At 46.1% G+C, this 72,089-nt stretch overlaps 1 protein-coding gene across 1 annotated transcript; it reads left to right on the plus strand.

The window, feature by feature from the left end:
• The first annotated feature begins 21,741 nt into the window (after nucleotides 1-21,741).
• On the plus strand, nucleotides 21,742-39,082 carry LOC120986904 (protein kinase C delta type-like). Its single transcript, XM_040415592.1, has 7 exons — nucleotides 21,742-22,153; nucleotides 32,048-32,328; nucleotides 33,360-33,451; nucleotides 36,364-36,565; nucleotides 37,396-37,539; nucleotides 37,847-37,972; nucleotides 38,954-39,082. The coding sequence occupies exons 1-7, from the start codon at nucleotides 21,742-21,744 to the stop codon at nucleotides 39,080-39,082; spliced, it is 1,386 nt and encodes a 461-aa protein (XP_040271526.1).
• Nucleotides 39,083-72,089: the final 33,007 nt, after the last annotated feature.

Genomic DNA, 72,089 nt, shown 5'->3' on the forward strand with positions numbered 1-72,089 from the left:
TTCCTTGGCCAGTAATACTCTGAGGGCTTACAAGACAGCTTGGCACCTGTTTCAGAGATATGAGAACACCTACCCGGCCGCTGGCCGGGGACCTATCACTCACCTATTGGGCTTCGTCTGGGTTTTGCCACTCTCAATTAAACCTGTCCTATAGCATTGTTAACTATACATGGCAGGTATTCAGCACCATTGGTGCAGGCTACATCCGGACCTACCGTCACTCTTCTCCGCCCACCCGATCAAAGCGGCGTTGAAGGGTTTGCGCAAGATGTCTGTTGTGAAACGACATGGGCGTCAGCCATTTACCGGTAGCTTGTTCAGGCCGTGACAGGCAAACTGCAGGGGCAAACCGTTCGGGCCGCAGGTTAGCGCTCTGGTAGAAACAGCCTTGTACCTGGCTTTTCATGGATTCCTCAGGTCAGGCGAGCTCATGGGCACCAATACGCTGGCTGGGTGCCTGCGGAAAGGTCAGCTCATCCGGCGCGGGTCCATCTATGTCCTCACCTTGGCCTCGTCCAAGACGTCACGGCCGGGGCAACCAGTGGCGGTCAGATACTTTCCCACGGACAGCAGATGGTGTCCGATGCAGGCCTTGGAGGCTTGGCTGCGTAGTATTTAGTCCAAGCGGCATGTTCTCCCGTACTCGAACTAGTCAATGCCCGGCTAACCACCGCGGCCTTTCTTACGTACTTTCAGGTTAGTTGACAGGTCCAGGGGTCGGTCCTCGCTGGATCACAGGACATTCCTTCCGCATGGGCGCGGCAGCGGCGGCGTCCATGCATAAGGTGCCAGTACATGTCATCAAACGGTTGGGTCGTCGCAGTTCCGTGTGTTCCATACGTAATATCCCGGATCCTTATACGAAATATCATTGGCTTTCGAGTTTTGGTCTGTAGTTTCTGTTATCAAGTTTTCTAACTCCTATGCATGGTTCTTTTGGCCCCTTTAGGCTACCCTTCGATAAGCAGTTCCGGCATAACTCTGCTGCTTCTAGGTTGGGGGGGTGGAGTATAGGCGTAGGTAGGGGACGCTCTCAGCATGAGCCAATCCGAGCACAAGTGGTAGGCAATTAAGAGTGCCGTATTTGTGTGAGGGGAGGCGGGGCGTTCACTATTTAAACCTGGCCCTCCTCCCCCCACTTGTCGGTTCGAACGATTTCAACCCACCCAGGAGCCCTCCCTTCTTTCAGGTCTCATTATTGGGGTAGCCCCCTTTAGGCTACCCTTCGATAAGCAGTTCCGGCATAACTCTGCTGCTTCTAGGTTGGGGGGGTGGAGTATAGGCGTAGGTAGGGGACCCTCTCAGCATGAGCCGATCCGAGCACAAATGACTTTTGATTGGATTTTTTGAAAATCGCCAGCCTGCCAGCCAATGATCGTTGCTGGCAGGCTGGTGACGAAATACTTCTTTTAATTTTGCCGGCCCGCGATGCGCATGCGCGGGCCGGCTTTGAGCGAAATCTCGCGTCTCGCGAGATGACGCGTATATGCGTGACTCTGCGCAGCGCTGCCACCTCCGGAACGCGATCCTGCGTTAGGCGGTCTGGAGGTGGTTAATGAAGCTACTTCACTTCAGGGACAGAGATGCGATTCTTAAGAAAGCGAGGGATCATCCTGAGCTATTAATTAATGGCAGTAAAGTGGCGATATATCCAGATTTCTCTGCTGAGGTCCAGCGGAAGTGAGTCAAGTTCCTGGAAGTCAAGCGACGCCTCCGGGATTTGCAAGTTCCGTACTCAATGTTATACCCAGCCAAGCTTCGTGTGGTGGCGCATGGGGAAGTCTGTTTCTTTGATACTCCTCTAGAAGCGGCACAGTGGATCAACGCCAATGAATCCTCGCTCAAGAATTGGAAGCCGATGGACTGAGAGCCTCGCTTTTGGAAATTCTGGGACCCGTGAGATATATTGATAATGCCCTGGGATATGCTTGCGATGTCGTTTCTTTACTTATACGAACTTTCTGTATATTTGATGCATCTCCCTTTTGATTAATATGCCTATGAACATATGTTTAGGTTAAAAATGCTTTGTCAGTTTGCCCGCTTGGGTCTCCTCTGTATATTGATGTAGGGGTCACCTGGGGTTGTTAAATTATGTTACTGTAATTTACCACTATGTGCTGTGTTGCAGATATACTTGTATATAGGCGGGTCAGCGCATATGACCCGATACATGTGTGCACTCAGTTACACAGGTTTTTTTTGGGCAGCCATTCAGCCATATATATGGCCGACTGTAGGGAAGTTTTTTCACCCTATTTTCTGCTTTTTACCGTGTAGAGATTTTATCCTAACGAGAAATTATTATGCTGTTGGGATACTTTTGAGGGTTGGGGAAGGGGGGATCGTGCGGTGGAACGGGTTGAGGAATCCTATGCAGGGTGTGGGGAATATGCAGGTATCATATGTTACTGGGGAATTATGTTTTGCTCTAACATGTACTATATGTCCCAATGACACATAACATAAAAATTGTAGGCTGGAATGTTAGGGGTTTGGGAGACCCGACAAAACGTATGGCGGTGTTTTCTGTGCTGCAGCACTTTCATCCCGCTATCTTCTGTCTGTCAGAGACTCATTTGTCTCAGACTACTATATCGGTCATACACAAACCGTGGGTTGGTCATTCATATCACTCTGTCCTTTCTTCTCATTCCAGGGGGGTAAGTGTTCTGGTGCATAGGTCACTGCCGTTTATATGTCACTCGTCCTGTACAGACGCTAGTGGGCGATTTGTATGTCTCCATTGTACTTGTTACCATTGGTCTTTTATTTTGGTTGCGGTGTACATTCCAACGTCGTATAAAAGAAATTATGAGATATGTTGAGGAATTAACGCACTGTCCAATACTATTAATAGGAGACTTTAACACCTGTCCCTCTGTGGCTCTGGATAGGGGTGGGATGTCAGATGGGGGTAGAGACTCTAATTTCGCCAAAGTGCTGCAGGCGCTGGATCTACATGATATGTGGCGGGTGAGAAATCCTACCACCCGGCAGTTCTCCTGTTATTCTAGCTCTCATCATTCATTATCTAGAATTGACTTAGCCATAGGCACTCCTGAGGTACTGTCGCTGGTGACTGACATTAAATACTTACCTAGAAGTCTTTCCGACCACTCCCCGATTTATGTAGAACTGCAACTGGGCATCAGATGCCCCCCTGGGGTTGGTGCTTGGAAGCTTAATCCTTTCTGGTAACAGCTAGTAGATGGGGAGGGTGGAATTGGGGAGGAAATTAGAGAATTTTTTACCCAGAACGTGGGTTCGGCGCCCTTGGGGGTAGTATGGGATACATGCAAAGCATTTGTCAGGGGTTTGTACATCCAAAAGATTAGTCGCCATAAATCTAAAACTAGGGACGCTCAGAAAAAGTTGCAGGCTCTGGTAGTGGAGGCGGAGGAGAGGTATGTGTGTCACCCTAATAAGACTAATGAGGAATCCCTGATGGCAGCACAGGAGAGGTTGAGGCAACATCTTCTACGAGCGGCGGATCACCGTAGGTTTTTTCTTAAACAAAAGTATTTTGAGCGGGAGAAAGTTCCGGGAAGCTACTGGCAAGGGTTATTAGAGCCCAGGATGGTCCATCTAGAGTTTTGTCTATTCTGAGGGCTGATGGTTCTATTGCCACGACGGACGAAGATATTTTGACAGTATTTCATGCCTATTATGAATCCCTTTATAGGACAAAATTAGAGGTGGACTCTACAAACATAGCCACATATCTAGAAGGAATTGCGATTCCGCAACTGTCGGCGGAGAGTGTGACATATTTAGATGGCCCTTTGACTCTTGCCGAGCTGGAGGTGGCGATACAATCGTTCCCAAATGAAAAAGCCCCTGGGATAGATGGGCTGCCAGCAGAGTTTTTAAAAAAATATAGCGGTGTCCTGTTGCCTCACCTCCTGTCGGTTTTTAATGATGCCCTGTTAACAGGGAGCCTTCCAAGCCCGGTAAGGATCCCAAATTCCCTGACTCGTACAGACCGATTTCTCTGTTGACCTCTGATATTAAGATTTTAGCAAAGGTTTTAGCGAATCGGTTACAATCGGTCATTACAACTATTATTCATAGTGACCAGGCAGGATTCATGCCGGATAAGTCTACCTCGGTTAATCTAAGGAGACTTTTCCTTAATACTCAGAGGAAGGTTGACTCAGTAGGAGGACGGGCTGTCCTCTCTTTGGATGCGGCTAAGGCCTTTGATAGTGTTGAATGGAGCTATCTTTGGGAGGTGCTGCGAGTCATGGGATTTGGGAAGACCTTTATCTCCTGGGTTCAGTTGCTGTACATTGGCCCCATGGCCAGGATCCGGGCCAATGGGGGTATATCAGAGGCATTTGAAATGGGTAGGGGAACTCGTCAGGGGTGCCCGCTGTCCCCTCTTCTTTTCGCCATTGCAATTGAGCCGCTTGCTTGTATGTTGCGCACAACTGACAGGATAGTAGGATTCCCTTGTGGGTCACGGGAAGAGAGGGTGTCCCTGTATGCGGACGATATGTTAATCTATGTGGGTAATGTGGAAATATCCTTAGGTCCTATTATGTCCCTATTACAGGAGTTTGGGGATAGATCTGGATTACGAATTAATTGGGATAAGTCTATTCTTCTACCCTTGGATAACCCTGCCAGAACCCTCCTTCTCCAGTCTTGCCCGCTACAGGTTGCGCACCAAATCAAATATCTGGGGATCCTAGATACTGCACACCCGAATAGCTACAGTCAGGTCCATAAATATTGGGACATCAGCACAATTCTAACATGTTTGGCTGTATACACCACCACAATGGATTTGAAATGAAACAAACAAGATGTGCTTTAACTGCAGACTGTCAGCTGTAATTTGAGGGTATTTACATCCAAATCAGGTGAACGGTGTAGGAATTACAACAGTTTGCATATGTGCCTCCCACTTGTTAAGGGACCAAAATTAATGGGACAATTGGCTTCTCAGCTGTTCCATGGCCAGGTGTGTGTTATTCCCTCATTATCCCAATTACAATGAGCAGATAAAAGGTCCATTGTTCATTTCAAGTGTGCTATTTGCATTTGGAATAGGTTGCTGTCAACTCTCAAGATGAGATCCAAAGAGCTGTCACTATCAGTAAAGCAAGCTATCATTAGGCTGAGAAAACACAACAAACCCATCAGAGAGATAGCAAAAACATTAGGCGTGGCCAAAACAACTGTTTGGAACATTCTTAAAAAGAAGGAACGCACCTGTGAGCTCAGCAACACCAAAAGACCCAGAAGACCACGGAAAACAACTGTGGTTGATGACCGAAGAATTCTTTCCCTGGTGAAGAAAACACCCTTCACAACAGTTGGCCAGATCAAGAACACTCTCCAGGAGGTAGGTGTATGTGTGTCAAAGTCAACAATCAAGAGAAGACTTCACCAGAGTGAATACAGAGGGTTCACCACAAGATGTAAACCATTGGTGAGCCTCAAAACAGGAAGGCCAGATTAGAATTTGCCAAACGACAGCTAAAAAAGCCTTCACAGTTCTGGAACAACATCCTATGGACAGATGAGACCAAGATCAACTTGTACCAGAGTGAAGGGAAGAGAAGAGTATGGAAAAGGAAAGGAACTGCTCATGATCCTAAGCATACCACCTCATCGGTGAAACATGGTGGTGGTAGTGTCATGGTGTGGGCATGTATGGCTGCCAATGGAACTGGTTCTCTTGTATTTATTGATGATGTGACTGCTGACAAAAGCAGCAAGATAAATTCTGAAGTGTTTCAGGCAATATTATCTGCTCATATTCAGCCAAATGCTTCAGAACTCATTGAACGGCGCTTCACAGTGCAGATAGACAATGACCCAAAGCATACTGCAAAAGCAACCAAAGAGTTTTTTAAGGGAAAGAAGTGGAATGCTATGCAATGGCCAAGTCAATCACCTGACCTGTATCCGATTGAGCATGCATTTCACTTGCTGAAGACAAAAGTGAAGGGAAAATGCCCCAAGAACAAGCAGGAACTGAAGACAGTTGCAGTAGAGGCCTGACAGAGCATCACCAAGGATGAAACCCAGCGTCTGGTGATGTCTATGCGTTCCAGACTTCAGGCTGTAATTGACTGTAAAGGATTTGCAACCAAGTATTAAAAAGGGAAAGTTTGATTTATGATCATTATTCTGTCCCATTACTTTTGGTCCCTTAACAAGTGGGAGGCACATATGCAAAGTATTGTAATTCCTACACCGTTCACCTGATTTGGATGTAAATACCTAAAAATAAATAAAGCTGACAGTCTGCAGTTAAAGCACATCTTGTTCGTTTCATTTCAAATCCATTGTGGTGGTGTATAGAGCCAAAAATTTTAGAATTGTGTCCATGTCCCAATATTTATGGACCTGACTGTATATTAACCTTAAAATAGAATCGTTATTGAATACATTGTCTGAGAAGGTTAAAGCCTGGTGCAAACTACCGATGTTGGAAATTGGGAGGAGCAACCTCCTTAAAATGATTGTTATGCCCAAGCTTATGTATGTCCTGCATAATTCCCCGATTTGGATACCTCATAGGATATTTGTCAAAATAGATTGTTTAGGGACCTTATATGGCGTCACAAAAAAGCTCGGATCCGTCTTGATACACTACAAAGAGGCGTTTGCAATCCCAAATGCCTGGTTATATTATTTTTCAGCCCAATTGCAGCAGCTAAGAGGATGGGGGAGAAACCCTGGGGATAGTGCCTCAGCTAGATTGGTTGCCCATATCATAGGACAGGACTCCCCGGTGACTCTATTGGAACATGGGGCGTTGGCCGATAAGATGTCAGGTCATCCAACCCTTGCGATGATACACAAGATCTGGCAAAAATGCAGGACATTGCTTGCAGTTCAAGGGTTTACGCAGGTCTCCCCTATCTGGAGGAATCCGCATCTGCTCGAAATGTTCAATTTAGAAGGGTTTACACCATGGGAGCGCAAGGGAGTGAGATTTTTGTATCAGTTACAGAGTTCGGGTATCTTTAAGTCCTTTGAACAGTTGAGAAATGAATTTGGTCTCCCGCAATGGGCCTTTTATAAATTTCTGCAATTACGCCATGCTTTCAAGAAGCAGGCATAATCGACGTCATTGAAATGTACTACGGTACCGCTGTTTCAACAGATCCTTACAAACAATTCCTCATGTGGTTTGATATCATCCATTTATAGGAATTTGTATGTAAAATCACTGAGGTCCTAGCAGTCAAGCATAAATAGGAGGCAGAGGTGGGGCCGATTTCGAAGGAGCAATGGAAGTCGATTTTAGCGCTAACACCACAACTGTCGGTGTGTGAGGGACACCGTATGTCTCAATTGTTTTTACTGCACCGTGTGCATAGGACCCCATAGTTCCTATGTAATATAGGTGTTCGGGTAAATGCAGACTGTCCTAGGTGTGGCAACGGTCCTGCATCCCTGATGCATATGTTCTGGGACTGCGCGGAACAACGGAATTTTGATTTTGATCAAAGACGCCTATAACATAGTGGTTCCGCCTGGATCGAGGGCATGCGTGGCTGGGATATTGTACATTAAAAATCGTCATCACCGTCTGGGAGTACAACGCATGCTTTTTCAGGCCAGGAAATTGATCGCCAAACACTGGCTTCGACCCCAAGCTCCGACTAGGAAAGAATTCTTAAATAGGTTGTCGGAAGTCTTGCGACTAGAAAAAGGTGTTTATGTTAAAAGAAAGTGTGTGGCGAAATTTGATAAGATATGGGAAACTTGGGAAAACTATAGGATACGTTACCCTGACTAGTCTCCCTTACTAAGGATGTAGATTTGGGAGCTGCTGTGTCGATCAAAATATTCTCCTCTCTATGATGCTTATACATGACGCCAAGTTTGGGTTCCCTGGTATGTATAATTGAAATACCATTGATATGGTAGGATAATGTCTGCTGTACTTATATGGGTGGTACTTCAGGTATTGACCATTAGAGCTATGAACATTGTACTGGGTTGGAAGCCTAGTGCCCGTTTCACCACCTGGGGGGGAGGGGGGGGAGTTTGGTTGGTTGGGTGGGAAATTTTCTGTTCATTATTTTAATCCCCCATGTAGTGTATTTAATTTTATGCGTGGGACACCTCGTTTCCATATTAGGTTTCTAAAGATCACATTGACCTTATAGAAGAACCGGAGTGGGATCCATGTTGGTGCATTGTGAATAAGATACAACTGGGGCATGAAAATCATTTTAATAAGGTTGGCTCTACCAATCAGCGTAAGAGGTAGCTTAGTCCACGCTTGCATTTTACTTCTGAACCTTTCAAGTAAAGGTACCAGGTTTAGATCTCCAAATTCTCGTGTATCAGTATATATTTTCACCCCTAAGTATTTAAAAGATGTAACGACTTTGAGGTCCGGTACCTCTAGCGGAGTCGAATTCTCTTTGTTAGACAAGGGCATTATGACGGATTTCGACCAATTTATGGTTAATCCAGATAGTTGGCCAAAATCATTTATAACCTTAATAGCCTCTGGAAGGGATGTCTCCCAATCCTCCAAAAATAACAGTAAGTCGTCCGCATATAGTGCAACTTTTTCAGTAAGATTTCCATATTGAAAGCCTTTTACTAGGCCCGCGGTTCTCAGGGCTTCAGCTAGTGGCTCTATTGTTACCGCAAATAATAGTGGTGAGAAAGGGCACCCTTGTCTAGTCCCCGTATAAATGTGGAATGAGTCTGAGAGATTGCCATTTACTCTCACTGACGCTCTGAGAGTAGCATATAATAATTGTATCCATACCGCCATTCCACACTGTCAAATGCTTTGGCCGCATCAAGAGATGCGACCGCCGCATTCGAGGTGTGGACCTGGCCCGCTTGGATATTTAAGTACAGACGCCTAACATTCACAGCTGTGGACATATTTGGCATAAAGCCAGCTTGGTCAGTATGTATGAGAGACGTTATTACCCTATTTAGGCAATTCGTCAGAACTTTTGCCAATATCTTCACGTCTACTGGAATTCAAGATATAGGTCTATAAGAGGTATAAAAGGGTAGAATGTCGCACTAGGAAATCGGAACTTCAAAAAGAGGTGCTCCTTGCCTAACGAGAACACTCACTCGATAACTGGATAAAATATGTATATGTGGATAAGGGCACTCTCAGAAATCAAGGACCATGCAAAGATACAAGAAATATATTTATTTATGCTGAATATTACTATAAAAACATATATAAAAAGATAAACAGTCGATAGCTTGTAGCAGATAAAGAATGATAATATATTAATGGAAGAATAGCAGCATGATATATTCAACCAAATGCACCACTCCTAAAAACACCTGCTTGTGACAGCAGTAAATCAATAGCAGCAAAATACAATCGAATGGGTAAATAGCAGCAATATAATCGAATATAGACAATCCCAATAGCAATATTTCGATGATATGGAAATTGGGTAAAACTGCAATAAATCGAACTGCAAGAAAATCGAACTGCAAAAAAATCGGAAATCAATAGTATCCACTACTAGTAATCGATAGAAAACTTCAAAGTTCCTTACTATGAATATTGGTTGTGGTTGATTTCGTGTAAAACTTTCCTGAACAAAGCGGCGTCCCGCTAAATCAGGATGGGTAGCGGCATCCCGCTACTTAACAGCTTGCAAGCGATTATCCGTTTACCTTTAATCCAGCTTCCTTCAAATCAGACTTTACCAAACTTTGGGATATTGTCACTCCCTGCGTTGTGCTGGCGATGTTGTCGCACTCTGGTATCGGGAGTTATTTTCTTAATGAAGACCACGCTGGCGGGCTGTTGTTCAACACGTGGGCCAGTGATGTATTGGTCCTTTTCGGTGTTGGCCGTCAAATCGCGTAGGTAACTTTCGAGAATGATAAATCACACTTTTTTCGGGTCGGTTGTAGTCGATGGTTTGTAAATGTATCTGGTCACAAATTGCGGGGGATTTGGCACCAGACGCGTTTCGGGGTATTTGCATTCACCCCTTCCTCAGTGGTAGACATCCCACTATCACTATAAAAGAGGAATGCCAAAGGGGGATGTCTACCACTGAGGAAGGGGTGAATGCAAATACCCCGAAACGCGTCTGGTGCCACATCCCCCGCAATTTGTGACCAGAGACATTTATAAACCATCGACTGCAACCGACCCGAAAAAAGTGGGATTTATCATTCTCAAAAGTTACCTACGCGATTTGACGGCCAACACAGAAAGGAACCGATACATCACTGGCCCACGTGTTGAACAACAGCCCGCCAGCGTTGTCTTCATTAAGAAAATAACTCCCAATACCAGAGTGCGACAACATCGCCGGCACAACACAGGGAGTGACAATATCCCAAGGTTCGGTAAAGTCTGATTCGAAGGAAGCTGGATTAAAGATAAACGAATAATCGCTTGCAAGCTGTTAAGTAGCGGGATGCCGCTACCCATCCTGATTTAGCGGGGAGGCCGCTTTGTTCAGGAAAGTTTTGCACGAAATTAACCACAACCAATATTCATAGGACGGATTGGTTCTGGTGGAATAAAGTAAGGAACTTTGAAGTTTTCTATCGATTACTAGTAGTGGATACTATTGATTTCCGATTTTTTTGCAGTTCGATTTTCTTGCAGTTCGATTTATTGCAGTTTTACCCAATTTCCATATCATCGAGATATTGCTATTGGGATTATATTGCTGCTATTTACCCATTCGATTGTATTTTGCTGCTATTGATTTACTGCTGTCACAAGCAGGTGTTTTTAGGAGTGGTGCATTTGGTTGAATATATCATGCTGCTATTCTTCCATTAATATATTATCATTCTTTATCTGCTACAAGCTATCGACTGTTTATCTTTTTATATATGTTTTTATAGTAATATTCAGCATAAATAAATATATTTCTTGTATCTTTGCATGGTTCTTGATTTCTGAGAGTGCTCTTATCCACATATACATATAGATCTATAAGAGTCTGCTTCTAAATTGTCTTTACCTGGTTTTGGTAGCAATATATTTATGGCCTCATTCATGGATGGTGGTAATCTGCCTGAATCTCTAGCTTCCTCACACACCTCCAACAACTGAGGCAGAAGTGTTGAAGCATAAGATTTATATATTTCTACCGGTATCCCATCTTTGCCTGGGGCTTTATTATTGGACATATCACTTAGGGCTAATTCCATTTCTTTCATTGTTATAGGCCCATCAAGCATGCTTCTTTGTTCTTCAGAGAGTGTATTCAAATGCAGCGGGTGTAGGAACCCCTGCAAATCCTCATCTGATGCACACATCTTGACCTCATATAAAGAAGAGTAAAATGAGTGCATGATTCTCAGTATATGCTCTGGTGATGTGTGTATGTTCCCCTCCCTATCTCTAAGGGCTGCTATGTATGTTGTTTGTTGTTGGGCTTTAGAGATTATCGCTAGCAATCTGCCTGCCTTTTCTCCTTCTTCATAGTAGGATTGTTTCTGAAAAAAACTTTTATTTTGTGCAGTTAGTAATAGATTGTCATTCAGTTTTTGCTGTGCCTCCCGCCATCTCTTTTCCATTGTCACATCCGGAGAAACAATGTACTCCGCTTCTGTTGCTTCTACCTCTGCTACTAATTTATGTATTCATTTGGATTCTTTTTTTTATTTTATTTATGTCAGCTATCAATAACCCTCTTAAAAAAGCTTTCATCGTATCCCATACTATCAATTTCGGGGGCTGATGGATTATTAAGTATAAAAAATTATTTTAATTTCTCCCCAATTCCGCCAATACCTGGAAGTATATGCAACCAGTATGGGTTGAATTTCCATATCTTATTGCCCTTTTGTTGGGAAGATAGAAAGTCAGCCGTGGCCATTACTGGAGAATGATCTGAGATACTGCGTGGTAAATACTCCACCTTTTGGACAAAGTGCCCCATGCTCTCATTACCCAGTATCATATCTATCCTTGACAGAGAGCCATAAGTTGTAGAGTAGCATGAGTATTGTTTTGTTTGTGGATGTTTCATCCTCCAGTAATCTAGCAGGGAGACCTCTTGGATTAATTTACCAAATGGAGTAACTCCTTCCCCAGTGTATTGTGAACTCACACTCATTCTGTCCATATCAGCATGTATTACAGTATTGAAATCTCCCAATAATAAAACTGGGACCTCTGGTAGATCCGTTACAAAACCCAGGACAGTTCTAAGCACATTAGGGGAGTACGGTGGTGGCACATATATACCTATTATAACGCATTGTGTATTGAATATGGTACAATGTAAACATATAAATCTCCCTTCTGCATCTATTTTTTGGGATAGGCACTCAAATGGTATATTCCTGTGGATGAGGACGCTCACTCCTCTCGCATATGTAGAATAGGTAGCATGAAAACAATGCCCCGCCCAACGAGGACTAAGCATCGAGGTCTGCTCTTTTGAAAAATGTGTTTCCTGCAAGCAACATATTGTGGGGTGGTATTGTTTTATGCTATCTAGTATTACCTTCCTTTTATTGTTATCCTTTACCCCTCTGACATTCCAACTAAAAAAACTAATGGTTCCTGCCATATCTATACATTTTATACATGTTTACCGTGTAGGACCCCATATAAATAGGAGACGCATCAAGACATTTCTCTGGTGCATAGTGTACAATCATAGCTCTATCACAGTTAGTCTGAACTACCATGGCTGCAGAATCTGAACAGATAACTTATAACTTCCCCAAAACAATTTTGCCCTCAAGAAGACAATTATAGTGCTCCAACCTCCTCAACAAGTCCCCACTACAACACCGTTTGACTGGCCTGTGGGATAAAACACCTGTTGTTGAGGTCTAGCACTGATCAGCAATTAACCTTTGATAACACAAGATGGTGTAACTGGGTTGGCTAACCCTAAAACTTGTCAACACTTAATTTACTTATGTGGTAGAAAACCTCCCAATACTTTAAAGGTCTACCTGCTCCCTCTGCATCTTTTCACATATTGATAATGGCGAGCTGCTGTTACCTGCTGAACTCTCTAGTGCACATTTTTAACAACTGTTATGCCGCAACTTAGCATTCATACCCTCCAATCGTGCTCACATACACACATGTCGCCATACATTTTGCAGAGACTATATCAACACGTGAGCATGTTCTTTATCATCTCGGATGACTTCAGCTTTTGTCTTCCACCAGCTGCCGTTTATGTCGATCCAGCCATCTCAGCGCCTCCTTCGGATCCTCATGGAATGTTGTACTTCCCAATGCGACTATCCTCAGCTTGGCTGGATAAATCATAGAGTAGGATATATTTAACGCAACGTTTAATGTCCAGGAATTTTGCTCTTCTTTTTTGTACTTCCTGAGAGAAATCTGGGAAAAGCGCCACCTTCTGTCCGTTAATGGTAAGATCTGGCATTTCTCTGGCTTTTCTCAGGAGAATGTCCCTGTCACGGGGTAGAGTCGCGGGTATAAAGATAGAGCGGAGGTGCACCCCCTGAGCTGCCACCCGGTCCCCTGTCCCTGCCTACTTGCACCACCCGCCCTAGGTGATGGGGCGCAACTGGGCGACAGTCCCTGACCTGAGTAAGTGCAAGCAGAGAGATAGAGATGGCAGGGAAGCGGACAGCCAATGAGAGGTAGCACTAGAGCGGACAGAGAGGTGGAACAAGAAAGGTACCACCAAAAACGGAAGGGCGAGGCGGGTCAACTAGCCAGGGTCAGTCTAGGAGGTCACGTCAGTGCAATAGAAGAGGTAAAGACAAAATCCAAAAGCAAGCCGAGGTCAAAATCCGAGAGGTAGCGTCAAGGTTCAGGGAGCAGGCAGAAGAGGTGTCAGGAAGCAGATCAAGGGTCAAATCCAAAGGTAAGCTAAATAACAATTATACACAGCCTAAGGGACCAAAATCACAGGCGACCTGTAGCCAGCAGGTTGCCTGTATTTATAGTGGGGAGTGAGGGTCATGTGACGTGGCCAGCGTCACATGACTGACAGACAAACAAGTCGAGCACCGAGTGATCAGCTCGGCGCTCAAGGCAGACCTAGGAGCAGGGAAACCCAGCTAGCAAAAGCCACCCTGGGAACGAGGCTGAACACAGATCCTCGCTCCCGAAGCTAAGCAGCAGGTCTGCGGCTGATGGGAGACCGAGTGTGCCTTCGGCGCCCTGTTACAGTAACCCCCCTTTTACGAGGGGCCACCGGACCCAAGCCCTTGGGTAAAAATCTCCCAGGATGCTCATCATGAAACTTCATGATGAGCCTCGGTGCGTGGATCTTAGTAGCTGGGACCCAAGACCTCTACTCGGGTCCATAGCCTTTCCAGTGGACCAGGTATTGAAAAGAGTTCCTAACCTTTCTAACATCAATTATTCTAGAGATGATGAATTCCTCATGACCTTCAACCTCCACAGGTGGAGGAGGTTTTTTAACCGGAACCACTGGTGACACATATCTCTTAAGCAGCGACTTATGAAACACATCATGAATACGAAAGGAGTCGGGTAGCTTAAGTCTAAAGGACACTGGGTTAACAACTTCAATAATCTTGTATGGTCCAATGAAATGCGGAGAGAATTTCCTAGAACACTGTTTCAAAGCAAGATTCTTAGTCGACAACCACACCTTATCGCTGAGTACAAAATTTACCTCCTTGGAACGTCTCTTATTGGCATGTTTACACTGGGTTTCCTGGGCCTTTTCCAGGGTCGATTGAACCTGCGCCCAGACTGTGCACAGTCTAGAGGTAAAAAGATATATGGAAAAGATAAAGGACGGTTCTCCTCTGGCTCAAGATGGCAAGGTGCACCAAACAGATGTCGTACCCCGATCACCAAGCGAAAATTGTAATATAGAAAAGAATGGGCACTCTTATACCTGGACCACAAAGTTAGCAAAGTGACACTAATTTATTGGTAGCAGTATATAAATATATGCAGACACTTGTCACCATACATAAATTAAAACTGAATAGTATACCCTAAACAGAACTAAGCCTCTAAAAATACATAAAATAATTATTGATAAAATGCTGGTTAATAAAATACTATTCAATCTAATATCAGTCCACTGATATTAGATTGACTGATATTAGATTGAATAGTATTTTATCAACCAGCATTTTATCAATAATTATTTTATGTATTTTTAGAGGCTTAGTTCTGTTTAGGGTATACTATTCAGTTTTAATTTATGTATGGTGACAAGTGTCTGCATATATTTATATACTGCTACCAATAAATTAGTGTCACTTTGCTAACTTTGTGGTCCAGGTATAAGAGTGCCCATTCTTTTCTATATTAGAGGTAAAAGAATCTGCCTGCGGGTTGAGTGAGGATACAGAGGGACTAGAACAAAAGCGAGGATGCATACCACTGTTACAAAAAAATTGGGGGTCCGCAATACACTACGGACGTGTGAATGGACCCTTACGCTGTCTACATTTTAGACAGGATTAGTGAATCTCTCTGTATTTTGACACTTTTTTGCTATTGGTCCAGGACATGTATGAACAATGCCTCATTCACACATCAGTGTTTTGGTCAGTGAATTCTAGCAGTGATTCTGAGCCAAAACCAGGATTGGAGCCTCCACAGACATCAGGTATGAGGGAAAGATCTGCTCCTGTTCTGTGTTTAGAGCCGCACCTGGTTTTGGCTCAAAATCACTGATAGAATTCACTGACCGAACACTGACTTGTGAATGAGCCTTTAGGCTGGACTAAGGCCTCATGCACACGACCGTTGTTTGGGTCCACATCCGATGCACCGTTTTGGCGGCTCGGATGCGGACCCATTTGTAGTATACGGGAGTTGTAATACCCGTTACTACCAAAGGTCACTTGGTGTGCTGTTGTCCCTTCTTAATTATGGAAAGTTGTTGTATGTCAGTTTTGTAAAATGCAATGTAATGTGTGTATTTCCCGGTCACTGAAACTTGCATGCACAGGCCTGCTAGGGGTGTTATTACAGGTTCTAGTCCATAGAGGGAGCTAGAGAGCCCTAGTTTATATAAGGCCAGACAGGGAAGTGCAAGGCAGACGGAGTCTAGTGTCTGTAATCTACAGATGGAGATTAGATAATGTCTGAGACAAGTCCAGGCCTGAAGCCTGCTGTTCAGGAGAAGATTCCCTCCTGAATTCCTACATGCTGAAGCAAGAATACCTTAGCCTGAGGAACCATTCAGAAGCTAGGAGAGACTGAGGCAAATATCAGAGGAGCCAGAGGTATTGAGGAAACAGAGGAGGTACTTATGAAAGCCATAATCAAGGATATAAAGCCAGTATTAGGTTAATGGGCCTTGGTGAAGAATTGCTACATTCCAGGATCAGACAGAATTAGAGTGCTAGCTCCTGTGCTGAGAATCCTGCGTTTTACACTCTGTAATTACCCTGCTGTACTGAATTGCCTGCATCGACCGAATTGCAAAATCGACTGTATGCTGAGGAACTGCGTTTCCAATATTGTCTCTGCCTGCAAACTACTAAAGTTGAAGTTCTGTTTTAACACCACGTTTCCTCAAATTATTCCTGCATCCGCAAACGGCGTGCCACCGTTTACTTGGCACTGGCGTCACGAACTATTCCTACCTATACCTGCCCTTGCAGAGAGTCAGCTGTACCAGGTTAGTGTATATTGCACTACTACACTCAGAAACACCTACTACGCACAACTTGAGTACACTGCACTTCTCTTTTGGCGTCACGAACAGGATACGCACGCTTTCTAGTGCAAGAAGCGTGAACTTTGTGCCTTATACAGTTGCCCTGTGACCAAAGTGACAATTTGCCTGTTTTATTCAAGTGGACTTTGTGGACTGAAAATCATACCCAAAGTGTACCAAAAACCTCTAAAAAGCGCTGTGCAGTGTTGCGCTGCACAGAGGAAGAAAATCGCCGCATTGGAGTGTGGTTTTGTGGACTTTAAACATTCCTGCTTGCCGTCAGTGAATAGACAGCGTTTGTACCTAAAGATGGCCGCTGAGCTTGCTGAATTTACTGCTGCGTCACCTTCATCCCGAAAAGGCGGGAAAAATTGGCGCCTTTCTGAGGAAAAAGCGGGAAGAAGGTCAAGGGCAGGCGCCACGGCTTATCTGGACATTTGCATGTCTGCCAGCATGGACACCGCCTTCCATATACTGGAATACCTGGGGGGCGGCCTCCCAGTGCAGTGGGAGGAGCTGGCTACTCTAATTGATGCGACCCTATCGCTCTCCTCAGAAGGATCGAGCATGTTGGATTGTGAGCAGAGTGTTGCTGCAGCGTCCGTACCTGAAATTAAAAAGATGACTGACATCGGTGTAGAGCCAGAGGAGGCTCCACCGGCCTACGCTCCGGGACCGGAGCAACCCGCTTGCCGCCCAAGGGAGAAAGAACCCGAGCCCTGCTATGGCTCGTGGAGGGACTTTTTCCAACCATCTTTTAAATGGTCCTCCCTGATGGCGGAGATCCGAGAGGCCGCTATCAAGCGGAACACAAAGACTAAAATCGTCTATGAGGAACTAACCAAGACCATCCACGAGAAGCATACGCACACCCAACCCCGCCTGGAAAGGAGAAAGGGAGTGGTGCTATCGTTTGACAAACCCCGTGGCTACGGGTTTATTCAGGACTATCTAACTGGCAGAGACCTCTATGTTAATCGAAGGTCTGTCAAAAGAGACTACCTCCCTTCGTACCAGCACAGCCTCCGTGAGGGAGAGGAAGTGGAGTACACCCCTGCCGAGAGCCTGCGAGGCCCTTATGCGACTGCTGTGACCCGTCCCAAGCGAGGACCTGAGGATTGGGAGGCAGAAGAAGAAGACCACTCTGGCTGCGAGCGAGAACCGGAACGCTCTCCAGAGCCGGCCCATCACGCCTTCCAGGAGCGGAGCTCCTTCATTGGGCCGAACGTCTTCTGGCAGCCAACCGTGTTGGAGAAATGGGTGAGCCCCTACCCTTCCCCCGAGCTGCCACGTCGGGAGAAGACACTATCTGAGCTGGAGCAGCAAAGAGGATTGAGTGCTACCTTCCAGAACATCCGGATGGGACGGAGACCTGAGGCAAGTCCAGAACCTGAAGAGGCCGAGTCTGCATCAGCGGTGACTGTACCTGCGCCGGCGGCGCCAGCAGAGAACAGCGACTCCGACACCGAGAGTATTGGTGAGCAGATCGTCCGGCTGGAGGAGAAGTTGCGGGAGTTGCGTAAGACCTACACCGCCAGGATCCAGACGCCGCCGAGGAAGGATGAGGTAAGGGTGCCTGTCACCACCCGCCGACCGCCTTCTGTTGTCACCGCTCCGTCAGTGCCCCAGACCGGACCCGCGATTGCTGTGAATTGCTGCACCCAGAGCACCGGACCGCTTGCTGCGGCGGTACCAAGTATGTCACACCCTGCAGTGATCATGCCAGGGCCGGCACGGCCCACCAGAGGGTTCACCCCTAGGCCTATGGGGCCAATACCTATTAGGGGCCCCTTTACCCTGCAGCTACCCCCTGATACAGTCATGTGGGCCCATCCTCCTGTAGAGGAATACTACAGAAGATATCTCCCTGCAGAGCCAAGTAGCTACAATATGCCACTGTGATCAGCCTGCTAGGCCCTTGATTTATTTCTTCAGAAGGTGATGTTAACCCTTCCAGGACAGGAGTCCTATGTTGCTGGTCCTTTGTTGCAGCTGCCAGTTTGTCCACGGCCCAGTGGTAGGTGTTGACCACTGAAATCAGAAAGTCAGCAAGGCCACGTTTGTTTCCAGGACCTCCTGCCTGCTTTTGTTACCCCACACCAAGTTGTGCCTGTTCCTTTGTTGCACCTTTTACCCTTCACCCCCTTTTCAGGTTGATCAGGGGTTTTACAGCACTTGTCTTTGCTGTCCATTTTATTGTGCAACCAGTTACCAAGGAACCGTGCCCGGAGACAGACTCAAAAGATACCTGAGCCTCTGAGATTCTTACTCTTTTAAAGTATTGTGCCCAGAGATGGACTCCACCGCATGAGAGCCTCTGTGATTTAATAAGAAATAACCTGGGTACGGACTCATGTTTGTTATTTGAGCCTCCAAGAACTTTTATACCGTTTTCTACTGTTTTATCATGGACTTATTCATTGTCATGGACTATCCTGGTTATATTGTTACGCTGTGCCAGGTCAGCGCCCCCATTCCATTCACTATCCTGAGAGAAGAGAACGACGCCCCTTGTCACTACCCTGCACCTTTGCCAATTGGACCTGATGTAAATGCAGTTGAATTGCATGTATGTATGCCTGCATGTCTCTATTTTCTATTCCAGGTAGAGATTCCAGTTGGGCGACCCATGATGGAGTACGAGGGCGTACTCAGCTTAAAGCAGTGGGGTATGTAGTATACGGGAGTTGTAATACCCGTTACTACCAAAGGTCACTTGGTGTGCTGTTGTCCCTTCTTAATTATGGAAAGTTGTTGTATGTCAGTTTTGTAAAATGCAATGTAATGTGTGTATTTCCCGGTCACTGAAACTTGCATGCACAGGCCTGCTAGGGGTGTTATTACAGGTTCTAGTCCATAGAGGGAGCTAGAGAGCCCTAGTTTATATAAGGCCAGACAGGGAAGTGCAAGGCAGACGGAGTCTAGTGTCTGTAATCTACAGATGGAGATTAGATAATGTCTGAGACAAGTCCAGGCCTGAAGCCTGCTGTTCAGGAGAAGATTCCCTCCTGAATTCCTACATGCTGAAGCAAGAATACCTTAGCCTGAGGAACCATTCAGAAGCTAGGAGAGACTGAGGCAAATATCAGAGGAGCCAGAGGTATTGAGGAAACAGAGGAGGTACTTATGAAAGCCATAATCAAGGATATAAAGCCAGTATTAGGTTAATGGGCCTTGGTGAAGAATTGCTACATTCCAGGATCAGACAGAATTAGAGTGCTAGCTCCTGTGCTGAGAATCCTGCGTTTTACACTCTGTAATTACCCTGCTGTACTGAATTGCCTGCATCGACCGAATTGCAAAATCGACTGTATGCTGAGGAACTGCGTTTCCAATATTGTCTCTGCCTGCAAACTACTAAAGTTGAAGTTCTGTTTTAACACCACGTTTCCTCAAATTATTCCTGCATCCGCAAACGGCGTGCCACCGTTTACTTGGCACTGGCGTCACGAACTATTCCTACCTATACCTGCCCTTGCAGAGAGTCAGCTGTACCAGGTTAGTGTATATTGCACTACTACACTCAGAAACACCTACTACGCACAACTTGAGTACACTGCACATTCACTTCAATGGGGCCGCAAAAGATGCGGACAGCACTCCGTGTGCTGTCCGCATCCGTTGTCCGTTCCGCGGGCCAGCTAAAAAAATATAACATGTCCTATTCTTGTCCGCGCTTTGCAGACAAGAATAGGCATTTATATTGACGGCGAACCGCAAAAAACAGCACGGTCGTGTGCATGAGTACTAAATGGAGACTTTTTGCCATGCAACTAATTGATTTTAACTATGAAGCTTTTGTTGCAGTCTGAAGCAATACTGTACATTGAGTTGCATTTGAAGAAGACCCATCACCGCTCCTGACATGTCTGTTTTAGTAACTACTTGCATTCCCCATGTAATAACAATTCTGGAGCATCTATTCTTATGACTCTATACAATGCCATTCCTTTAATATTCCCATCAGAAGTAATGAATGAATTGCTGGCAGTCTGCAGTGAAGCTCCAGATAGGTGTTACCAGTTGGTGGGGGGGTCCTTGCATAGTCTGACTGTGGAAGCACTGATTGGATCGTGCAGGCCAGGAATCACACAACATAGAGTCACAAGAATAGATTTACCAGAATTGTTGTAACAAGGGAGATGCAAGTAGTGACTATATGTCAGGAGATGTGACAGGTCTTCCTTAATCTTGTGGACTGCAGCTGCCACTTGATAATTTCACTTAAAAGGGTTGCCCCATCTGGGACATCAATGAAATATCACTAGGATATGCCACCAATGTCTGATAGGAATTGGTCCCAGAGGTGGGACCTGCACCTATCTAGAAAACAGACCCTCCAAAGTGAGGGAGAGCATGCAAAGTGTGTTCGCCACCCATCACAAGGAGATTTAGAGAATAGCCGCTTTGCCATTTTCTGAAGTCCCATAGCAGTGAACGGAGGGTGACCACACATGCGCTGCTTCTCTCTGTTCACTCAGGTGTCCCATTCTAGAGAAAAGAGCGAGTCCTAGCAATATGCCATCAATGTTGCACATGGGAATTATGTAATAGGATTAGAAATGTGATGAAATGAATCAGTAGTTCTACAAAATGTTTCTGCTTAGCCCCAGCCTAACCGACAACTGTTCTTACTATTCCCCTGTCCATACCATTAGACTATATAGGGACACAACCCTTTGATGAGAAAGCTGAGTTTAGTTTTCAATTTCTTCACACATTTCCAGTAGGAATAACAGAGGAACGGCACAATGACAATGTTTATCAGAAAGACAGAATTCTTTCATAAATAGGGCACACGTTTCTCCTGCCATCTTTATAACGCAGATTATTGCTCCACCTTTGCAGCAGATTTCATTTCATAAAAGTTTCCAATATGTTCCTTAAAGATCACAGTAAAATGGAAACTTATATTTATTCTATCAAATGTAATAAATTTATTTTCAATAAATATTATGTTCAAAATAAGGATGGCAGAAATGGCTGAACACTATTGGTCAGTTCCTGCTCACATCACAACCGTGTAACCAGGGCAACTGTGGTGCCCGCATCTGTATAGTAGGTGGCAGTTGGAAGTGGCAGTTAGAGTTGACTGGCGACGGAGGACATACCTGTATCTGCTGACCTGATGGAAAGCGCTACAATGGATTCGGAGGAAGAGAAGATTGTTATGAAGAGGAGAGGAGCGAAGAAAAGAAGAGGAATTTCTGACTCATCGGCTGATGAGCAGAAGGTGATGGAGAAAGAAGAGGAGACTCTCATCAGGAGGAAAGGAGGGAAGAAGAGACGGACCATCCTGACCCCAGTGGATGAAGAGAAGGAGACACCCAAGAGGAGCAAGAAGAGGAAGAAGAGAAGACCATCCAGCTCCTCCAAGAAGACGTCTCCTAAGGATCAGCTCATTCAAGTGAAAGAAGATGTGACTAAAGAGCCCAAATGTGCCAAGAAGAGAAAACTCATCCTTATCTCTTCAAAAGGAGCAAAGAAGTCCCTGATCAAGAAGGAGGACGACACCGTGAAGACAGAAGACCAGCAGAAGGACCAGAGAGTCTCAGGTAGATGCACACATACAGGAATACACAAGTTATACATCCTGAACACTTTGTTATAACTTTACATTAATCTGATCTGTAGCGCTGAGACCTGAGACAAGCAGAAGGAAGGGGATTCCACATTTACAGCTGGGGGGTTACTAGGGGTGGAGGAGGGGTGCTATCTGCCATGTACATTGGGAGCGACAGCGAGACATTCTGTCTTGGTCAGGGTATTTAGATACTAGCTAGAGAAGTATAATGGGAATTAGTCCGTATACCAGGGGCAGACTGGCCATAGACCCTACAGCAAAATTTCCCATGGGCTGATGTCCAAGGGGCCACCTGACCCCTCCTCATGGCTGCCAGCTGGGTATATAACAATCTCATACTCTTAGCAGTAAGTACCTGTATCATTGGTGATACAGTATTCGGTTCTGCAGGGGCGGTATCTTGTGTTGCATTATGGTAATGCTGCCCCTCCTACTTCTAGTGTCCCTGCATACTTATGTGGCCCCGCCTTCTGTCAATTCGAACCCTACTACAATATGGGGCCACTTTTAGTTTTTTTCCAGGGCCACTTTAAGTTCCCAGTCCGCCCCTGCCATATACAGTCCCAAGGTGACTTCTAATATTCTTAATAATGTATTCCAGGAAGTGCATTACTCCTTGTGGAACACCCTGCAGCTGCTGCAGAACTTCTTTTCTTTCGGACACTTTCACATGAAAAGTATTTGTCAGATCCGGGAAAAGAAAATACATAAGAAATGCAGAGTTTTCCATGATCCTTCCTCTCTGTGTAGGTTCCTCTCTGGGTTTAGTTTCCCATATACTGACCCCAATACTGACCTGAATATGTAAGTGGGAAAGAGCCCCCAGGTCTGCAGCATCTGAGCTGTTTAATGCTGTTCTGTAGCAGCTTTGACCCAAAACTGCATTTATTTAGGTGGTTTCAGGTCTTTAATTATTATGGGGTGAGTATTTACTCCGGGGTTTGTATTCAGGGGTCTGGTCTGCAAGTTTACAAACATTTTATTTATGTGTCATTCACTGTATAGTAAAAATGGCGTCATCTTTATCCCACAGGTCAGTACAGTCACAGAGATACTAAATGTACATCGTTTTTTGTGTTTACTACATGTACAAAATAAAATATTCTCAGACCCTGAACCTGTGCACTTATTCTGTGAATGGAGCGTGTAAGGCTTGTTTTTTGAAGACTGAGTTATAATTTTTATTGGTACCAAACATGCAACTTTTTGACCACTTTTTATTCCATTTTTTTGGAGGTGAAGTGACCAAAAAGCAGCAATTCTCGCATTGTGTATTTTTTTAAGGTGTTCACTGTATGGGATATTTCAATTGGTTCAATTTTTCACTTTCTGTTGTAAAATTTTTCAAACAAAACTACATTTCTATATACATTTTTCTCAAAATTTATTGTTCTACATGTCTTTGATAAAAAAAAATGCAATAAGTGTATATTTATTGGTTTGCGCAAAAGTTATAGCGTTTACAAACTATGGTACAAAAATGTGAATTTCCACATTTTGAAGCAGCTCTGACTTTCTGAGCACCTGTCATGTTTCCTGAGGTTCTACAATGCCCAGACAGTAGAAACACCCCACAAATGACCCCATTTCGGAAAGTAGACACCCTAAGGTATTCGCTGATGGGCATAGTGAGTTCATGGAAGTTTTTATTTTTTGTCACAAGTTAGCGGAAAATGATTTTTTTATTTTTATTTTTTATTTTTTTCTTACAAAGTCTCATATTCCACTAACTTGTGACAAAAAATAAAATTTTACATGAACTCACCATACCCTTCACAGAATACCTTGGGGTGTCTTCTTTCCAAAATGGGGTCACTTGTGGGGAATTTATACTGCCCTGGCATTTTAGGGGCATTTTTTAGAGAGTTTGGAATCCAAATGCGTAAAAAATGCCCTGTGAAATCCTAAAAGTACTCTTTGGAATTTGGGCCCCTTTGCGCACCTAGGCTGCAAAAAAGTGTCACACATGTGGTATCGCCGTACTCAGGGCGATACCACATGTGTGACACTTTTTTGCAGCCTAGGTGCGCAAAGGGGCCCAAATTCCAATGAGAATCAATCTTTACGATTTCACAGGGCATTTTTTTACGCATTTGGATTCCAAACTACTTCTCACGCTTTAGGGCCCCTAAAATTCCAGGGCAGTATAAATACCCCACAAGTGACCCCATTTTGGAAAGAAGACACCCCAAGGTATTCCGTGAGGGGCATGGCGAGTTCCTAGAATATTTTTTTTTTTGCACAAGAGCGGAAAATGATTTTATTTTTATTTTTTTCTTACAAAGTCTTATATTCCACTAACTTGTGACAAAAAATAAAATTTTACATGAACTCGCCATGCCCCTCACAAAATACCTTGGGGTGTCTTCTTTCCAAAATGGGTTCACATGTGGGGTATTTATACTGCCCTGGCATTTTAGGGGCCCTTGTCATGGTCTTACCTGCTTGCTGCTCTCCTTCGTTTGACATGTGCTGGCGGCCATCTTGGGTCCTGGGTTTCTTGTAGCCTTCCACCCTGCGGCTCCTCCTTCCCCTGGGAGGAGCTGGTTGCCTAGCTCATATATATAGGAGGTCTGTGGCTTCAGTTCCTTGCTTGGTCCCCTTGTGTTCACATGCTTCTAAGACTGCTGCTGCTTCTGGTTCCTGATCCTGGCTTCGTCTGACTACCCTGCTGGTTCCTGATCCTGGCTTCGTCTGACTACCCTGCTGGTTCCTGATCCTGGCTTCGTCTGACTACCCTGCTGGTTCCTGATCCTGGCTTCGTCTGACTACCCTTCTGGTTCCTGACCTCTGGCTTCGCAAAGACTCTGCTCGGTTTCACCATCCGTTTGGACTTTTGCTTTACAGCTTTATTTTCAATAAAGCCTTCTTATTTTCATTTATCTCTTGTTGTACGTCTGGTTCATGGTTCCGTGACATTAGGACCAAGCCATGAATTCTGACGGTACAGGGCCATCCTCGCTACCCACGCTGGTTGCCAGACTTGATCAGCAGGATCACCTGTTGGGTCGGTTCGCTGTGGCGTTGCAAACCCTGCTTGAACGCACGGCTCATTTCGCTCCCGTTGCCGATGGGTCGGTTGTCGCTCCTGGGCTCGCTCCTACTGCCGCTCCGGTTGTTGCGCCAGAGTCTACCCCGACACCTGTTGTTGCGCCTGCGGTGTTTCGGGGTATGACCGGTTCTGCCCCTCTTCCACAGCGCTTTGGGGGAGAGCCAACTCAGTGCCGAGGTTTCCTTAACCAGGTGGGCATTTATTTCGAGTTGCTGCCACATGCCTTTCCTACTGAGAGATCAAAGGTGGGCTTCTTGATCTCGCTGCTCTCGGACAAGGCCTTGGCCTGGGCCAGCCCTTTATGGGAGAACAACAATCCGGTGGTTGCCGAGTTTTCCGGTTTTGTTGCTTCTCTTCGGAAGGTATTCGATGTGCCGGCTCGTGCTGCCTCTGCTGCGAAGCTCCTTATGTCCATCAGACAGGGTTCACGATCCGTAGCTGAATACGCCATTGAGTTTCGTACCCTGGCAGCAGAGGTGGGCTGGAATAATGAGGCTCTGGTCGCTGCTTTCTCTCATGGTCTCTCGGATGCCTTGAAGGATGAGGTTGCAGCTAAGGACCTACCAGTTGAGCTCGAGTCTCTTATTTCTTTCCTGATTTTGATTGACACCAGACTCAGGGAGAGACCTTCCTTTAAGGAGAACCTGCGGTGGTCTTCTAACACATTGGTGCCTACGTTTGCTGTCCCACCCGTGCCTCCCTCTCCTCCCACGCCTCCTGGGGATGACTTGTCTGGGGGTGAACCCATGCAGCTGGGGTTTGCTCGCCTGTCAGAGGGGGAGAGGGCACTCCGGAGACGCGAGGGCCGATGCATGTACTGTGGTCTCGGTGGGCATTTTCGGTTGGCATGTCCGAACCGTCCGGGAAACGCTCGTACCCTGAGATCCTGTCGGGGGCAGATCTTGGGTGGAGTCTCCTCGTCCCCGGTTTCCCGTGTTGACAAACCACTGATCACTGTTGTCCTCTCCTGGGTCGGGGGCTCGGTGACGACCCAGGCGTTGGTGGACTCTGGTGCTGGTGGTTTGTTCATTGATAGTGTGTTCGCTGCCGCCAATTCCATTCCTCTGCAGGCTCGAGGTTCCCCACTGGCTCTTGAGGCGATAGACGGCAGACCCCTTCTGCCGCCACACGTGACTCATGAGACCCTTCCAGTGGGGATAGCCATTGGTGCCGTTCACAGAGAGTCGGTCTGCCTCCAGGTTATTTCGTCTCCACACTACTCGGTGGTCTTGGGGTACCCCTGGCTCCAGAAGCATAATCCGACTTTCGATTGGAGATCGGTCGAGATCCTCTCGTGGTCACCGCAGTGTGGGGCTAGTTGCATCCCTGGGTCTGTCAAGTTGCTGTGTACTTCCTCGGACTCTCTGTTGCCTCCTGAATACGAGGAGTACCGGGATGTATTCGATAAGGTGCGCGCGGTTGCCCTACCTCCGCACCGCCCATACGATTGTGCCATAGAGTTACAATCTGGTGCCGTTCCTCCTCGTGGCAAAGTCTATCCACTGTCGGTAGCGGAGAATGAGGCCATGGAGGAGTACGTGAGGGAGGCGCTTTCACGCGGACACATTCGCAAATCTTCGTCCCCGGCAGGGGCTGGATTTTTCTTTGTGAAAAAGAAGGGCGGTGAGTTGAGGCCTTGCATCGATTACAGGGGTCTCAATCGCATCACGATCAAGAACGCTTACCCGATACCCTTGATTTCCGAGCTGTTCGATCGCCTTAAAGGGGCCACGGTCTTTACCAAACTCGACCTGAGGGCGGCATATAACCTGGTAAGGATCAAGGCGGGCGATGAGTGGAAGACCGCGTTTAACACCAGGACCGGTCATTACGAATCCTTGGTTATGCCCTTTGGGTTGTGCAATGCGCCCGCAGTCTTTCAGGAATTCATCAACGATGTTTTCCGTGACCTGTTGCAGCAGTGTGTGGTAGTCTATTTGGATGACATCTTGGTATATTCTGAATCCATGGAGGCCCACATTCTGGATGTCAGACGAGTGTTGCAACGGTTACGAGAGAACAAGCTGTTCGGTAAGCTTGAGAAATGCGAATTTCACCGATCCCAGGTAACCTTCTTAGGTTACATCATTTCCGCTGAGGGGTTCTCCATGGATCCTGAGAAGGTTTCGGCTGTCTTACAGTGGCCCCAGCCCAGTGGTCTTCGTTCCCTGCAGCGCTTTTTGGGCTTCGCCAATTATTATCGGAAGTTCATCAGGGACTTTTCCATGCTGGCCAAGCCTCTCACGGATCTGACCAGGAAGGGCAGTAATTCCCAGGTCTGGCCGCTCGAGGCCATCCGAGCTTTTGAGGCCCTAAAGTCCGCCTTTGTGTCGGCTCCGATTCTGTCGCATCCCAACCCTGGGTTGCCCTTTGTCCTCGAGGTGGACGCGTCTGAGACGGGAGTAGGCGCCCTTCTGTCTCAGCGTAGAACACCAGAGGGTCCTCTGCTTCCTTGTGGGTTTTACTCCCGGAAACTGTCTTCCGCGGAGTGCAACTATCAGATTGGTGACAGGGAGTTATTGGCCATCGTGCAGGCCCTTAAAGAATGGAGGCACTTGCTCGAGGGTTCGGTGGTTCCGGTTCTCATCCTGACGGACCACAAGAATCTGACCTACCTTTCTGAGGCCAAGAGATTGACACCACGTCAGGCCAGATGGGCTCTGTTCTTGTCACGTTTTAATTACGTGGTCTCCTACCTACCCGGTTCCAAGAACATCAGGGCGGATGCCTTATCACGGCAGTACTCCGAGCTGTCCAGGGAGGAGTCGATTCCGACTTCGGTCATACCTCCGAATCAGATCCTGGCCGCCATTCGCACCAGCCTGACCTCTCCCCTGGGTGAGCAGATTTTGGCGGCTCAATCTGGTGCTCCCTCTGGGAGACCCAACGGCAGATGTTTTGTGCCTGAGGAGTTGCGCACTCGGTTGTTGCGAACCTACCATAACTCCAAGACCGCGGGGCATCCTGGAAAGAATCAGCTGTCCTGGGCTGTTTCACGTCTGTTCTGGTGGCCTTCCCTACGTTCCGACATCGCCGCATATGTAGCGGCATGCTCCATTTGTGCCCAGAGTAAGTCCCCTCGGCACCTTCCGTTGGGCCTTCTGCAACCCATAGCCACCGGGGAGCGCCCATGGTCACACCTGGGGATGGATTTCATTGTGGACCTCCCTGCATCCCGAGGCCATACGGTCATTCTCATGATTGTGGATCGGTTTTCCAAAATGTGCCACTGTGTTCCTCTCAAGAAGTTACCCTCTGCACAAGAGTTGGCCACGATTTTTGCCAGGGAGGTCTTCCGGTTGCACGGTTTGCCTAAGGAGATTGTGTCGGATCGGGGGAGTCAGTTTGTGTCCAGGTTCTGGCGCGCCTTTTGCTCCCAGTTGGGGATTCATCTCTCCTTCTCCTCGGCCTACCACCCTCAGTCCAATGGGGCCGCAGAACGATCCAATCAGGCCTTGGAGCAATTCCTTCGTTGCTATGTCTCCGATCACCAAGACAATTGGGTTGACCTCCTGCCTTGGGCTGAGTTTGCCAGGAACACGGCGGTAAACTCTTCCTCCGGGACGTCTCCCTTCATGGCCAATTATGGGTTCCAACCTGCCGTGTTACCGGAGGTATTCTCTCACCAGGATATTCCGGCTGTGGAGGATCACCTTTCCGTCCTACGTGCTTCTTGGGTACAGATCCAGAAGTCCCTTGAGGTCTCTGCGCAGCGCCAGAGATTCCAGGCTGATCGCAGACGAGCGTCTGCTCCTTCCTACCAGGTCGGAGACCGTGTATGGTTGTCCACCCGCAACCTCAACCTTCGAGTGCCCACTCCCAAGCTGGCGCCTCGCTTTGTTGGTCCCTTCCGAGTGCTTCGCAGGGTAAACCCGGTAGCCTATGCCCTTGCGCTTCCTCCTGGCATGCGGATCTCCAACGTGTTTCATGTCTCCCTGTTGAAGCCACTGGTGTGTAATCGTTTCACTTCCTCGGTTCCTCGGCCTCGTCCGGTCCAAGTGGGCAATCGTGAGGAATATGAGGTGAGCAATATCCTGGACTCACGCCTGGTCCGCGGTCGGTTGCAGTTTTTGGTCCATTGGCGTGGTTATGGTCCAGAGGAGCGTTCCTGGGTTCCCTCCGCAGATGTCCATGCTCCTGCCTTGCTCCGAGCCTTCCACGCACGCTTCCCTCAGAAACCGTTTTGTGCTCCGCGGAGGAGGGGCCCTTGAGGGGGAGGTACTGTCATGGTCTTACCTGCTTGCTGCTCTCCTTCGTTTGACATGTGCTGGCGGCCATCTTGGGTCCTGGGTTTCTTGTAGCCTTCCACCCTGCGGCTCCTCCTTCCCCTGGGAGGAGCTGGTTGCCTAGCTCATATATATAGGAGGTCTGTGGCTTCAGTTCCTTGCTTGGTCCCCTTGTGTTCACATGCTTCTAAGACTGCTGCTGCTTCTGGTTCCTGATCCTGGCTTCGTCTGACTACCCTGCTGGTTCCTGATCCTGGCTTCGTCTGACTACCCTGCTGGTTCCTGATCCTGGCTTCGTCTGACTACCCTGCTGGTTCCTGATCCTGGCTTCGTCTGACTACCCTTCTGGTTCCTGACCTCTGGCTTCGCAAAGACTCTGCTCGGTTTCACCATCCGTTTGGACTTTTGCTTTACAGCTTTATTTTCAATAAAGCCTTCTTATTTTCATTTATCTCTTGTTGTACGTCTGGTTCATGGTTCCGTGACAGCCCTAAAGCGTGAGAAGAAGTCTGGAATATAAATGTCTAAAAATCTTTACGCATTTGGATTCCGTGAGGGGTATGGTGAGTTTTTTTTTGTCACAAGTTAGTGGAATATGAGACTTTGTAAGAAAAAACAAAAAGAAAAAACTATTTCCGCTAACTTGTGCCAAAAAAAAAAATCTTCTATGAACTCGCTATGCCCCTCAAAAGTGATCTTTATAGCGCCGCAGCGATTTTACGGTGTTTTTGCAGTGATCAGTCACTGCGGTGGGGCGGACTGAACGCAAGTGTGCGCACACGATCAGGCCTGATCAGGCGAACACTGCGTTTTTTGTAGAGCCTATAGAACATGTCCTATTCTTGTCCGCAATTGCGGACAAGAAAAGGCATTTTCTATATAGTTCTGGCAATGTGCGGATCCGCAAAATGCGGAAAGCACATTGCCGGTGTCCGTGTTTTGCGGATACGCGGTGTCCGTGTTTTGCGGATCCGTGGATCCGCAAAACACATACGGACGTCTGAATGGAGCCTTACAGGGGGGTGATCAATGACAGGGGGGTGATCAGGGAGTCTATATGGAGTGATCACCTCCCTGCCATTGATCACCCACCTGTAAGGCTCCATTCAGACGTCTGTATGTGTTTTGCGGATCCGTGGATCCGCGGATCCGCAAAACACATACGTACGTCTGAATGGAGCCTTACAGGGGGGTGATCAATGACAGGGGGGTGATCAGGGAGTCTAATATGGGGTGATCAGGGGTTAATAAGGGGTTAATACGTGACAGGGGGGGTGTAGTGTAGTGGTGTTTGGTGCTACATACAGAGCTGCCTGTGTCCTCTGGTGGTCGATCCAAGCAAAAGGGACCACTAGAGGACCAGGTAGCAGGTATATCAGACGCTGTTAACAAAACAGCGTCTAATATACCTTTTTGGGGTTAAAAAAATCGCATCTACAGCCTGCCAGCGAATGATCGCCGCTGGCAGGCTGTAGATCCACTCGTTTACCTCCCGATCCTGTGAACGCGCGCTCCTGTGTGCGAGCATTCACAGGAAATCTCGCGCCTCGCGAGATGACGCGCCGAAGCGTGAAGGAGGAACAAATCGACCGCCGCCGGAACGCAATCCTGCGTTAGGCGGTCCGGAGGCGGTTAAACATTTGACGCCCACTGTGTATGGAGTCTATACCCTCCTCTGCGATATATGACATACTGTATATATACAGTATGTGACATATCAGGAAGGGTTAAAGGGATTGGTTGACCTTAATATGTCATATTCATTTATATATGATAAAAAGTAAAGCACATTTCACATTCACATGCCATTAAAAATAATCCAGTGAAGAGTTATGATGACTTACATAGTATAGCGCCAACTGGTGTTCACAGTGTATAGCAACGTGCGCGTCCATCTACTGAGCTGAGGGCTGCTGGTCACACATGCTCACTCTCCCCAGAGCCAGGTCTCTGCATAGTGATCCTGTGTTCATGGCAGAACAGCCGATAGAAATAGCTTTCTGCATGGAAGAAGCCTTTTTATTAGCTCCTCTGCAGTGAACACAGGGAAGAAAGCCATGTCTTTCAGCTGCTCTGCAGTGAGCAGAGAGGAGCACTGTGAAGAGACCCGGCTATGAGGGGAGTGACTGACCTGTGACCAGCAGCACCCAGCTCAGTAGGTGCACATTAAACACCAGGTGGCGCCGTACTGTACAAGTAACTGTCAGAACTCTTCACTGGATTATTCAACATACATATGGTACATAGGCGACATGTAATTGTGGGACAACCCTTTAACCCCTAAACACAAAATCACGTGCATGTACATTATATGCATGAAGAGGTTGTAGTCTGAGTCTGTATTTATCTATGGGTGCTGGATGCCAATAAATAGAATAATATAGTCCCCCACCTGTCACCATTCCAAGTCTATGGGACTGCTGGAGAAAGCCCAGCTCTGTGTTTGGCAATGCAGATTCATTACTGTTGTCAACAATGGTCTATGAGAGTAACAGAAAGGGCCAAGACAATCGATGTGGTATTAATGCCTCAGATGAGAATATACCTTTAATTGTCTTCTCCTGTTTTTCTATTATTTCCCCCCCAGTTGAGGACAGTGGTGTTCGGCCAACCTGCTCTAGAAGCACAATCTCCGATAACATCAAGGAGAGATTAATATTCCATCATGTGCTCGGGGAGGGAAGTTATGGAAAGGTCATCTTGGCTGAGGACACTTCTAACCATCAGAAGTATGCTGTTAAGATCATCAGCAAGAGATCCATGCTTGCCGACTGTGAGGAGGCGGATGTGTTGGTGGAGCACCGAGTGTTACAGCTGGCATCTGGGAGCCCCTTCCTTGTCCACGCGGCCTTTGCATTTCAGACCAAGGTACACTACTGACAACTTCGCTTTTATCAAATGTCTCCACTCATAACCCAATCAGCAGAAAAGGGGCCAGCAGCAGTCGCTGGAGAACCCAAGACCCTTCACTGTAACACCTGACATAATGACTATCCATGTCAGAGCGAATGGGTCTGGTAGGATTGCAGGGGCCCCCAGTGATCAGAAAAATGGAGGTCCTTGAATCCCCATGTGAATGAAGAGGCAAGGTTGCATGAGTGACTGCCTCCACAGTAGCCACACCACTGCCCCTGTTCTCAGGATTGTTGAGGGCTTCGGCAGATGGACCTCAGTGATCAGACACTTACTACTTATCCTGTGAATACAGATCCACTCACATGAACATGTCCGTTCTGCGGACTACAAACTGCCGAGCTGCAAAACATGAACACCAGCTGTGTGCACCTCACTTTGTGGGGGGGAACCCACTAACTTCAATGGGTCCTCGAATCCATAAGATATGACCAAAGAGGGGACATCTTCTATCTTTTGAGGCGTGATCACACAAACCCAGATGCACACGGAAAGGCCAATGTCCATGTTTTGCGGATCCGTGGTTTGGGAAAATATTCCCTTGTACTCCAAAATATACAATACTTTTTGTATCAAGTCCTCATAGTTTGTAGTATCTCTTACTTGCAGTTATGAATGATCCTTCATTGTTTCTCCTCGCCATGTCATGGACACACGGACACTCGGATCATTAGAGTACGGTTATCAGATCTGTGTCTAGTAAAGTGCTGAGCACCATGTCTCGATCTCAGGACCAGGATAGATTTATAGCAGATGGAGGAAGGCAGTGAAGGTTTCTATTCATAACTGCAAGCAGAGATCATAACTGAGAACCTGATACAGAAAGATTATAAAGCTGTATAATCTTTCACTATATACAAAGAATAACCGTTACTTAATGAAACTGGAATATCCCTTCAAGGATTACAGAAGCCGCTGCTATATTCTGTCCAGTAAATGTGTAAATGTGATCTGATGGATCAGTAATGGCGTCTTCTATGTCACAGATGCTTGTTCTACTTGGGCTGGAATACATGAGCTGCGGGGACCTTGATCAATTCCTGAGGATGAAGGGGCGGCTTGACATCCCCAGTGCAAGGTAAGGCTGGATACAAAACCTCAGCTAAAGGCCTCATGCACATGCCTGTATTCCGCGGCCGAGAGCGGTCCGTGGTAACCCGGCCGGGATTCCTGCTGACATTGGTTGCTATGACGCCGTTCGCTTCATGCCGCCGCTGCACTACAGTAATACACTGGTATAGATCATACGAGGGTATTACTGTAGTGCAGCGGCAGCATGAAGCGCACGGCCAAACGGTCAGAAGATGCCATGAAATGTTAGATACAGCGTCCTGCCTCATGTACATCACACTGATGAGATCTGCTCCCCCGTTTCTTCTCTACCAAAGAAGGATTGAAGAAATGTTCCTCAGGAAATGTTAGGGAATGTTTCCCCTCTTCCTTGGGCTCTGATCCTCCATCTGATATTAAAAGACATACAGGAGAACAGATCTCCCCTGTGTGATGTGAAGGAACCTTAGGCCTCTTTCACACAGGCTTTGAGAGAATAGGTGCGGGTGCGTTGCGGGAACATGCGCGATTTTTGTAATGCATTTTGTAATGCGTTTTGCACTCGCGTGAGAAAAATCGCGCATGTTTGGTACCCAAACCCGAACTTCTTCACAGAAGTTTGGGCTTGGGATCGGTGTTCTGTAGATTGTATTATTTTCCCTTATAACATGGTTATAAGGGAAAATAATAGCATTCTGAATACAGAATGCATAGTAAAATAGCGCTGGAGGGGTTAAAAAAATAAAATTAAATTAAACTCACCTTAGGCTACTTTCACACTAGCGTTCCGCTTGTGAGTTCCGTTTGAAGGCTCTCACAAGCGGCCCCGAACGCATCCGTACAGCCTCAATGCATTCTGAGTGAATGCGGTTCCGCTCAGAATGCCTCAGTCTGGCACCGTTTGACCTCCATTCCGCTCAGCAGGCGGACACCCGAATGCAGCTTGCAGCGTTCGGGTGTCCGCCTGGCCGTGCAGACACCAGACGGATCCGCTCCGAACGCAAGTGTGAAAGTAGCCTTAGTCCACTTGATCGCGCAGCCCGGCTTCTCTTCTGTCTCCTTCTTTGCTGATTGCAGGAAAAGGACCTGTGGTCACGTCACTCCGGTCATCACATGGTCCATCACATGACCCATCACCATGGTAAAAGATCATGTGATGGATCATGTGATGACCGGAATGACGTCACCACAGGTCCTTTTCCTGCAATCAGCAAAGAAGGAGACAGAAGAGAAGCCAGGCTGCGCGATCAAGTGGACTAAGGTGAGTTTAATTTTTTATTTTTTTTAAATTAACCCCTCCAGCGCTATTTTACTATGCATTCTGTAATCAGAATCCTATTATTTTCCCTTATAACCATGTTATAAGGGAAAATAATAATGATCGGGTCTCCATCCTGATCGTCTCCTAGCAACCGTGCGTGAAAATCGCACCGCATCCGCACTTGCTTGCGGATGCCTGTGATTTTTATGCAACCCCATTCATTTCTATGGGGCCTGCGTTACGTGAAAAACGCACAAAAAGGAGCATGCTGCGATTTTCACGCAACGCACAAGTGATGCGTGAAAATCACCGCTCGTGTGCACAGCCCCATAGAAATGAATGGATCATGATTCAGTGCGGGTTCAACACATCGCATCCGCGCGGAATACTCGCCCGTGTGAAAGGGGCCTTAGGCTACTTTCACACTCGCGTTTGGTGCGGATCCGTCATGGATCTGCACAGACGGATCTGTTCAGATAATACAACCGTCTGCATCCGTTCAGAACGGATCCGTTTGTATTATCTGTAACATGGCCAAAACAGATCCGTCTTGAACACCATTGAAAGTCAATGGAGGACGGATCCGTTTTCTATTGTGCCAGATTGTGTCATAGAAAACAGATCCGTCCCTATTGACTTACATTGTGTGTCAGAACGGATCCGTTTGGCTCAGTTTCATCAGACGGACACCAAAACGCTGCTTGCAAGGCGGAATGGAGACGGAACGGAGGCAAACTGATGCATTCTGAGCGGATCCTTTTCCATTCAGAATGCATTAGGGCAAATCCGTTTTGGACCGCTTGTGAGAGCCCTGAACGGATCTCACAAATGGAAAGCCAAAGCGCCAGAATGATAGTAGTTTTAGGCCCCATTTACACGTCCGCAATTTCGTTCCGCATTTTGTGGAACGGAATTGCGGACCTATTCATTTTAAATGGGGCTGCACGATGTGCGGCCCGTCTCCGGAAATGCGGATCCGCACTTCCGGGTCCGCATTTCTGTTCCCGAAAAAAAATAGAACATGTCCTATTCTTGCCCACAATTGCGGACAAGAATAGGCATATTCTATTAGTGCCGGTGATGTGCGGTCCGCAAAATGCGGAACGCACATTGCCGCTCTCCGTGTTTTGCGGGTCCGCGGATCCGTAAAACACGTTACGGACGTGTGAATGGAGCCTTAATCACATTCCCAGGTATTAAAGGGGTTCTCCAGGAATGGTCAATGGTCACAAGCAACTTGTCCTAGAATGTGACTAGAACTGGTTTCCTCCAATAGTAGAGCTGCTTAAGGCGGTGAGGGTAGCGTCCTCACTATACACTGAGCCCTGCTCCTGACTGCACTTTACATTGGTGAGTGTTCCTGTCAGGGTCATAGGATGGATCTATTACTGTGTGTTGTAGACCAGGATCCTGTATATATGATATGCCGTCAGGCCTGAGCAGAGGGCAACCCGTCCTAGTCAGGTTGGTTCTGGCCATTAACAATCATTCCTGGAGACACCCTTTAATAGCAATCCATGTGATTTTAAGCCCCCATACAGCCCTGGCCATAAGAAATTGTCTCATCAGTGGAAAGTGATGACATTGATTTTTGACTCTTATTCCAGTGACTGGTAAGAATGTCTAACAGTCTTCTGTGTTATCCTCGCATTATATTCATTTAATTACTTTTCTGACAGATTCTATGCCGCTGAGCTTGTGTGTGGCATCCAATTTCTCCATTCGAAGGGAATCATCCACAGAGACCTCAAGCCCGAGAACATCCTGGTGGCTGAGACGGGCCATATTAAGATCACGGATTTCGGTCTCGCACTTGAGAACATGCTTGGAGACCGCACAGCCACCGAATATGCTGGAACAAAAGGCTTTGTGGCTCCTGAGGTGAGAAAAAGGGAGTTTTCTCATTTCCACCATTCCATTTGTATTAAAGGGGTTTTCCAGGTTTGGAATATCGGTCGCATATTCTCAGCTTCAGCCATTAATATCACATTGGTGGAGGTCCGACTCTTGGCACCCCCACCTATTACCTGTTTGAAGGGTCCTCATTGATGGTCTGAGCTCTACCTCATTGATTACTGCACGCCACCTACCTGATGCCGGCTACTGCAGCTTCTTCTCATTGACGTGAACGGGACAAGGCTGCAATAACCTGCAGGTAGCGCCTGGCCCTTCATACAGCTGATTGGTGGGGATGTCGAGAGTCAGACCCCAACTGATCTGATACTGATGGCCTATTCTGAAGAAAGATAATGAATATTCTGAATCCCTTGAATGATGGTAATTCTTATTTTTAATCATTTATTTTCTCATCATTATGTATTGATGAATGCTTCCTGTTCTGGACCCGGCCAATTCTGGAAATTAAATTTTTCAATTTCTCTTCCTTGCCTTCTTAGGGCCATACTTTTTAATGCCAATGTATTGAGAAACTGTAAAAAAAAAAATATTTATGGAGAAGAAAAAGAAAACTTTTACGGCGTTCACTATGCAGTAAAATTACTTATTCTGCAAATCAGTTATTGTCAGGGGAAGCTCAGTGTGGCCATTCAATTCCACTGCAGTGGGTGCTGGTGGAGAAACCTAATATTTGAATGTGCCTGTTCCAATAAATAAACCACCATGTAGCACTTGATCACACTGAGCCTGTAAAAGTGAGATTTCCTCTGTCACCTTCATATGCCGTGTAGTCACTCTTCTCTCCTTTCTGGCAGATGCTGGCTGGGAAGGAGTATGGCGTCGGAGTGGACTGGTATTCATTTGGTGTCATCTTAAATGAAATTATCACCAGTGAGTGCACTTACAATCCTGCACTGTTTGACAAAACACGCTCCGGCGCTAAAGACATCATTAAAAAGGTCAGTATGTTCCTACATGACACTACTGTACTGTATACAATGTTACATGACAACCTGTGATAGGAGAGATCTCCCACTACGATGCCCCATAGTGCACCATGATCTCATTCGCCACGGTAGTGTTAAGGGGCAAACGTTAGGGGAAATTTTTCAAAACAAGCACAAGGGAAAAGTGGAGAATTTGCCAATAGAAACCAATTAGATTGCTTATTTCATTTCCCATATATGTAAGATCTGGAGTCTGATTGGTCATTGTGTTCAGACGTCGTTATAGTGACTAAGTTATAATTACAATCCTCATTTTCAGCTCCTCCAGAAACATCCTGCCAAGCGCTTAGGAGTCCACGGGAACATCCGAGGCCATCATTTCTTCCAGCATATTGACTGGGTCTCTGTGGAAGCCCTTCGGATGGCCCCACCACACATCCCTGTAGTAAGTAAATGAAGAAAAGCTCTTCCCTGGTCTAGATACACTTTATATACTGTATATGATTCTCAATGTCAGGGGCTTGATAGGGGGACATGTTGGCAGATGGTAAAAAGGGGTGCAGCCGTCATAGGACATGGTAGTTTGGTGACTGGGGCACTGAACTCCAAATCCAGGAATGCATGTCACCATACAGAGCTTTTATGTATGACTTAGTGGAGAAGAGCACCACAACCCACATGAGGATGTAGAGGAAGAGAAATACTACTGAATTAAAATGTCAGGTTCTGGACAGTGCTTGAGGTCCTGATCTGACACATATATCCTCCATGATGTTCAATTATTCTTTATGCAGATTTTACTAGGATTGCCTCAACATGATAACTTCTGTCCATACTTCCTAGTAGGGTATGTACATGCCATAGAGAGGGGCCAGATATTTTTATTCGATGACCTACAATATCTATATACAGGTCATCAGTATCTGGTGGGAGTACCACACTATGGAAAGCCGGCTGATCAGCTATTTGAGAAGGCACCGGCGCTGGCTAAATCACTGTGGCCTTCTTCCAGCCGAAGTCAATATCGGCAGAATACAAACCGATCCTAATCAGAACCAGAGGGCAGAAACCAGGGAGTCACATCAAGTACAAAAGGGGTCAGGCAAAGAGTAAACTTTAACCAGGCAGAGGTCAGAATCACATAGGACAGAATATAAATGAAGCAGGGTAGGATGGTAAAATACCAATCACAGGCAACCTGTGGTCAGCAGGCTGCCCATTTAAGTAGGCTGTTATTCCTGGTCACATGACACTTCCAGCGTCACGTGATGATGATGTCAGTGTGCTGGACGTGCGCTTATGATGGAGGATGGGTACATAAGGTGATCATATTACATGTGATAATACTACCAGCAGAAGCTTCATATCAGGTCTGTGACGACTTGTGATGATCATATCCTCATTTTCATCTATTTTTTTCTTATAGCCATCTACACCTCAACGCTGTGCCAAGCGATTCAACCTGGGCATAATGGAGGCAGCAGCGGCCAAGAAGGGACCTTTACCATCTAAACATCAGGCCATTTTCAGAGGGTTTTCATTTGTCACCCGGTAAACCCTCCACCCGCTCTAATGTCATCAGAGCAATATGTCCTCCTGAGCTCCTGGAGACGGACAGAAGAACAGACCCAGGTATATAGCTGGAAATAAGTGGTGTTCCTATACAGCTATATGAAATTCCTAATGATTCAAGATTTATCTTGCCCCAAATGTGTAGCTTCAGTTTCATGAGCATTAAATGATTGTGTAAAATCCCTCATCTTCACATGAGCTCTCAGTCTTTATATATTATACCACATCTTGTGGTATCTGTATTGATTCATCCTGTCATATATCCTACAGTGTGAAGACCATGAAGAACTATGACAACAGGACCTGCGATTGGCACTGGGCTGAAGAAAAATAACATCTGGAAGACACTTGATGAGAGAGGACACTGGTCCTGGATCTCACAGATCAACGCTGGATGACTGTGGGTATGTATACGGGCATTTGATCCAGGGACTATATTCCCACTGCCATATTTGCAGTCAGGAAGGAGTGTTTTTCCCCTTAGATCAGGACAGATTGGCAAATGTCATAAAGGGTTTTTTCTCACCTTCCTGTGGATCAACACAGTTGCCCTTCCCCGAATTCAGCCATTCCCCTAATCAAAAGTACAATTCGGACCACCTTTTGTGGACAGATTAGGCCTTGTTCACATCAGCATTCAGCCTTTCCGTTCTCCTGCTCCATTATAGGAGCAGGAGAACGGAAAGGACGGATTCGGCTCATAACTGAGCCGAGCGGAGCCTACGGACCTCATAGACCCCCATAGACTATAATGGGGTCCGTTAGGTTTCTGCTCAGAAGATGATTTTGGAGCGGAGACAAAATCATCTTCTGAGCGGAAACCTAACGGACCCCATTATAGTCTATGGGGGTCTATGAGGTCCGTAGGCTTCGCTCGGCTCAGTTATGAGCCGAATCCGTCCTTTCCGTTCTCCTGCTCCTATAACGGAGCAGGAGAACGGAAAGGCTGAATGCTGATGTGAACATAGCCTTATTTAGTAATTGATTCAGGGACTAATCTGACTGCCATGCGTGGAGTCGGGAAGGAATTTTCCCTCATGTGAAGCTGATGGCTGAGGCTCAGTGAGGTTTTTTCGCCTTCCTCTGGATTAATAATATCTGATCCAGGGAAATAGTCTGACTGCCCTAAGCGGAGTCGGGAAGGAATTTTTCCCCCTACAGGGGGTTTTTTCGCCTTCCCCTGAATCAATAAAAGTCAATGGATCTAACATATCCTTGACTTTGATTTGGTATTTACACCAAATCATCTGTCCCATCATTAATAAAATTATAAATGAAATAAAATTCTCTATTCCCCCCTATGTTGTTGTGTGCCTGGTTTTATTTCCACTGACGAGCCATGTGCTGCTCAGGGCTGTATTTCACTGGTCTCCTCATATGATTACATATTAAGTTTCTGCTCTACTTTCTGTAAGTAAAAAGAGAACATACGAGTTCATGGTAAAAAAGATTAATATTGAATATTAATCTACATTCAGCAGGGGCGTACACAAAAATCATTGGGCCCCATAGCAAGATTCAGAATTGGGCCCCCTAACTCCGCCCATTACCCACCCGGCTCCTCCCCTGTCACACCCATTTGCTAATAAGTAAAGAAACACAATCTATAAATAACCTTTTGAAACGGTTACGGATAAATCTTTTTTTTTTTATTAGAGGGAACAGCATTCCTCCGCCTTCACTCAAAGGTGCCGCGATCAGCATTGATCGTGGCACCTGGGGGGTTAAATGATGGGGGTGGTGCACTGTCCAGAGACATTACATCCTATGTGACCGATATCAGCCGCTCCTCTTATAACGCTCCAGTGCTGATATAACCTCCAGAGACATTACATCCTATGTGACCGATATCAGCCGCTCCTCTTATAACGCTCCAGTACTGATATAACCTCCAGAGACATTACATCCTATGTGACCGATATCAGCCGCTCCTCTTATAACGCTCCAGTGCTGATATAACCTCCAGAGACATTACATCCTATGTGACCGATATCAGCCGCTCCTCTTAAAACGCTCCAGTGCTGATATAACCTCCAGAGACATTACATCCTATGTGACCGATATCAGCCGCTCCTCTCATAACGCTCCAGTACTGATATAACCTCCAGAGACATTACATCCTATGTGACTGATATCAGCCGCTCCTCTTATAACGCTCCAGTACTGATATAACCTCCAGAGACATTACATCCTATGTGACTGATATCAGCCCCTCCTCTTATAACGCTCCAGTGCTGATATAACCTCCAGAGACATTACATCCTATGTGACTGATATCAGCCGCTCCTCTCATAACGCTCCAGTACTGATATAACCTCCAGAGACATTACATCCTATGTGACTGATATCAGCCGCTCCTCTTATAACGCTCCAGTGCTGATATAACCTCCAGAGACATTACATCCTATGTGACCGATATCAGCCGCTCCTCTTATAACGCTCCAGTGCTGATATAACCTCCAGAGACATTACATCCTATGTGACTGATATCAGCCGCTCCTCTTATAACGCTCCGGTACTGATATAACCTCCAGAGACATTACATCCTATGTGACTGATATCAGCCGCTCCTCTTATAACGCTCCGGTACTGATATAACCTCCAGAGACATTACATCCTATGTGACTGATATCAGCCGCTCCTCTTATAACGCTCCAGTGCTGATATAACCTCCAGAGACATTACATCCTATGTGACTGATATCAGCCGCCCATTTGGACTAATTAGCGTCTTTTTTCGTGTGCTACTGATATCTAAAACTTCGTGTGCTACTGATATCTTTTTATTAAAATACTTTAACAATATACTGGAAAGAGTTAACATTCCCAGTGATTGCAGATCACCTCCTTAACTTGGTAGTCTGCTGTTGTTTTAGTCTTTCACAGCAGCATGCTAGCTAGTCACTACAGCTTTAGTCTATTGCCACCTTGATCAGTTGCCTGTATTCCTGCATTCACTGTATTGCTGTGCTAGCTAGTATTTCCTCCTCTCAATCCAAGTTTTAGATATCAGTAGCACATGAAAAAAGACGCTAATTGGTCCAAATGGACCGCTATGTGTATACCAATAAAGTATTCGTCGTACATGTGAAGGTGCAGCGTACTCAAGTTGTGTGTAGTAGGTGTTTCTGGGTGATGTAGTGCAATATACACTAACCTGGTACAGCTGACTCTCTGCAAGGGCAGGTATAGGTAGAAATTGTTCGTGACGCCAGTGCCAAGTAAACGGTGGCACGCCGTTTGCGGATGCAGGAATAAATTTGAGGAAACGTGGTGTTAAAACAGAACTTCAACTTTAGTAGTTTGCAGGCAGAGACAATATTGGAAACGCAGTTCCTCAGCATACAGTCGATTTTGCAATTCGGTCGATGCAGGCAATTCAGTACAGCAGGGTAATTACAGAGTGTTGAACACAGGACTTGCAGCAAAGGAGCTTGCACTCTAACTCTGTCTGATCCTGGAATGTAGCAATTCTTCACCAAGGCCCATTAACCTAAGTCTGGCTTTATATCCTTGATTATGGCTTAAATAAGTACCTCCTCTGTTTCTCTCAGTACCTCTGGCTCCTCTGATCTTTGCCTCAGTCTCTCCTAGCTTCTGAATGGTTCCTCAGGCCCTTAGGCTAAGATGTTCCTGCTTCTGCATATGGGTATTCAGGAGGGAATCTTCTCCTGAACAGCAGGCTTCAGGCCTGGACTTGTCTCAGACATTGTCTAAACTCCAACTGTAGATTACAGATACTAGACTCCGTCTCCCCTGCACTTCCCTGACTGGGCTTTATATAAACTAGGGCTCCCTAGCTCCCTCTATGGACTAGAAGTAGGAATGACACCCCTAGCAGGCCTGTAAGTGCAAGTTTCAGTGACAGGAAAATACACACATTACATTACATTTTATAAAACTGACATATAGCCACTTCCCATAATTAGGAGGGACGACAGCACACCAAGTGACCTTTGGTAGTAACGGGTATTACAACTCCCGTATACTACATACCCCACTGCTTTAAGCTGAGTACGACCTCGTACTCCATCATGGGTCTCCCAACTGGAATCTCTACCTGAAATAGAAAATAGAGACATGCAGGCATACATACATGTAATTCATCTGCATTTACATCAGGTCCAATTGGCAAAAGTGAAGTGTGGTGACAAGGGGCGTCGTTCTCTTCTCTCAGGATAGTGAATGGAACGGGGGCGCTGACCTGGCACAGCGTAACATTAGAACCAGGATAGTCCATGACAATGAATAAGTCCATGATAAAACAGTAGAAAACGGTATAAAAGTTCTTGGAGGCTCAAATAACAAACATGAGTCCGTACCCAGGTTATTTCTTATTAAATCACAGAGGCTCTCATGCGGTGGAGTCCATCTCTGGGCACAATACTTTTAAAAGAATAAGAATCTCAGAGGCTCAGGTTCTTTTGAGTCTGTCTCCGGGCACGGTTCCTTAGTAACAGGTTGCACAATAAAATGACAGCAGGAAAAGTGCTGTAAAACCCCTGATCAACCTGAAAAGGGGATGAAGGGTAAAAGGTGCAACAAAGGAACAGGCACAACTTGGCGTGGGTTAGCAAAAGCAGGCAGGAAATCCTGGAAACAAGCCTGGCCTTGCTGACTTTGTGATTTCAGTGGTCAACACCTACCACTGAGCCGTGGACAAACTGGCAGCCGCAACAAAGGACCAGGAAACGTAGGACTCCTGTCCTGGAAGGGTTAACATGAAACTTCAGAAGAAATAAATCAAAGGCCTAGCAGGCTGATCACAGTGGCACATCATATCCACTTGGCTCCGCTGGCAAGTACCGTCTGTAGTATTCTTCTACAGGAGGATGTGCCCACATGACTGTATCAGGGGGCAGCTGCAGGGTAAAGGGGCCCCTAATAGGTATTGGCCCCATAGGCCTAGGGGTGAACCCTCTGATGGACCGTGCCGGCCCTGGCATGATCACTGCAGGGTGTGACGTGCTTGGCACCGCCGCAGCAAGCGGTCCGGTGCTCTGGGTGCAGCAGTTTACGGCAATCGCGGGTCCGGTCTGGGGCACTGACGGAGCGGTGGCAACAGAAGGCGGTCGGCGGGTGGTGACAGGCACCCTTACCTCATCCTTCCTCGGCGGTGTCTGGATCCTGGCGGTGTACGTCTTGCGCAACTCCCGCAACTTCTCTTCCAGCCGGACGATCTGCTCACCGATGCTGTCTGTGTCGGAGTCGCTGTCCTCTGCTGGCGCCGCCGGCGCAGGTACAGTCACCGATGACGCGGACTCGGCCTCTGCAGGTTCTGGCGATGCGTCTGGTCTCCGTCCCATCCGGATGTTCTGGAAGGTAGCACTAAGTCCTTTCAACTGCTCCAGCTCAGATATTGTCTTCTCCCGACGAGGCAGCTCGGGGGAAGGGTAAGGGCTCACCCATTTTTCCAACACGGTTGGCTGCCAGAAGACGTTTGGCCCAATGAAGGAGCTCCGCTCCTGAAAGGCGTGATGGGCCGGCTCTGGAGAGCGTTCCGGTTCTCGCTCGCAGCCAGAGTAGTCTTCTCTTTCTTCTGCCTCCCAATCCTCAGGTGCTCGCTTGGGACGGGTCACAGCAGTCGCATAAGGGCCTCGCAGGCCCTCGGCAGGGGTGTACTCCACTTCCTCTCCCTCGCGGAGGCTGTGCTGGTACGAAGGGAGGTAGTCTCTTTTGACAGACCTTCGATTAACATAGAGGTCTCTGCCAGTTAGATAGTCCTGAATAAACCCGTAGCCACGGGGTTTGTCAAACGACAGCACCACTCCCTTTCTCCTTTCCAGGCGGGGTTGGGTGTGCGTATGTTTCTCATGTATGGTCTTGGTTAGTTCCTCATAGACGATTTTAGTCTTTGTGTTCCGCTTGATAGCGGCCTCTCGGATCTCCGCCATCAGGGAGGACCATTTAAAAGATGGTTGGAAAAAGTCCCTCCACGAGCCATAGTAGGACTCGGGTTCTTTCTCCCTTGGGCGGCAGGCGGGTTGCTCCGGTCCCGGAGCGTAGGCCGGTGGAGCCTCCTCTGGCTCTACACCAACATTAGACATCTGTGTTATTTCAGGTGCGGACATTGCAGCAACGCTCTGTTCACAATCCAACATGCTCGATCCTTCTGAGGAGAGCGATAGGGTCGCGTCAATTAGAGTAGCCAGCTCCTCCCATTGCATTGGGGAGCCGCCCCCCAGGTATTCCAGTATATGGAAGGCGGTGTCCATGCTGGCAGACATGCAAATGTCCAGATAAGCCGTGGCGCCTGCCCTTGACCTTCTTCCCGCTTTTTCCTCAGAAAGGCGCCAATTTTTCCCGCCTTTTCGGGATGAAGGTGACGGAGCAGTAAATTCAGCAAGCTCAGCGGCCATCTTTAGGTACAAACGCTGTCTATTCACTGACAGCAAGCAGGAATGTTTAAAGTCCACAAAACCACACTCCAATGCGGCGATTTTCTTCCTCTGGGTAGCGCAACACTGCACAGCGCTTTTTAGAGGTTTTTGGTACACTTTGGGTACGATTTTCAGTCCACAAAGTCCACTTGAATAAAACAGGAAAATTGTCACTTTGGTCACAGGGCAACTGTATAAGGCACAAAGTTCACGCTTCTTGCACTAGAAAGCGTGCGTATCCTGTTCGTGACGCCAAAAGAGAAGTGCAGCGTACTCAAGTTGTGTGTAGTAGGTGTTTCTGGGTGATGTAGTGCAATATACACTAACCTGGTACAGCTGACTCTCTGCAAGGGCAGGTATAGGTAGAAATTGTTCGTGACGCCAGTGCCAAGTAAACGGTGGCACGCCGTTTGCGGATGCAGGAATAAATTTGAGGAAACGTGGTGTTAAAACAGAACTTCAACTTTAGTAGTTTGCAGGCAGAGACAATATTGGAAACGCAGTTCCTCAGCATACAGTCGATTTTGCAATTCGGTCGATGCAGGCAATTCAGTACAGCAGGGTAATTACAGAGTGTTGAACACAGGACTTGCAGCAAAGGAGCTTGCACTCTAACTCTGTCTGATCCTGGAATGTAGCAATTCTTCACCAAGGCCCATTAACCTAAGTCTGGCTTTATATCCTTGATTATGGCTTAAATAAGTACCTCCTCTGTTTCTCTCAGTACCTCTGGCTCCTCTGATCTTTGCCTCAGTCTCTCCTAGCTTCTGAATGGTTCCTCAGGCCCTTAGGCTAAGATGTTCCTGCTTCTGCATATGGGTATTCAGGAGGGAATCTTCTCCTGAACAGCAGGCTTCAGGCCTGGACTTGTCTCAGACATTGTCTAAACTCCAACTGTAGATTACAGATACTAGACTCCGTCTCCCCTGCACTTCCCTGACTGGGCTTTATATAAACTAGGGCTCCCTAGCTCCCTCTATGGACTAGAAGTAGGAATGACACCCCTAGCAGGCCTGTAAGTGCAAGTTTCAGTGACAGGAAAATACACACATTACATTACATTTTATAAAACTGACATATAGCCACTTCCCATAATTAGGAGGGACGACAGCACACCAAGTGACCTTTGGTAGTAACGGGTATTACAACTCCCGTATACTACACTAGGAGGTTTATGATTCTACAATAGTGTTGATATCAGCCACTCCTCTTATAACGCTCCAGTGCTGATATAACCTCCAGACATTACATCCTATGTGACTGATATCAGCCGCTCCTCTTATAACGCTCCAGTGCTGATATAACCTCCAGAAACATTACAACATACATTGGGGGATGAGGCTGGAAAAATTGGGAAAATTTGAAATGCCACTGATGAAGGGGGGGGGGGGGGGGTCACTGGGAGACATAACTTCTTGCTCTGCATGAAGTATAGGTGAGATAGTCAGTGGGCAGAGGTCTGTGAGGGGCTGGAACAACAGGGGGACACAAGATGTGCAGGGGCAGCAGCTTCAGATTTCTAACTTCCCTCCCACAGTAACTTACCCCATTGCTGCTGTGTAGGAGGACCAGTGAGGGACTGAACTTTATACTGGAGGCACAGTGACACAGGAGGTCAGAGAGAGCAGGGCCTCCATTATCTCCTGCTGCTGCCTCGGCTCCTCTGGCTCCGCCCCCTCCTCACACATGAAGGAATATCACACTGCAGAGAGGAGGAGGGGGGGGGGCTGTCTGCTCATGTCGGGTCGGTGAAGTTTTGTCACGGCTGAGGATGGGGGAAATCCTCAGCCGTGTAGCGCCAGGTCATGTTATGGCCTACTCGGCCAGGAGAACAGGATAGGGAGCAGGTCACCTCCTAAGAGCGTCCCTACCCTGACCCTAACTCCTAACTGCATGGGCCGACCTTAAAGGTAGGAGGACCCATGCGCAGGAACCTCGGATCCCTAACTCACCCTCCGTCCGGTCCCTGCGCTAGGAGTCAGAGTAAGACGCCCCACTCCTCCTAGGCACGGAGGAGCAGGAGTCTCAACGGCCAAGCTGTTGGGAAAATGGGGAACACAAACAGTACTATGGATATGGCAGGTAATGTGAACTAGCTCCACTTACCTGCCACAGCCTTGCTGACTGGATCCCTGTGCAGGCAAGCAGAAGTCCAGACAAGATTCAATGAACCCAGCAAACACACAACCACACACAGGAACCCAGATCCATAGCTGCACAAATATACACAGGAACAAATAAACTGATCATAACACAACATAATGTATGACAATTTATGATCACAAGGGTGGCCCACACTGGCAGATGGAAAAGACCAGGAGAGTTCCTCCAGCTTACAAGGCTGGAGTACCCCTCAGAAGTCTGTCTCAACTGAGGCTTTATAGCCCAGGCAGCCACACCCACAAACGGACACACCCAGTGCACACACTAGGAAGGAGATTAACCCTTCCAACACCAGGGAAGGGAAAACACCACTTAAAGGGGAAAGTGCACACACTGACATAACACACGGTGCACACAACACACACACCTAACAAAGGGTTGCTAGGTGTGACCGCATGCCAGGGCAGCAAGCTACCTAGCGACGCTCAGGCTGCTCTGCTGCTAAAAACAACACTGGTTGCCCGCGGCAACCACAAGTGAGGCCACAGACAAGCGGCCCTCACCCGTGGTTGAACGCCCATACAAAACCGCAGGCAACCGCATGCGGTAAAGGAGTCACGGTCATGGGCATGGCCGTGACACTCCCACCCCTCAAAGCCCCCCCACCAAAAAAAAGAAACTGGTGAGAGACTCGCACAAGGGGATAGGAGAAGGGAACGTCCACTCTCAGGACATGGTTCCCAGAAAGTCGCTGTCAGCTGCATCCTCTCCCAGCACACAACACAGCCAGTCCGACGAGGCCTGCAGCCCGCACCAGCGACACGGAAATGGAACCACTGAGAGTGGACGAGGAGACTCTCCACTCACGTCCCCACTCCAGTCGCTGCCAGCAGACACTCCTAACCAGCATACAGCCGGACCACTTACGGAGTGCTGCCAGCAGACGACCAGAGATGGGAACATGGAGAGGGACGAGGGATCCCCAACACGGACACGGAAGATAAGGTGGCGGGGAATAAGCCACCAACCGTGCCGTTAACGGAGAACCCCCAGGAACGCTCTCCCTCCGGAGAACGCGCATGCAGGCCACAAGCAGATGGCACTGCATGCTGCACCCTCTTTCGAAGGTATGCATACCGCATACCAAACAAACACCACGTGTTCTAAAAATATCAGGGGACGCCAAACGAACACGGTGAGGAAGTGGCAGGGAAAAGCCACTCACCGTGTCGTCAGCGGCGAAACCCCCAAAACGCTCTCCCTCCGAAGAGCGCGCATGTACCCCTCAACAGACGGCAGTACATGCTACACCCTCTTACGAGGGTAGCATACTCCCACCCCTCAAAGCCCCTCCCAACAACAAAAGGGGAAAGTTGGTGAGGCATAAAAAACAGTGGGAGGGGGGGGGAGGGGAAAGACAAACAAAAGGGGACACCAACACGGACAACGGTGAGCGAGGAATGGCGGGGAATGCCACTCACCGCGCCGTAAATGGTGAAAGCCCCATAACGCTCTCCCTCCGGAGAACGCGCATGCACCCCATCCGCAGATAGCGGTGCATGCTTTACCCTCTTTCGAGGGAGCACCACGTGAGGAGCCATTGTGATCATACTGTCACGGCTGAGGATGGGGGAAATCCTCAGCCGTGTAGCGCCAGGTCATGTTATGGCCTACTCGGCCAGGAGAACAGGATAGGGAGCAGGTCACCTCCTAAGAGCGTCCCTACCCTGACCCTAACTCCTAACTGCATGGGCCGACCTTAAAGGTAGGAGGACCCATGCGCAGGAACCTCGGATCCCTAACTCACCCTCCGTCCGGTCCCTGCGCTAGGAGTCAGAGTAAGACGCCCCACTCCTCCTAGGCACGGAGGAGCAGGAGTCTCAACGGCCAAGCTGTTGGGAAAATGGGGAACACAAACAGTACTATGGATATGGCAGGTAATGTGAACTAGCTCCACTTACCTGCCACAGCCTTGCTGACTGGATCCCTGTGCAGGCAAGCAGAAGTCCAGACAAGATTCAATGAACCCAGCAAACACACAACCACACACAGGAACCCAGATCCATAGCTGCACAAATATACACAGGAACAAATAAACTGATCATAACACAACATAATGTATGACAATTTATGATCACAAGGGTGGCCCACACTGGCAGATGGAAAAGACCAGGAGAGTTCCTCCAGCTTACAAGGCTGGAGTACCCCTCAGAAGTCTGTCTCAACTGAGGCTTTATAGCCCAGGCAGCCACACCCACAAACGGACACACCCAGTGCACACACTAGGAAGGAGATTAACCCTTCCAACACCAGGGAAGGGAAAACACCACTTAAAGGGGAAAGTGCACACACTGACATAACACACGGTGCACACAACACACACACCTAACAAAGGGTTGCTAGGTGTGACCGCATGCCAGGGCAGCAAGCTACCTAGCGACGCTCAGGCTGCTCTGCTGCTAAAAACAACACTGGTTGCCCGCGGCAACCACAAGTGAGGCCACAGACAAGCGGCCCTCACCCGTGGTTGAACGCCCATACAAAACCGCAGGCAACCGCATGCGGTAAAGGAGTCACGGTCATGGGCATGGCCGTGACAAGTTTACTTTGGAGAAAGGAACAAGCCCTGCAAGGTACTGTGCTGTCCCTTTCACCAAAGTAAAACTAAATGCAGTCCAGCAGCAGAGAAGAGCGGGTGGTGGTAGCTGGGAGCCGGCCCTTGCTTCCATGCACTTTGGGCCCCCCCTCCCACGGGCCCCATAGCAGCTGCGTGGTCTGCCTATACTGGCAGTACGCCATTGACATTCAGCAATTTCATAACTGAGGACGTTAGCTTACAAGATAAAAACGTAATACATAGCAGCAGAACTACTGCAGAATATGCTACAATTTCTATTTTGTACTTAGTAAAGAGAGACTTCTTTTATTTCTGGCCTGATTCCGTGAACCACAATTTCACTGAACCGATCCCCAGGGTAAATGGCATGAGGGAGCACACCATCACACATCATCTCCTCAGGGCCACTACCACTACCTTCCTCTGCATGGCTCTTCAGGGGCTCGCTGCACATGCCTGTCTGCTGCTGCCACATTGAGGTCTGGCCTACAGTAAATTCTGCAATCAGTACACAGTCTGGTGTAAACGCTGCAATCAGTACACAGTCTGGTGTAAACGCTATGGTCAGTTAGTGATCAGTCTGATGTAAATGCTGTAGTCAGTCCTCTATCTGTTGTAAATGCTGTAGTCAGTCCTCTATCTGTTGTAAATGCTACTGTCGGTCAGTCCATAGTCTGGTGTAAATGCTGCTGTCAATCAGTCCACAGGCTGGTAAAAATTCTGTGGTCAGCTGCCAACTGCACTTGAACTATCCCAGGAGGTAGTGGTCTAGTTGCTCCGCTGCAGCAAAGTCCAGATCCATGTACAGGGATTAAAGGGTGAAAAGTTTAGTTTATTCCATATATTAAATGTGCATTTAGAAGTTGTTCATGAGACATCTTAATATGTGGTCCAAAGAAGAGTAAAAGAAACCATCATTAGGCTGGGGGAAAAAAAACATTTAAAAAAAACTTATTAGAGAGACAGTGGCCAAATCAGCAATGTGGTGCATTTCTAAAATGAAGGGAACCAATGGGAAGCTCAGCAACATCAAAAAATTTGGAATAGCGCAAAAGTCAGCTAAAGTGGACAACTGCAAAATTCTTTCCTTCATACAGAAAAAACCCCTCACAACATCTAACCAAGTCAAGAACATTCTCAGGTAGGTAGCGCATCATTGTCAAAGTCTACAATTAAAAGACAACTTCATAAATCTAGAGGTTTTATCTCAATATGCAAACCACTGCTAACACTCAAGAACAGAAAGGCCAGGTGAAACTTTACTAGAAAATATCTAAACAAGCTGCCAAGTTCTAGAATAGGGATGCTCAACCTGCAGCCCTCCAGCAGATCCCAGCATGCCCCAATAGCTGTAGGCTGTCCAGGCATACTGGGAGTTGTAGTTTTGTAACAGCTGGAGGGCTGCAGGTTGGACATCCCTGTTTTAGAACAGTATTTTGACAAATGAAATCAAGATTAAAGCTAGGGCTACACGGCGACCCTGTTTGCACGACAGCTGTTGCAGCCAGGATTGTAGAGAAGCAGTAATCCCATAGAAATAAATGGGATTGCCACGGCAGGCGTAAGAAATCCAACACTGCTAAATGGGTTTCCGCTGTTATGTTCCCATCATTCTGCTACAAGTTAAAGGGATTGTCAGAGTTAAAAAAGATAAAGGGCATGGAAGTTGTTAAAACAATAATCTAAATTATTTACACTGTTCCAAAATACATGCATTCTAACGCTGGTGCTGTGATCCTCGTCTGGGCGTTTTAATTTTTTTAAATTTGTTTTCTGCTTGTGATGAATTTAAAAAAAGCCTATGGGGAGAATTCATTAAGACTGCCTCATTTTATGTGCAAGTTTTTTTTGTTTTGTTTTTAAATCTTATTTTTGTTTAACCCTTTCATGACCAAAGGTCATTGATGCCCCAGTGTCCAGGTCAAAATTTACAAATCTGACATGCGTCACCTTATGTGGTAATAGCTTTCGAACACTTTTATTTATCCAAGCCATTCTGAGATTGTTTTCTCGTGACACATTGTACTTCATGACAGTCATAAATTTGAGTCAATATATTTCACCTTTATTTATGAAAAAATCCCAAATTTACCAAAAATTTAGAAAAATTCGCAATTTTCTACATTTCAATTTCTCTGCAGCTAAAACAGAAAGTGATACCTCATAAAATATTTATTACTTAACATTCCCCATATGTCTACTTTATGTTTGCATCATTTTGGAAATGTCATTTTATTTTTTTAGGACGTTAGAAGGCTTAGAAGTTTAGAAGCAATTCTTAAAATATTAAAGAAAATTTCCAAAACCCACTTTTTAAGGACCAGTTCAGGTCTGAAGTCACTTTGTGGGGCCTACATAGTGGATACCCCCCATAAATGACCCCATTGTAGAAACTACACCCCTCAAGTTACTCAAAACTGATTTTGCTAATTTTGTTAACCCTTTAGGTGTTCCACAAGAATTAAAGGAAAATGGAGATGAAATTTCTAAATTTCACTTTTTTGGCAGATTTTCTATTTTATTAATTTTTTTTCTTTAACACATTGTGTTAGTGTCTCCATAGTCTGAGAGCCATAGCTTTTTTATTTTTTGGGCGATTGTCTTAAATAGGGTATCATTTTTTGCGGGATGAGGTGATGGTTTGATTGGTACTATTTTGGGGCGTATACTCCTTTTTGATCGCTTGGTGTTGAACTTTTTGTGATGTAAGGTGACAAAAATGGCTTTTTTTTACACTGTTTTTATTTTTATTTTTTTAGGGTGTTTATTGGACGTATGTGATATATTTATAGAGACGGTCGTTACGGATGCGGTGATACCTAATATGTGTGGTTTTTGTTTTGTTTTTTAATTTTTTATAGGAAAAGGCTATTTATTTTTTTAATTTACATTTTTTTTTTTTATACTTTTATTATTTTCACTTTTTTTTATCAAGTCCTCCTTGGATCTTTAAGATTCAGTGGGGCTGATGGCTGTACTATATTTTGCAATGCTCTTGCATTGCAAAGTATAATACTACCAGATTTCCTGTAGGTGGCAACACCGGACGCCTTTGCAAAGCGTCCGGTTGCAGCGCAGCAGCCCCGATGGTGGAGGGAGGGAGCCCCCTTCCTCTATTAACCCCATGGATGCCGCTGCCGCAGCATCTAAGGGGTTACAGCAGAGTGTCAGCATAGGGGCACGATACATGGATGGGGGGGCGGGGCCCGCATCAGGGGCAGGCAGAGGCAGGGCTCACAGTGGTCGTGGGGAGTTGGAGGCACACAGGAAGGGGTCACTGATCGGGGGCTTCAGGACACAACGTGATTTCAGGCTCTGATCTGCAGAGTGCAGATCAGAGCCTGAAACCGGCATTTTAACACTGCTGCGATCCGATTGGTTAGTCTGCACAGACTAACCAATCGGATCGATTGCCGGCAAGGGACCACTCTGATTGGTCCCTTGCCGGCATTACTGCACTGTATGCTGTCTGTGACAGCAGCAGTGCAGGGGCAGAAGCTTTAATCCAAGCGTTTTGCAGCACTTGGATTAAAGAGCTGGCTTGACGTTTATACACTTGCTAGCTGCACGGGGCATGTGAAAATAGCACGTATATAAACGGATTGCAGTCGTGAAGGGGTTAAAGAATAGATTGCAAAACAAAAGAAGACAAGTAGTCAATAGGCATACAATTTCTACAAATAATGTTTCCCCTACAGTAAGTACAGCAAATGCTGCAGCACTAATAGTAAAATGTCTGCTTAAGAGGAAATCAAGTACCGTAGATACAAGATCTCATAATTACATATATATACACCATAAACCTCAGCAGACCAAATTGAAAGGAACAAAATAACAAAACATATGCGCAAAGATATATAGAAGAAAAGTTTAAGAAAAAGGGGGGGGGGTGGGAAAAGAGGGAACTAGGGGAAGGATGGGGAAAGTGACCTCAACATTTCCTTACTTGTTCAGCCAATGCAAGAAACGAGGATCAGTCTTATAGGTGGTCCAATGCAACCTTCTTCTACCTTATATAGTCTAGTATGATCCTCACTTTTAGGACTTCCATATGGTGAATATGGGTCAGTTCAGACATCAACCAGTAATCAAAGGGACCACCGCAGATTTCCATTTTCTAGGTATCACCATGCGGGCTGCTGCTAAATAAAAATGATGTAGAAGCCCTTTATTACAGCTAGAAATGAAGCCTGGTAGGAGGGACAAAAGTTCAACTTTAGCTAGAAATGAAGCCTGGTAGGAGGGACAAAAGTACAACTTGGGGTGAGGGTATTAGAGTAAATTGCATGACTTGGGAATAGGTATTAAAGACCCCAAGCCAAAACGGCTGAAGTACAGGACAAGACCACCATATGTGAGTCGTAATCCCAGTTGCTGAATTACAACACCAGCATAAGTCAGTAACGTCAGGTTAACATGTATGGAGAAGATCTGGACAATGATACCAGCAAGACACTATTTTGAAGTTATTTTCCTGTGTAGGGTTCGCCACTGAGGTTTTATAAATGAAAAGTAAAATTTTGTCAATCAGCATCAGGGAGGAAGATAGTTAAGTCTTGTTCCCAAACCTTTACAAATGGAAGGGAGGGGAGATCTAATTTGGACATGAGAAGCTTATATAATCACTGATATCACTTGTGAGGGAGTGGTGGTCTGTAAGAGCAAAAACTCAAAGTCTATATGCGAAGCAGGAAAAATCTGTACTACGGGTTGAGTGTTACAAAGTCTCGCAATTATGCATATTCAATCCAAGAAAGAGTCCTCTGTGGGCAGGCCTATTGAAGGGTTTCAAAGCTAGGTAAAGAGTCCCTACGAGCCACCACCTTTGCCAACTTGACACCCCCTGCAGAGGACCAAGATGAAAAGGTCGACGAATGAAGTCCCAGTAAAGGTAGGATTGTCGAAGAGGGGAGTCATCATTCCTGGTCTATGGGAAAGATTTTTCCTAACTAACTAATAGTCTTTCCCACAAGGTGAGGAGATAAGTCAAAATAGGGAAGTATAATAAGGGAGATCTATGATCCGGCAATAACCGAAGTAGTATTCTTTTCAATATTTATTTATTGTAACTTATATAGCGCTGACATATTCCGCCGCACTTTACAGACATTAGCATTAAGCTGTCCCCAATGGAGCTCACAATCTAAATTCCGCTTCAGTATGTCTTTTGAGTGTGGGAAGAAACCCACCCAATGTTATTCCAGGGGAGAACTCCATATCACAATCAGCACATGCAGAGGGGCCTGTTCATGAAGGGGCACAGTCAGGAGAAATGGCTTCAGTTGCGGCCCCTGCACCCCCAAGTTCAGCCCCAGGCCCTGTAACCGCATTATGTATCCAGCATGGTCAGCCTGATATTGGCTCTGCTGAGCCTACACCAAAAGATATCTTTAATGCGGTACAGCAATGCAGCAGTTCGCTTGCTCTCCTCACTACTAATATGGGCAGCCTGCAGGAAAATGTGTCCCTTCTCCGTCAGGACTTGCGGAAAATTACTGATAGAATAGCGGAGGTGGAAGTCAGAGTGGGTGCCTTAGAGGATCAACTGCCTCCTGTCAAAAGAGATCTGGGCAGGATTATTCACAACGTGACCCTGCTGATGTCCAAAACGGACGACTTGGAGAATCGATCAAGAAGGAACAACCTCCGTCTAGTGGGGGTCCCTGAAAAAGCGGAGGGTGCAGATCCGGTGGCCTTTTTTGAGGACTGGCTTACCCTAAAATTTGGAAAGGACTTGCTCTCCAAGGTATTTGCTATTGAAAGGGCGCACAGAGTGCCGTTCCGTGCGCCACCACCAGGGGCCCTACCTCGTCCAGTGTTAAAGGGTTTCTATCACTTCGTATGCCAACTTTGTATAAAAAAATGGGAAAAGTTGTCTTTTGCCAAGATATTTCTCTCACCCAGCATGGGTATATGTAAAATGACACCCCAAAACACATTCCCCAACTTCTACTGAATACGGAGATACCAGATGTGTGACACTTTTTTGCAGCCTAGGTGGGCAAAGGGGCCCATATTCCAAAGAGCACCTTTCGGATTTCACTCGTCATTTTTTTACAGAATTTGATTTCAAACTCCTTACCACACATTTGGGCCCCTAGAATGCCAGGGCAGTATAACTACCCCACAAGTGACCCCATTTTGGAAAGAAGACACCCCAAGGTATTCCGTGAGGGGCATGGCGAGTTCCTAGAATTTTTTATTTTTTGTCACAAGTTAGTGGAAAATTATGATTTTTTAATTTTTTTTTTTTCATACAAAGTCTCATATTCCACTAACTTGTGACAAAAAATAAAAACTTCCATGAACTCGCCATGCCCATCAGCGAATACCTTGGGGTCTCTTATTTCCAAAATGGGGTCACTTGTGGGGTAGTTATACTGCCCTGGCATTCTAGGGGCCCAAATGTGTGGTAAGGAGTTTGAAATCAAATTCTGTAAAAAATGACGAGTGAAATCCGAAAGGTGCTCTTTGGAATATGGGCCCCTTTGCCCACCTAGGCTGCAAAAAAGTGTCACACATCTGGTATCTCCGTATTCAGTAGAAGTTGGGGAATGTGTTTTGGGGTGTCTTTTTACATATACCCATGCTGGGTGAGATAAATATCTTGGTCAAATGCCAACTTTGTATAAAAAAATGGGAAAAGTTGTCTTTTGCCAAGATATTTCTCTCACCCAGCATGGGTATATGTAAAATGACACCCCAAAACACATTCCCCAACTTCTACTGAATACGGAGATACCAGATGTGTGACACTTTTTTGCAGCCTAGGTGGGCAAAGGGGCCCATATTCCAAAGAGCACCTTTCGGATTTCACTCGTCATTTTTTACAGAATTTGATTTCAAACTCCTTACCACACATTTGGGCCCCTAGAATGCCAGGGCAGTATAACTACCCCACAAGTGACCCCATTTTGGAAAGAAGACACCCCAAGGTATTCCGTGAGGGGCATGGCGAGTTCCTAGAATTTTTTATTTTTTGTCACAAGTTAGTGGAAAATGATGATTTTTTAATTTTTTTTTTTTCATACAAAGTCTCATATTCCACTAACTTGTGACAAAAAAATAAAAACTTCCATGAACTCGCCATGCCCATCAGCGAATACCTTGGGGTCTCTTCTTTCCAAAATGGGGTCACTTGTGGGGTAGTTATACTGCCCTGGCATTCTAGGGGCCCAAATGTGTGGTAAGGAGTTTGAAATCAAATTCTGTAAAAAATGACGAGTGAAATCCGAAAGGTGCTCTTTGGAATATGGGCCCCTTTGCCCACCTAGGCTGCAAAAAAGTGTCACACATCTGGTATCTCCGTATTCAGTAGAAGTTGGGGAATGTGTTTTGGGGTGTCTTTTTACATATACCCATGCTGGGTGAGATAAATATCTTGGTCAAATGCCAACTTTGTATAAAAAAATGGGAAAAGTTGTCTTTTGCCAAGATATTTCTCTCACCCAGCATGGGTATATGTAAAATGACACCACAAAACACATTCCCCAACTTCTACTGAATACGGAGATACCAGATGTGTGACACTTTTTTGCAGCCTAGGTGGGCAAAGGGGCCCATATTCCAAAGAGCACCTTTCGGATTTCACTCGTCATTTTTTACAGAATTTGATTTCAAACTCCTTACCACACATTTAGGCCCCTAGAATGCCAGGGCAGTATAACTACCCCACAAGTGACCCCATTTTGGAAAGAAGAGACCCCAAGGTATTCGCTGATGGGCATGGCGAGTTCATGGAAGTTTTTATTTTTTGTCACAAGTTAGTGGAATATGAGACTTTGTATGTAAAAAAAAAAAAATCATCATTTTCCACTAACTTGTGACAAAAAATAAAAAATTCTAGGAACTCGCCATGCCCTTCACGGAATACCTTGGGGTGTCTTCTTTCCAAAATAGGGTCACTTGTGGGGTAGTTATACTGCCCTGGCATTTTCCAGGGGCCCTAATGTGTGGTAAGTAGGTAAATGACCTGTGAAATCCGAAAGGTGCTCTTTGGAATGTGGGCCCCTTTGCCCACCTAGGCTGCAAAAAAGTGTCACACATCTGGTATCGCCGTACTCGGGAGAAGTTGGGGAATGTGTTTTGTGGTGTCATTTTACATATACCCATGCTGGGTGAGAGAAATATCTTGGCAAAAGACAACTTTTCCCATTTTTTTTATACAAAGTTGGCATTTGACCAAGATATTTATCTCACCCAGCATGGGTATATGTAAAATGACACCCCAAAACACGTTCACCAACTTCTACTGAATACGGAGATACCACATGTGTGACACTTTTTTGCAGTCTAGGTGGGCAAAGGGGCCCAAATTCCTTTTAGGAGGGCATTTTTAGACATTTGGATACCAGACTTCTTCTCACGCTTTGGGGCCCCTAAAATGCCAGTGCAGTATAAATACCCCACATGTGACCCCATTTTGGAAAGAAGACACCCCAAGATATTCAATGAGTGGCATGGCGAGTTCATAGAAAAAAAAAATTTTTGGCACAAGTTAGCGGAAATAGATTTTTTAAATTTTTTTCTCACAAAGTCTCCCTTTCCGCTAACTTGGGACAAAAATTTCAATCTTTCATGGACTCAATATGCCCCTCAGCGAATACCTTGGGGTGTCTTCTTTCCAAAATGGTGTTATTTGTGGGGTGTTTGTACTGCCCTGGCATTTGAGGGTCTCCGCAATCATTACATGTATGCCCAGCATTAGGAGTTTCTGCTATTCTCCTTATATTGAGCATACAGGTAATGAGATTTTTTTTTTCCGTTCAGCCGCTGGGCTGAAAGAAAAAAATGAACGGCACAGATTTCTTCATTCGCATCGATCAATGTGGATGAAAAAATCTCTGCCAAAAAAAGAAAAAGGAGGGGAAAGGCGTCTGCCAGGACATAGGAGCTCCGCCCAACATCCATACCCACTTAGCTCGTATGCCCTGGCAAACCAGATTTCTCCATTCACATCAATCGATGTGGATGAATAAATCATTGCCGGGATTTTTTTTTTTTATATATACAAAGTGTTTGCCAAAGTATATGAACACCGCCACCTCCTCAGCTCATATGCCTCGGCAAACGTATCTTTTACTGCAGAGGAGAAATCTCGTCTTGCAGCGCCGCATACACCGACTTGCGTGTAATCTGACAGCAGCGCAATGCTTCTGTCCGAATGCACATCAGTGCTGCAGCTAGTCGATCGGTTGGTCCACCTGAAAGGTAAAAAAAACAAAACAAAAAAGAAAAAACCAGGCCGCAACGCAATAAATTTATTAACTGTTGAACAGAACATAGAAACTTTTTTTGAACTTTTTTAACTGAACGTTTAACTTTTTTACTTACCGCTATTTTTTTTTAGTTTTTTTTACCTTTATGGAACAAACCTCTCCTTCCCCATGCGACAATGTGCAAAGCGCAAATCGCCCAAAGATGTGGCGAAGTACGTTATGCACTTTATCCCAGGTGAAAGGAGAGGTTTGCAGCAGCTGTGAGTGAATGGGCCCTAATAGCCCTGTGTGCCTGTCCTGGTGAGATGTGATCCCTATGCTAGGTGTACCTGTGTGTGGTACTTCCGGAAACACTCTCCATAGCATAGGGCAGGGTGGTCAGCACAGTCAGGACAGAAATAGCGGGTGTCACGCCTTATTCCACTCCTGCTACAGACACGACATCTTTTTCGGGGTGACGGTTGGGTTGAGGTACCAGGAACGACACTGGGGAAATGTCGCTCGTGTAGACGGCTAACTACACTGGTGGATGGGGCCACGGAACCTCCTGGGTAAAGGAGGTTCTCGATGATCTCTTCCTGGAATTTGAGGAAGGATCCTGTTCTCCCAACCTTACTGTAGAGAACAAAACTATTGTACAGAGCCAATTGAATTAAATATACAGACACCTTCTTATACCAGCGTCTGGTTCTGCGGGAAACTAAATACGGAGACAACATCTGGTCATTGAAGTCCACCCCTCCCATGAGCGCATTATAGTCGTGGACACAGAGGGGCTTTTCAATGACACGGGTTGCTCGCTCAATTTGGATTGTCGTGTCTGCGTGAATGGAGGAGAGCATGTAAACGTCACGCTTGTCTCTCCATTTCACCGCGAGCAGTTCTTCGTTACACAAGGCAGCCCTCTGCCCCCTTGCAAGACGGGTGGTTACAAGCCGTTGGGGGAAGCCCACGCGACTAGTTCGCGCGGTGCCACAGGCGCAAATCCGTTCTAGAAACAAATGCCTAAAGAGGGCCACACTTGTGTAGAAATTGTCAACATAAAGATGGTACCTCTTGCCGAATAAGGGTGACACCAAGTCCCAGACTGTCTTCCCACTGCTCCCCAGGTAGTCAGGGCAACCGACCGGCTCCAGGGTCTGATCTTTTCCCTCATAGATCCGAAATTTGTGGGTATAGCCTGTGGCCCTTTCACAGAGCTTATACAATTTAACCCCATACCGGGCACGCTTGCTTGGGATGTATTGTTTGAAGCCAAGGCGCCCGGTAAAATGTATTAGGGACTCGTCTATGCAGATGTTTTGCTCAGGGGTATACAAATCTGCAAATTTCAGGTTGAAATGGTCTATGAGGGGCCGAATTTTGTGGAGCCGGTCAAAAGCAGGGTGGCCTCTGGGACGGGAAGTGGTGTTGTCGCTAAAATGCAGAAAACGGAGGATGGTCTCAAATCGTGTCCTGGACATAGCAGCAGAGAACATGGGCATGTGATGAATTGGGTGCGTTGACCAATATGACCGCAATTCATGGTTTTTTGTCAGGCCCATGTTGAGGAGAAGGCCTAAAAAAATTTTAAGTTCGGAAACTTGGACTGGTTTCCACCGGAAAGGCTGGGCATAATAGCTTCCCGGGTTTGCGGTTATAAATTGTGTGGCATACTGGTTGGTCTCTGCCACGACTAAGTCCAAGAGCTCCGCAGTCAAGAACAGCTCAAAAAATCCCAGGGCCGAACCGATTTGAGCCGTCTCAACCCGAACTCCAGACTGGGCGGTGAAAGGGGGAACTACTGGTGCGGCTGAAGTTGGTGACTGCCAATCAGGATTTGCCAGCACCTCAGGGACTCTAGGGGCTCTACGGGCCTGTCTGTGCGGTGGCTGCGACGGGGTATCTATTGCACGTGCCACCGTACCAGCTTCAACTGCCCTTCTGGTGCTCGCTACTTCACCAGGTTGTACGGCAGTGCTGGTACTAGGTCCAGGAAGGGCTGCGCTGCTGGTGTATGCCTCACCACGTGATCCGGCAGCGACAGCCCCACTCTGCTGCTCTTGAAGCGGATCCTGCGTAACCTGTGGTCTAGCGACATGGGGCCGGGTACGCCTGGTGCTGCCAGGGACCTCCACCTCCTCGTCCGAACTTTGGGTCAGAGAGCCACTGCTTTCCACAGGTTCATATTCTGACCCGCTAGATTCGTCAGATGAGGGTTCCCACTCCTCATCCGACTGGGTCAGAATCCTGTAGGCCTCTTCAGAAGAATCTACAGAAGACTACTAAATTTAGGGGTATTCCCTGAGACTACCCAAGAAAAAAAGCAAACCTGTCTTACAAAGGGGAGGCTAGCGAAGTACCGGAGGCTGCTGCGGTTGATAAAAAATATCAAAACAGATTTTTTTATCGCCGCAGTGCGTGTAAAATGAATGTGCAGTGATCAAAAAATATATATTTTTTGTCACTGCGGTGGGGCGGGCGTGGGTGAACGCACGTGTGGGCGACGGATCAGGCCTGATCGGGCAAACACTGCGTTTTGGGTGGAGGGCGAGCTAAGGTGACACTAATACTATTATAGATCTGACCGTGATCAGTTTTGATCACTTACAGATACTATAAAAGTACAAATGCTGATTAGCGATACGCTAAACAGCGAATAAAAGTGACTGCGGTGCGGTGGGGTGGGCGCTAACTGACGCTAACTACCTAACCAAGGGGCCTAAACTATCCCTAAAACCTAACAGCCAATACCAGTGAAAAAAAAAAAGTGACAGTTTACACTGATCACTTTTTTTCCTTTCACTAGTGATTGACAGGGGCGATGAAAGGGGTGATCAAAGGGTTAATTGGGGTGCAGGTGGGTGATCTGGGGCTAAGGTGTAGTGTTAGTGTACTCACAGTTCAGTCTGCTCCTGTGCTGGATCCAACCGACGAAAAGGACCAGCAAAAGGAGCAGAGAAGCCATATAACAGATCATATTTACTAATATGATCTGTTATATGACTTTTGATTGGATTTTTTGAAAATCGCCAGCCTGCCAGCCAATGATCGTTGCTGGCAGGCTGGTGACGAAATACTTCTTTTAATTTTGCCGGCCCGCGATGCGCATGCGCGGGCCGGCTTTGAGCGAAATCTCGCGTCTCGCGAGATGACGCGTATATGCGTGACTCTGCGCAGCGCTGCCACCTCCGGAACGCGATCCTGCGTTAGGCGGTCTGGAGGTGGTTAATGAAGCTACTTCACTTCAGGGACAGAGATGCGATTCTTAAGAAAGCGAGGGATCATCCTGAGCTATTAATTAATGGCAGTAAAGTGGCGATATATCCAGATTTCTCTGCTGAGGTCCAGCGGAAGTGAGTCAAGTTCCTGGAAGTCAAGCGACGCCTCCGGGATTTGCAAGTTCCGTACTCAATGTTATACCCAGCCAAGCTTCGTGTGGTGGCGCATGGGGAAGTCTGTTTCTTTGATACTCCTCTAGAAGCGGCACAGTGGATCAACGCCAATGAATCCTCGCTCAAGAATTGGAAGCCGATGGACTGAGAGCCTCGCTTTTGGAAATTCTGGGACCCGTGAGATATATTGATAATGCCCTGGGATATGCTTGCGATGTCGTTTCTTTACTTATACGAACTTTCTGTATATTTGATGCATCTCCCTTTTGATTAATATGCCTATGAACATATGTTTAGGTTAAAAATGCTTTGTCAGTTTGCCCGCTTGGGTCTCCTCTGTATATTGATGTAGGGGTCACCTGGGGTTGTTAAATTATGTTACTGTAATTTACCACTATGTGCTGTGTTGCAGATATACTTGTATATAGGCGGGTCAGCGCATATGACCCGATACATGTGTGCACTCAGTTACACAGGTTTTTTTTGGGCAGCCATTCAGCCATATATATGGCCGACTGTAGGGAAGTTTTTTCACCCTATTTTCTGCTTTTTACCGTGTAGGGATTTTATCCTAACGAGAAATTATTATGCTGTTGGGATACTTTTGAGGGTTGGGAAAGGGGGGATCGTGCGGTGGAACGGGTTGAGGAATCCTATGCAGGGTGTGGGGAATATGCAGGTATCATATGTTACTGGGGAATTATGTTTTGCTCTAACATGTACTATATGTCCCAATGACACATAACATAAAAATTGTAGGCTGGAATGTTAGGGGTTTGGGAGACCCGACAAAACGTATGGCGGTGTTTTCTGTGCTGCAGCACTTTCATCCCGCTATCTTCTGTCTGTCAGAGACTCATTTGTCTCAGACTACTATATCGGTCATACACAAACCGTGGGTTGGTCATTCATATCACTCTGTCCTTTCTTCTCATTCCAGGGGGGTAAGTGTTCTGGTGCATAGGTCACTGCCGTTTATATGTCACTCGTCCTGTACAGACGCTAGTGGGCGATTTGTATGTCTCCATTGTACTTGTTACCATTGGTCTTTTATTTTGGTTGCGGTGTACATTCCAACGTCGTATAAAAGAAATTATGAGATATGTTGAGGAATTAACGCACTGTCCAATACTATTAATAGGAGACTTTAACACCTGTCCCTCTGTGGCTCTGGATAGGGGTGGGATGTCAGATGGGGGTAGAGACTCTAATTTCGCCAAAGTGCTGCAGGCGCTGGATCTACATGATATGTGGCGGGTGAGAAATCCTACCACCCGGCAGTTCTCCTGTTATTCTAGCTCTCATCATTCATTATCTAGAATTGACTTAGCCATAGGCACTCCTGAGGTACTGTCGCTGGTGACTGACATTAAATACTTACCTAGAAGTCTTTCCGACCACTCCCCGATTTATGTAGAACTGCAACTGGGCATCAGATGCCCCCCTGGGGTTGGTGCTTGGAAGCTTAATCCTTTCTGGTAACAGCTAGTAGATGGGGAGGGTGGAATTGGGGAGGAAATTAGAGAATTTTTTACCCAGAACGTGGGTTCGGCGCCCTTGGGGGTAGTATGGGATACATGCAAAGCATTTGTCAGGGGTTTGTACATCCAAAAGATTAGTCGCCATAAATCTAAAACTAGGGACGCTCAGAAAAAGTTGCAGGCTCTGGTAGTGGAGGCGGAGGAGAGGTATGTGTGTCACCCTAATAAGACTAATGAGGAATCCCTGATGGCAGCACAGGAGAGGTTGAGGCAACATCTTCTACGAGCGGCGGATCACCGTAGGTTTTTTCTTAAACAAAAGTATTTTGAGCGGGAGAAAGTTCCGGGAAGCTACTGGCAAGGGTTATTAGAGCCCAGGATGGTCCATCTAGAGTTTTGTCTATTCTGAGGGCTGATGGTTCTATTGCCACGACGGACGAAGATATTTTGACAGTATTTCATGCCTATTATGAATCCCTTTATAGGACAAAATTAGAGGTGGACTCTACAAACATAGCCACATATCTAGAAGGAATTGCGATTCCGCAACTGTCGGCGGAGAGTGTGACATATTTAGATGGCCCTTTGACTCTTGCCGAGCTGGAGGTGACGATACAATCGTTCCCAAATGAAAAAGCCCCTGGGATAGATGGGCTGCCAGCAGAGTTTTTAAAAAAATATAGCGGTGTCCTGTTGCCTCACCTCCTGTCGGTTTTTAATGATGCCCTGTTAACAGGGAGCCTTCCAAGCCCGGTAAGGATCCCAAATTCCCTGACTCGTACAGACCGATTTCTCTGTTGACCTCTGATATTAAGATTTTAGCAAAGGTTTTAGCGAATCGGTTACAATCGGTCATTACAACTATTATTCATAGTGACCAGGCAGGATTCATGCCGGATAAGTCTACCTCGGTTAATCTAAGGAGACTTTTCCTTAATACTCAGAGGAAGGTTGACTCAGTAGGAGGACGGGCTGTCCTCTCTTTGGATGCGGCTAAGGCCTTTGATAGTGTTGAATGGAGCTATCTTTGGGAGGTGCTGCGAGTCATGGGATTTGGGAAGACCTTTATCTCCTGGGTTCAGTTGCTGTACATTGGCCCCATGGCCAGGATCCGGGCCAATGGGGGTATATCAGAGGCATTTGAAATGGGTAGGGGAACTCGTCAGGGGTGCCCGCTGTCCCCTCTTCTTTTCGCCATTGCAATTGAGCCGCTTGCTTGTATGTTGCGCACAACTGACAGGATAGTAGGATTCCCTTGTGGGTCACGGGAAGAGAGGGTGTCCCTGTATGCGGACGATATGTTAATCTATGTGGGTAATGTGGAAATATCCTTAGGTCCTATTATGTCCCTATTACAGGAGTTTGGGGATAGATCTGGATTACGAATTAATTGGGATAAGTCTATTCTTCTACCCTTGGATAACCCTGCCAGAACCCTCCTTCTCCAGTCTTGCCCGCTACAGGTTGCGCACCAAATCAAATATCTGGGGATCCTAGATACTGCACACCCGAATAGCTACAGTCAGGTCCATAAATATTGGGACATCAGCACAATTCTAACATGTTTGGCTGTATACACCACCACAATGGATTTGAAATGAAACAAACAAGATGTGCTTTAACTGCAGACTGTCAGCTGTAATTTGAGGGTATTTACATCCAAATCAGGTGAACGGTGTAGGAATTACAACAGTTTGCATATGTGCCTCCCACTTGTTAAGGGACCAAAATTAATGGGACAATTGGCTTCTCAGCTGTTCCATGGCCAGGTGTGTGTTATTCCCTCATTATCCCAATTACAATGAGCAGATAAAAGGTCCATTGTTCATTTCAAGTGTGCTATTTGCATTTGGAATAGGTTGCTGTCAACTCTCAAGATGAGATCCAAAGAGCTGTCACTATCAGTAAAGCAAGCTATCATTAGGCTGAGAAAACACAACAAACCCTTCAGAGAGATAGCAAAAACATTAGGCGTGGCCAAAACAACTGTTTGGAACATTCTTAAAAAGAAGGAACGCACCTGTGAGCTCAGCAACACCAAAAGACCCAGAAGACCACGGAAAACAACTGTGGTTGATGACCGAAGAATTCTTTCCCTGGTGAAGAAAACACCCTTCACAACAGTTGGCCAGATCAAGAACACTCTCCAGGAGGTAGGTGTATGTGTGTCAAAGTCAACAATCAAGAGAAGACTTCACCAGAGTGAATACAGAGGGTTCACCACAAGATGTAAACCATTGGTGAGCCTCAAAACAGGAAGGCCAGATTAGAATTTGCCAAACGACAGCTAAAAAAGCCTTCACAGTTCTGGAACAACATCCTATGGACAGATGAGACCAAGATCAACTTGTACCAGAGTGAAGGGAAGAGAAGAGTATGGAAAAGGAAAGGAACTGCTCATGATCCTAAGCATACCACCTCATCGGTGAAACATGGTGGTGGTAGTGTCATGGTGTGGGCATGTATGGCTGCCAATGGAACTGGTTCTCTTGTATTTATTGATGATGTGACTGCTGACAAAAGCAGCAAGATAAATTCTGAAGTGTTTCAGGCAATATTATCTGCTCATATTCAGCCAAATGCTTCAGAACTCATTGAACGGCGCTTCACAGTGCAGATAGACAATGACCCAAAGCATACTGCAAAAGCAACCAAAGAGTTTTTTAAGGGAAAGAAGTGGAATGTTATGCAATGGCCAAGTCAATCACCTGACCTGTATCCGATTGAGCATGCATTTCACTTGCTGAAGACAAAAGTGAAGGGAAAATGCCCCAAGAACAAGCAGGAACTGAAGACAGTTGCAGTAGAGGCCTGACAGAGCATCACCAAGGATGAAACCCAGCGTCTGGTGATGTCTATGCGTTCCAGACTTCAGGCTGTAATTGACTGTAAAGGATTTGCAACCAAGTATTAAAAAGGGAAAGTTTGATTTATGATCACTATTCTGTCCCATTACTTTTGGTCCCTTAACAAGTGGGAGGCACATATGCAAACTATTGTAATTCCTACACCGTTCACCTGATTTGGATGTAAATACCTAAAAATAAATAAAGCTGACAGTCTGCAGTTAAAGCACATCTTGTTCGTTTCATTTCAAATCCATTGTGGTGGTGTATAGAGCCAAAAATTTTAGAATTGTGTCCATGTCCCAATATTTATGGACCTGACTGTATATTAACCTTAAAATAGAATCGTTATTGAATACATTGTCTGAGAAGGTTAAAGCCTGGTGCAAACTACCGATGTTGGAAATTGGGAGGAGCAACCTCCTTAAAATGATTGTCAAGCTTATGTATGTCCTGCATAATTCCCCGATTTGGATACCTCATAGGATATTTGTCAAAATAGATTGTTTAGGGACCTTATATGGCGTCACAAAAAAGCTCGGATCCGTCTTGATACACTACAAAGAGGCGTTTGCAATCCCAAATGCCTGGTTATATTATTTTTCAGCCCAATTGCAGCAGCTAAGAGGATGGGGGAGAAACCCTGGGGATAGTGCCTCAGCTAGATTGGTTGCCCATATCATAGGACAGGACTCCCCGGTGACTCTATTGGAACATGGGGCGTTGGCCGATAAGATGTCAGGTCATCCAACCCTTGCGATGATACACAAGATCTGGCAAAAATGCAGGACATTGCTTGCAGTTCAAGGGTTTACGCAGGTCTCCCCTATCTGGAGGATTCCGCATCTGCTCGAAATGTTCAATTTAGAAGGGTTTACACCATGGGAGCGCAAGGGAGTGAGATTTTTGTATCAGTTACAGAGTTCGGGTATCTTTAAGTCCTTTGAACAGTTGAGAAATGAATTTGGTCTCCCGCAATGGGCCTTTTATAAATTTCTGCAATTACGCCATGCTTTCAAGAAGCAGGCATAATCGACGTCATTGAAATGTACTACGGTACCGCTGTTTCAACAGATCCTTACAAACAATTCCTCATGTGGTTTGATATCATCCATTTATAGGAATTTGTATGTAAAATCACTGAAACAAGAGGTCCTAGCAGTCAAGCATAAATAGGAGGCAGAGGTGGGGCCGATTTCGAAGGAGCAATGGAAGTCGATTTTAGCGCTAACACCACAACTGTCGGTGTGTGAGGGACACCGTATGTCTCAATTGTTTTTACTGCACCGTGTGCATAGGACCCCATAGTTCCTATGTAATATAGGTGTTCGGGTAAATGCAGACTGTCCTAGGTGTGGCAACGGTCCTGCATCCCTGATGCATATGTTCTGGGACTGCGCGGAACAACGGAATTTTGATTTTGATCAAAGACGCCTATAACATAGTGGTTCCGCCTGCATCGAGGGCATGCGTGGCTGGGATATTGTACATTAAAAATCGTCATCACCGTCTGGGAGTACAACGCATGCTTTTTCAGGCCAGGAAATTGATCGCCAAACACTGGCTTCGACCGCAAGCTCCGACTAGGAAAGAATTCTTAAATAGGTTGTCGGAAGTCTTGCGACTAGAAAAAGGTGTTTATGTTAAAAGAAAGTGTGTGGCGAAATTTGATAAGATATGGGAAACTTGGGAAAACTATAGGATACGTTACCCTGACTAGTCTCCCTTACTAAGGATGTAGATTTGGGAGCTGCTGTGTCGATCAAAATATTCTCCTCTCTATGATGCTTATACATGACGCCAAGTTTGGGTTCCCTGGTATGTATAATTGAAATACCATTGATATGGTAGGATAATGTCTGCTGTACTTATATGGGTGGTACTTCAGGTATTGACCATTAGAGCTATGAACATTGTACTGGGTTGGAAGCCTAGTGCCCGTTTCACCACCTGGGGGGGAGGGGGGGGAGTTTGGTTGGTTGGTTGGGTGGGAAATTTTCTGTTCATTATTTTAATCCCCCATGTAGTGTATTTAATTTTATGCGTGGGACACCTCGTTTCCATATTAGGTTTCTAAAGATCACATTGACCTTATAGAAGAACCGGAGTGGGATCCATGTTGGTGCATTGTGAATAAGATACAACTGGGGCATGAAAATCATTTTAATAAGGTTGGCTCTACCAATCAGCGTAAGAGGTAGCTTAGTCCACGCTTGCATTTTACTTCTGAACCTTTCAAGTAAAGGTACCAGGTTTAGATCTCCAAATTCTCGTGTATCAGTAGATATTTTCACCCCTAAGTATTTAAAAGATGTAACGACTTTGAGGTCCGGTACCTCTAGCGGAGTCGAATTCTCTTTGTTAGACAAGGGCATTATGACGGATTTCGACCAATTTATGGTTAATCCAGATAGTTGGCCAAAATCATTTATAACCTTAATAGCCTCTGGAAGGGATGTCTCCCAATCCTCCAAAAATAACAGTAAGTCGTCCGCATATAGTGCAACTTTTTCAGTAAGATTTCCATATTGAAAGCCTTTTACTAGGCCCGCGGTTCTCAGGGCTTCAGCTAGTGGCTCTATTGCCACCGCAAATAATAGTGGTGAGAAAGGGCACCCTTGTCTAGTCCCCGTATAAATGTGGAATGAGTCTGAGAGATTGCCATTTACTCTCACTGACGCTCTGAGAGTGGCATATAATAATTGTATCCATACCGCCATTCCACACTGTCAAATGCTTTGGCCGCATCAAGAGATGCGACCGCCGCATTCGAGGTGTGGACCTGGCCCGCTTGGATATTTAAGTACAGACGCCTAACATTCACAGCTGTGGACATATTTGGCATAAAGCCAGCTTGGTCAGTATGTATGAGAGACGTTATTACCCTATTTAGGCAATTCGTCAGAACTTTTGCCAATATCTTCACGTCTACTGGAATTCAAGATATAGGTCTATAAGAGGTATAAAAGGGTAGAATGTCGCACTAGGAAATCGGAACTTCAAAAAGAGGTGCTCCTTGCCTAACGAGAACACTCACTCGATAACTGGATAAAATATGTATATGTGGATAAGGGCACTCTCAGAAATCAAGGACCATGCAAAGATACAAGAAATATATTTATTTATGCTGAATATTACTATAAAAACATATATAAAAAGATAAACAGTCGATAGCTTGTAGCAGATAAAGAATGATAATATATTAATGGAAGAATAGCAGCATGATATATTCAACCAAATGCACCACTCCTAAAAACACCTGCTTGTGACAGCAGTAAATCAATAGCAGCAAAATACAATCGAATGGGTAAATAGCAGCAATATAATCGAATATAGACAATCCCAATAGCAATATTTCGATGATATGGAAATTGGGTAAAACTGCAATAAATCGAACTGCAAGAAAATCGAACTGCAAAAAAATCGGAAATCAATAGTATCCACTACTAGTAATCGATAGAAAACTTCAAAGTTCCTTACTATGACTATTGGTTGTGGTTGATTTCGTGTAAAACTTTCCTGAACAAAGCGGCCTCCCCGCTAAATCAGGATGGGTAGCGGCATCCCGCTACTTAACAGCTTGCAAGCGATTATCCGTTTACCTTTAATCCAGCTTCCTTCAAATCAGACTTTACCAAACCTTGGGATATTGTCACTCCCTGCGTTGTGCTGGCGATGTTGTCGCACTCTGGTATCGGGAGTTATTTTCTTAATGAAGACCACGCTGGCGGGCTGTTGTTCAACACGTGGGCCAGTGATGTATTGGTCCTTTTCGGTGTTGGCCGTCAAATCGCGTAGGTAACTTTCGAGAATGATAAATCACACTTTTTTCGGGTCGGTTGTAGTCGATGGTTTGTAAATGTATCTGGTCACAAATTGCGGGGGATTTGGCACCAGACGCGTTTCGGGGTATTTGCATTCACCCCTTCCTCAGTGGTAGACATCCCACTATCACTATAAAAGAGGAATGCCAAAGGGGGATGTCTACCACTGAGGAAGGGGTGAATGCAAATACCCCGAAACGCGTCTGGTGCCACATCCCCCGCAATTTGTGACCAGAGACATTTATAAACCATCGACTGCAACCGACCCGAAAAAAGTGGGATTTATCATTCTCAAAAGTTACCTACGCGATTTGACGGCCAACACAGAAAGGAACCGATACATCACTGGCCCACGTGTTGAACAACAGCCCGCCAGCGTTGTCTTCATTAAGAAAATAACTCCCAATACCAGAGTGCGACAACATCGCCGGCACAACACAGGGAGTGACAATATCCCAAGGTTCGGTAAAGTCTGATTCGAAGGAAGCTGGATTAAAGATAAACGAATAATCGCTTGCAAGCTGTTAAGTAGCGGGATGCCGCTACCCATCCTGATTTAGCGGGGAGGCTGCTTTGTTCAGGAAAGTTTTGCACGAAATTAACCACAACCAATATTCATAGGACGGATTGGTTCTGGTGGAATAAAGTAAGGAACTTTGAAGTTTTCTATCGATTACTAGTAGTGGATACTATTGATTTCCGATTTTTTTGCAGTTCGATTTTCTTGCAGTTCGATTTATTGCAGTTTTACCCAATTTCCATATCATCGAGATATTGCTATTGGGATTGTCCATATTCGATTTTATTGCTGCTATTTACCCATTCGATTGTATTTTGCTGCTATTGATTTACTGCTGTCACAAGCAGGTGTTTTTAGGAGTGGTGCATTTGGTTGAATATATCATGCTGCTATTCTTCCATTAATATATTATCATTCTTTATCTGCTACAAGCTATCGACTGTTTATCTTTTTATATATGTTTTTATAGTAATATTCAGCATAAATAAATATATTTCTTGTATCTTTGCATGGTTCTTGATTTCTGAGAGTGCTCTTATCCACATATACATATAGATCTATAAGAGTCTGCTTCTAAATTGTCTTTACCTGGTTTTGGTAGCAATATATTTATGGCCTCATTCATGGA

Source organism: Bufo bufo, chromosome 1 (genome assembly GCF_905171765.1).
Source record: "Bufo bufo chromosome 1, aBufBuf1.1, whole genome shotgun sequence".
Lineage (NCBI taxonomy): Eukaryota > Metazoa > Chordata > Amphibia > Anura > Bufonidae > Bufo > Bufo bufo.

What these genes read in the sequence shown, in the direction of transcription:
- LOC120986904 (XM_040415592.1), top strand. Translation starts at nt 21,742, where the DNA reads ATGGATTCGGAGGAAGAGAAGATTGTTATGAAGAGGAGAGGAGCGAAG. An exon ending in GAAGGACCAGAGAGTCTCAG is followed by an intron (nt 22,154 to 32,047) that starts GTAGATGCACAC and finishes TTTCCCCCCCAG; the next exon opens with TTGAGGACAGTGGTGTTCGG. An exon ending in CCCCACCACACATCCCTGTA is followed by an intron (nt 37,973 to 38,953) that starts GTAAGTAAATGA and finishes TTTTTCTTATAG; the next exon opens with CCATCTACACCTCAACGCTG.